The sequence below is a fragment of the Amblyraja radiata genome, chromosome 6 (genome assembly GCF_010909765.2).
Source record: "Amblyraja radiata isolate CabotCenter1 chromosome 6, sAmbRad1.1.pri, whole genome shotgun sequence".
Taxonomy (NCBI): domain Eukaryota; kingdom Metazoa; phylum Chordata; class Chondrichthyes; order Rajiformes; family Rajidae; genus Amblyraja; species Amblyraja radiata.
In genome coordinates this window covers 21,058,403-21,130,491 of record NC_045961.1, presented here as the reverse complement: position 1 = coordinate 21,130,491, position 72,089 = coordinate 21,058,403, and the positions used below count along the sequence as shown (strand labels likewise).

Sequence of the window (72,089 nt, the reverse complement as noted above, 5' to 3'; positions counted from 1 at the left end):
AATCCATTCAGTCCATAATATCCATACTAGCCCTCTGGAAACAAGTCCTTTCATCCCACAACACCCATACTAGCGATCCAGATATCCATGCAAGGATAGACTTTCCTCCTTCATTGCTGATCTGTAAAAAAAGATGAAAATGTCTCAAATAGATTCTCCACCCTCTCCCCCTTCTCTCTCACCTGTTTTCGGCAGAATTTCTGGCAGTTTCTGAGCTGCCAGCCTACCAGGCCTGAGTGACTGAGCTGCCAGGCCTTACTGACAGCTTCAAGCCAAAGATTCCATTCGGCTCACAATATCCATACTAGCCCTCTGGAAACCAGTCCCTTCGGCCCACAACACCCATGCTAGCACTCCAGAAGCCCCCCCTCCCCACTGGCCTGCAATATTGGAATTGGTGGAGAGGTGGAATATTGCGTTGAGGGACCAGCCCTCCCATGAGAAGGTAGTCTAGTAAGACATTAATGTCATGAAGACATGTCATTGTACGCACTCTCAGGTGGATGTAGTGGGCATGAATCCAGTGAAGAAAGGGCAAGAGAACTTTTTATTGTGAACTAGCCAATATTTTATCCCTCAAACCACTACCAATAAAATTGTTTAACTGGTAATTATCTTGTTGTTTGTCGAAGTGTGCTGCATATAAATTGTCTGCTATGCATTCCAATGCTGCAATAAAACAGTAACTACACTTCAAAAAGTGATTCATTGGGTGGAAAAAAATATCCTGAGGCCTTCTAGGGATATGCAAATTATTTCTTTTGTTGAAAATAAATGTTACCGTTGCTTTAAAACAGATGCAATAAAAGGCCTGTCAGCATTTGCCTGTCAACATTTAACATGTGAAAGTAGTGTTTAACTTTTCCATAGTTGCCAGTGTTGATTTTGACTCCCCTGCGACTCCCAGTAAAATGCATTGGTCAGCAACCTGTCCCAGGAACCAAAAGGCTGCCCTGAAGCTGCAATAAAATCTTTCTGGTGGGAAGCAAGGTATCAAGTTCAAGTTCAAGTCACGTTTATTGTCACATGCACCAATTGGTACAGTGAGATTTGCATCACCATGCAGCCATACGAATAAAAAGAACACAATACACGATAGAATTTAACATGAACATCCCCACACAACGGAATCAATGTTTCCCACTGTGAGGGAAGGCAATAAAGTTCAGTAGTCTTCCTCTTTGTTCACCCGTGGTCGGGGCCTTGAAGTCCTCCGCAGTCGGACCCGATGTTCAGGCCCTCTCGCCGGGATGATCGGAGCTCCGGCGTCGGAACGGAAGAGCACTCTCAGCGGCTTGGAGTTACCGAATTGACCGCTTCCTACCGGAGACCATGGCTCCTGAGTCCACATGCCAAGCTGGGCGGAGATTCAACACTGGTGACCCCCCGACAAGGAGTCCCAGACCTCTGCAATGTTAAAGTCAGTGCCGCCCATGGCGAGAAGCTCCGCAAACCACAGCTCCACGGTGTTAAAGTCAGCAGGTCCAACACTCCGGAGCTTCAACACAGGCGATCCCCGGCAAGGCATCGTCCTGCTCCATGATGGAATTCAGTGCTGCGCCACCGCTGAAGCTCTGGTAGGAAAGGCCACGCCAATCCAGTTGGTAGGCCTTGAAGGGGGGGAACAGCTTCAGAATGAGATTACTAGCCTTTCCATTAGTATCACTTTAAGCGACTCGGAGAAAAGACGCATCTCCGTCCAGGTAAGTGTTTGGGAAATGATTTCCACCTAATCCACCCTATCCCCCCCCCCCCCCCCCCCCCCCCACATAAAAAAGACTAAGAAACCTTTAAAACATACTTTTTAACATACTAAATATAACAAAAAAGGGTGAAAGGATGAACAGCTGCTGGGGAGGCTGCCACACTCGATGGCGCCACTCGATGGCGCCACTTACACAAACAGGCATTTCGCTGAACACCTCCACTCAGTCCGCTTAAACCTGCCTGATCTCCCGGTTGCTAGACACTTTAACCCCCCCTCCCATTCTCACATTGACCTTTCTGTCCTGGGCCTCCTCCATTGTCAGAGTGAGGCCCAGCGCAAATTCGAGGAACAGCACCTCATATTTCGCTTGGGTAGCTTAGTGGTATGAACATTGACTTCTCTAAAATCAAGTAACCCTTGGGGTGGAAGATTGCAACCATCACGTGGTCCGCCCTGTTTCGACGAGTGCAATCAACCCGGTGTGCACAAATAAATAAGTTCAAATAGAACAAGTTGTCCTACAACTTTAGGCTGTGCACGCAAGCAGAGGAAGTACACCCTTACTTTCCCTCTCTCTCTCCATCCCTCCCCCTTCACAGCTCTCCGACCAGTCTGACTGTCTCCAAGTACATTCCATCTCTGTTGGCTTTGTTGTTGCCTTCTCCCAGCTAACAATGATCGATTCCACATGTTCATTGATCTCCATTCCCTTTGTCCTGTTTTCACACCTTACACTTCTTTATCTATGTATCTCCCTCTCCCCTGACTGTTAGTCTGAAGAAGAGCCTTGACCCAAAATGTCACCCATTCCTTTTCACCAGAGATGCTGCCTGTCCTGCTTAGTTAAGCCTCTGTCCCACTTGGGCGACATCCACCACGAGTTCTGGGAAGCTAACCACGAAATCATAGGAGGTCTTCATCACTCTCCTTCATGGTCGAGAGTGGTCTCCGCGTAGTCGAGGCTTCAGCTAGATCGCGGCGTATTTTTCAAGATGTTAAAAATTGACCGCGACTAAAAATAGGTCGCCGTGGGAAAAATCAATACTTTTTAGTCGTAGGTCTAGTCGAAGGCGGTCATAGTAGGTCGTGATGCTAGTCGTAGGTAGGCGAAGGTGGTCGAAGGAAGTCGAAGGTAATAGCTCCGTGGTGAAAAAAATGTCAGTAGAAAAAAAAGGTAATTTAAACAGAAGCACGTGATCTCTGTCACTCCAAGGCATGTTCATTCGTAGCTGGAGAGTTTTTTGGAGAGGAAACTTGTGTTTTAGAGATGGCACCATAAAGGCAGCAGCTCAGGGGGAGGTCAGAACCCTCAAAAAAACCTGCCTTGCAGGTGTTGCCCACCCAGGAGGAGGAGTGGCAGGAGGTGATGCCACAGGAGGTGATAGTGCAGGAGGAGTTAGCCCTGCATGAGAGATCCCTGGAGGAGGAGACCTGGGGTGGTAGTATATGTCCCCACCACCACCCCATCCTTCACTGCCTCATTTGAGGGCAGCAAAGCAGCCCTTTCTCCTGTGTCTGACACAGCATCAGAGGCAGATGCCCCATTGGTGGTGAGGGAGGGCAGGAGGAAGGTTATGCCCTACACCTTCACCAGGCAGCAGGAGGGGGACCTTGAGGAATGGTTCCAGCAGAATGCCATCCTGTACGATAAGGAAAATGAGGGGTACAGGGACGGGGACAAGAATGGCATGCTTGCCATCCACTGCCCCACATGTGCTTAAAGTTTCATCTTTTGTCAAAGCCCAGTGCCACTCTCTTCCAGTCATCTGGTTTACTGGGACAGTCCATCACATCATCTCCATTCACCCATTGAGACCTCATCTTGTGCTTCCTCTTCACCCTTGCTCTTCCCCTTCTGCCTTTCTTAAAAGATTGCTGGAGCAAAAGGGCTACTACAAACAGCAGTAGTTGTATATTTACTAACATCCTCCAAACTAGTGCCTTGCATGGTTCAGAATGATTTAAAGAAAAACCTGGGAGGCATTTTTTTGTGAGAAAAAAATGCAGACATGACATCATTTTATCAGGTGATCATTTGAGCTGTAGACACTTGTCACTGGTCGTTGTTGGTTTTCGGTGTGGTCCTCTGAGGTCGAAAGGGGTCGTGCTCATTCACGGACCAATTTGCCAGAGACCATCCTCGAGTAAAACGTACATGGTCAAAGCCAGTCTTCAACATAGTCGAAGGAGGTCTTCTTCATTGTCGAGGGAGGTTTTCAACATAGTTGTAGGAGGCCGTACACAGAGTCGAGGAAGGTTGTAGGAGGTCGTAGGTCACCGCGACCTTGATTTCTTTATTTTAGTCGCTTAAGGTCACCAGAACTCGCGGTGGAGGTCTCCCAAGTGGGACAAGCCCTTAACTGCATGTCTGTCTGTCAGGCATTTTATACACGATTCAAGTATCTGTCAGACTGAAGTAGACACCAGTAAGTAAGCTGTGAGGTGAAGCCATATATTCTGGAAATATTGATGCTATTTTTTATTATCTTTATGAATAACAAATGAGCAGTGCAACCTAGAATGACAGATAACCCATTCATGTAAATTCAAACTAGTTTTCCACTTCAATAGAGGCCCAGAAGCAGTTAAGCACTTTGCTCATTTGTGAAAGATGCTTTCAAAACGACCCACGCATATGAGTGATACTCATGGAAAATCTACTAATCTCATTCTGAAGCTATTGCTCCCTGATTAATAGAAAAACATATGAACTTTGGAAATAGGAGTAGGTGTAGGCCATTTGGGTCTTGGACACTGTTCTGCCATTAATCACAATAATTTTTGATCTTCCTTCTAAATGCAATGTTCCTGCTCTATCCACACATCCATGTTAGAGGCAATCAAAATCAAAGGTAAATAATAGAAATGTATTTTAAATAATGTCAAATTCTTTATGACATCCATTAACAATGTTGTCCTGTGTGGGCAAGTTAACCATTTGATTGTACCATCAGGGAACTTCTCTCAGTAAACATGAACAGAATGGGCATTGCATAGTTAAAAGTATGTCCGTATACAAATGATGCACAGGTCTGAGTGCGTCGGTAGGATTTGTGTGCTCGCGGTAACTTTGGAATGTTTTAAACACACGAGCCGCAGCCGAGTGCGTTTTAGACCATTCCAAAATTACCACCGAAGCACGAAATAAACCTGTGCATTGTCTGTTTTATAGAATGAGAGAAAAAAGTAAAATAAAAATAAAAATTTGCTATTTTCCAAATCATGCATCCGGTAATTACCAGACACATGATGGCCAGTAAAAATAATGACATGGTACAGCAGCGGCTTTTAGCTAATCAGATTGCAGAGATGCTTAGGACCCATTCTATAATAATAATTAATAAGATGAGAATGCACAAAATCACTTTATTTCCAACAAACGCAAATGTGGCACTCTTCTTAGTTCAACTTTATTTTAGCATACCTACATATTGTTTTTCTTGCAAGAAAACAGTGGCGCAGCAGTAGAGTTGCTGCCTTACGGCACCAGAAACCCGGGTTCGATCCTGTTGTCTGTATGGAGTTTGTACGTTCTCCCCTTGACCTGCGTGAGTTTTTTCCGGGAGCTCCGATTTCCTCTCACCATCCAAAGACGTATAGGTTTTTAGGCAATTTACCATGGTAAAATTGTAAATTGTCCCTAGTGTGTGTAGGGTAGTGTAAATGTGCATGGATCGCTGGTTGGTGCACACTCAGTGGGCCGAAGGGCCTGTTTCCGCGCTGTGTCTCTAAAATTAAAAACTAAAACTACAGGAATTGTAGCACGTGGTGGCATTAAATCTATTAAATCTTTTCCCCTTCACCTTAAACCAAAGTCCTCTGGTCCTCGATTCACCTACTCTGGGCAAGAGGCTCTGGCAATCTACCCAATTTATTCCTCTCATGATTTCATACACCTCTATAAGATCACCCTTCAACCTCCTATGATCCAAGGAATAGATCACAGCCTATTCAACCTCTCTCTATAGCTCAGACCCTCTAGTCCTGGCAACATCCTCGTAAATTCTATCCTCTATTCTCATAATGTATGATTCTGTGAATAAGGATATATTAGTGCATATGATTCCATAAATAAGAAATGTCAGGATGGCACAACAACATTAGCACATTAATTTAGTACATTAAAAAAGACATCCTATTTCTGAAACATGATCCGGCCTATAATTAATTTGACTGCGGAACACCAATTTTTTTTTTTTTTAATATATTTTTTTATTAAAGGTAATCAATTACAATGCTTCAAACAACTTTATATCAAATTAATTCAATTTGCATTAAGTAAAACACTAGTAATACTTATCTACTGTTTTTTTAGAAATAATGATAGAGAAAGAATAGAGAAAGAATAAATCATTAAGAGAGTGATTAAATAATAATTTGATTATATATAAGAAAGAAAAGAGAAACGAAAAAAAAAAAAAAAAAAAAAAAAAAAAAAAAAAAAAAAAAACATTTTTAGTAACCACAATATGTATTATTAATAACACTACTACAAGTGATAGTATCAATAAAGACATATATGTAATTCCAATATAAAAATGAATTATTCTCACCAAATCCCGCAGGGTGCACGTCGAGCTGTGTTGCCAAGAACAGCTACTTCTCTAAATACTGTATATATGGAGACCATATCTGTTCAAAAGAATTATACTTGTCCAATAGGACAAATCTAATTCTTTCCAGACCAATTTTAATTGTGTGCGATTTTAAATGCTTGTCTCACCGAGTCTGCAAGACAAAAAAATGGCCCCATTTTGAAATTCCATGGAGTGAATGCTACATCCAGAAACCCTACTCCAGACTCAACCACTAAATGTGAAAGTAATTCCACAACCTCAGAACTTACTATTTGAAGATTGGTGTCCTGAAATAGGAGGAACACTTCAACCAGTGGCTGGCTGCAAGCTATTGTTTCAGTAAAGTTCTCACAATACAAGGTGATGTTAACCACCAGGTCTGGTGAACATTTCAATCCAACATGTTCAAGAAGGAACTGCAGATGCTGGAAAATCGAAGGTAGACAAAAGTGCTGGAGAAACTCAGCGGGTGTGGCAGCATCTATGGAGCGAAGGAAATAGGCAACGTTTCGAAACCAGTCTGAAGAAGGGTTTTGGCCTATTTCAATCCAACACATGTAGGAAGTGACTGGTCAAAATTCAGCAGTTGCCAACATTAAGCAAATGCCAGAACCAGGATTCCAGGAGAATCAAACAGTACAGAAGGAAGAATAACCTCCAAACCTTTCCTATAAAGTCTGAAATAACAATCTGACCCTGGAATAACAAAGAATGTAGAAACATATCATACAGCGTGGAAACAGACCCTTCAGCCCAACTTGCCCACACTGACCAATGTGTCCCATCTACACTCATCCCACCTGCCCATGTTTGGCCCATATCCCTCTAAATCTGTCCTATCCATGTACCTGTCTAATTGCTTCTTAAACGTTGGGAAAGTCCCTACCTCCTCCAGCAGCTTGTTCCATACTCCCACCATCCTTTGTGTGAAAAATGTTACCGCTCAGATACCTATTAAATCTTTCCCCCTTCACTTTAAACCTATGTCCTCTGGTTCTCGATTCCCCAAATCTGGGAAAGTGACTCTGTGTGTCCATACGATATATTCCTCTCATGATCTTATACACCTCTATAAGACCACACCTCATCCTCCTAAATTCCAGGGAATAGAGTCCCGGCCTGATCAACCTCTCCCTACAGCTCAGACCCTCAAGTCCTCGCAAGATCCTTGTAAATCACTTCACCCTTACCAACTTAACATCTTTCCCAAAACATGGTGCCCAGAACTGAACCTCCCTATCTATCTGTGATGCAACCTTCAATGAACTATGTACAGTATCTGCACTGCTAGATCTGTCTGCTCTACAACACTTTCTAGAGCCCTACCATTCACTGTGCAGATCCTGCCCATGTTACACTATCCAAAATGAACTCCTCACATTTCTCTGCATTAAATTATTTGTGTTATATTTAATATCAACTATTCCACTGCCCACCTGGCCAATCAATCAAGATCCTAATGCAATTTTGGACAACCATCTTCAATACCAACCACTGTTGAATCATCAGCAAACTTGTAAATCTTGCTAATCCAAAACATTGATATAGATGACAAACAGTAATGGGCCCAGCTCCGAACCATGAGGCACACCACTAATCACAGGCCTCCAGTCTGACAAGAAACCTTCCGCCATCACCCGCTGCTTCCTTCCATTAAGTCAATTTTCTATCCATTCAGCTATCTCTACTTGGATCCCATGCGATCTAACCTTACAGAACAGCCGCCAGGCTCTTTGGAGCATTCTATCAAGGTACGGTTAGCACGACAAGTACATCAGAATACTAAGGCTTCTACATGATGGCATGTTGGTCACAGTGCTCAGCAACTGCGGCTCTGTGTCCGAGCCCTTCACTTTGGAAACGGGGGGTCAAACAGGGATGCATCATCGCACCCACCCTGTTTGTCATTTTCATTGCTGCCATATTTCACCTCATCGGTGAAGAGCTGCCACAGGGGATCCCAATTCTCTACAGAACCGACGGTAGGCTCTTCAACCTTAATCGGTTCAACCATAATAGGTTGAAGGCCAAGTGCAAAGTCAGTAACACTGCCATCATGGAGCTTCAGCACGTGGATGACTGCACCATTCCAACACACTCTGCTGAAGACCTCCAGGGCATCCTGAATGCCTTTGCCAAGGCATACAGAGCCAGGAGCCTAGCCTTAAACATCAAGAAGACCCAGGTCCTACATCAACCTCCACTCAACTAGCTGTCTACCCCGTGTGCGGACGTGGCGTCGAAGGACAAGAAGCTGAAGCAAAGAAGTGGAAGCCAAATAATCGAATGGAAACTAAGCCGAAACACCAACTAACCGAGAGGTTGAGATGCCTAAATGCAAACTAACCGACAGGGCGGGACGCCCAAAAGCCAACTAACCGAAAGGCTGCGTCGCCTCCAAGCCGAACTAACCGAATGGCGCTCAACCGAAAAGTCAAATAACTGACATGACGTCGCTGGGAGGGGGGGGGGGGGGACTTGTCCGCGATCGGTCCAGACCCCCGCGTCCATCTGACCACACTTATACAGAGCGGCTATGGAAGTTGAGAAAACTGGCACTGACAGTGGTCCATGTGAAAGGACAGCACCTACCAACAATGAAGGCACTATGAAACCAGCTGCCGCAAGCCCTTCCCACAGGACAGGGTTTTAACTCGGCATTTAAAATCAATAAAAAGTTTCATTGATTTAAAAACAAAAATGTTACACGTATAAATAGTTCTTACATTCAGGAACCTGCTTAATTAAGTGGTGGGATTATTTCCCTGTCCTAAGTATGCCTTCGCTTTAGCCTGTGATCATATCCATTCCATCCGTCCCTCGCAAATTAAAGACGCATGTAAAGCCGTGTCTCATGTCTCTTCCATGCGCGCAATAAATGAAGCCGATGAAATGAGACAATTGTCACACCAAAGATAGGCACAATGTGACTCAGTGGGACAGGCAGCATCTCTGGAGAGAAGGAATGGGTGGCGTTTTGGGTCGAGACCCTTCAGACTCAGTCTTCAGGTCTGAAGAATGGTCTCGACCCGAAACGTCACCCATTCCTTTTCTCCAGAGATGCTGCCTGTTCCGCTGAGTTACTCCAGCATCTTGTGTCCATCTACGGTTAAAGCAGTTTACAGATTATCTGGTGTTTTGTGCATGGGAGCTTGTGTGCGTTACGCAGGCAACCAGACGGTTGTCAAGGGGGGGAGGAGTGGGAGGAGATAAGATTGTTTGTTGTCATGCACGCTTGTCATCGGCCCGCCAGGGAATTTGTGTGTCCCCCATGTTGTAAAAGCGATTTACTATGGCTGCCAATGCCCCGAGCCATCTGTCCCCGCGGCCGGGGTGGGGGTGAATCACCCGGTGTGGGTGTCAGGGGGTAAATCACCCCGTGTGTGGGTCCGGGTCCGATGGTCGGGTGGGGTATCACCCTGGTGTGGGGGTTGGGGTCCGATGGCGGTGCATTGCGGTCAGTGACTCTGAGAGGGATTAGCCTGTCCCACACCTCTGCTCCACCCGGTGCTGCCAACACAACCCATCACAGTGCGGCCGCACGGGGAGACGAGGCGGAGGGCGGCCGTGGGAGAGTGGGGGCTGTCCCGAGGGATGCGCTCCTTTGGCCGCTCACAACTTGGTGCTCGGGTTCAGATTGCCCAGTCACCTATGGCTTGTGTGGGAAAATGGACCAAACCCTCCCGTCTCCATCGGTCAGTGAGGTGACGGACGCGGGGGTCTGGACCAATCACTGACAAGTCCCACCCCCCCCCCGGCGATGTCATGCCCGTTATTTGACTTTTCGGTTGAGCACCATTCAGTTAGTTGGGCTTGTAGGCGACACAGCCTTTCGGTTAGTTGGCGTTTTGGAAGAGCGGCCATTCGATGAGTTTGCTTTTAGGCGACGCAGCCTTACGGTTAGTTTGCATTTAGGCGACGCAGCCTTACGGTTAGTTTGCATTTAGGCTCCGCAACCTTTTGGTTATTTGGCGTTTCGGCTTTGTTTCTGTTCGGTTATTTGGCTTCCACTTCTTTGCTTCGGCTTCTCGTCCTTCGACGCCACGTCCGGGTACCGTCTACACGGCCCACTATAAAAGTGGACGACAACACTCTTGAAAACATTGACCACTTCCCCTCCCTTGGCAGCATTCTTTCCTAAAAAGCTGACATTGACTCAGAGGTCAACCATCGCCTGAGTTGTGCCAGCAGAGCCTACGCCAGACTCAGGAAAAGAGTCTTTAAAGACCGAGGCCTAAAGGCTCAAACAAAACTGCTGGTCTACAGAGCCATTGTCCTCCCCACCATGTTGTATGGAGCCGAATCATGGACCACCTACAGCAGATACCTGAGAGCCCTGGAACAATACCATCAAAGATCCTTACGAAAGATTCTGAGGATCAGCTGGGAGGACAAACGCACCAACATCAGCGTTTTGGAGGATGCCAATATGACCAGCATCACCAACACAATAATTCAGCACCAACTTCGATGGACTGGCCATGTCATCCGCATGTCCAACACACATCTCCCTAAACAGATCCTGTACTCTCAATTGAAGGAAGGTTGGCAAGCCCCGGTGGGCCAAAGAAACGCTTCAAGGACAACTTCAAGAACAGTCTGAAGAAATTCCACATCACATCGAGCAACTGGGAGCACATTGGAGGAAATCCATGCAGGAAGGAGCTGCATGTCATGAAACGGAGCTACGCCGTGCCGCAAAGCCAAAGTGACAGCACCGTAAGGAGAGAGAGAAGGGGGCCCGACAACTACCAACCACCGCCAGTCTCCACTGCCCACATTGCACCATGGTGTGTGGATCGCGGATCGGCCTCTACAGACATCTGCAGACCCACAAGTAGCGACCCTATGGAGAGGAGAGGACAGTCATACTCGTTTCGAGTGACCACCGATGATGACAAGGTGGAACCTTGTGGAATGTTTTGCTGAAATCCTTTCATACAACATTCACAGCTCTGCCCTCATTAACCTTTTTGGTCACATCTTCAAAAGACTCAGATTTGTGAGGCACGTCCTCCCATGTACAAAACTATGCTGACTATCCTTGATCAGCCCTTGTCCATCTAAATGTACTGTCTGTATAGCCTATCCCTTAGAATACTCAGAATATCCCTCTGACTACAGATGTTAGGTTCATTGGCCTATAGTTCCCATCCCTTTCCCTGCAGCCCTCCTTGATTAGAGGCACAACATTTGCCACCCTCCAGCTTTCTGGCACCTCGTCTGTATTTAATGAGGGGTCAAGAAAGAGTCAAGGGTGTTTAATTGTCATATATACTGGTAAAATGTTGACTTGTTGCAGCTTTACAGGCCCAGTAATGCAATAACACAAGAAATAAATGTAGAAGAATCAATAACACAATAAATTAATAATCAGTAATACTAGGTAATTATATGCTGCAATAGTACTACAAACGTCTGCAGTGCAGCCAAAATCAAAGTACCTAGTTGCTGAGGTAATGCTTAGAGCTGTGCACTGTTTAAAGGCCTGATGCTTGATAAGAAGAAACATTCTTTAGACTTTATACTTTCGAGAGCCAGGTGTGGAAACTGGCCCTTCGGCCCACGGAGTCCGCTCCGACCAGCAGTCACCCTGTACACTAGCACGATCCTACACACTAGCGACTATTTACAAGTTACAGAAGCCAATTAACCTACAATCCTGTACGTCTTTGGAGTGTGGTAGGAAACCGGAGCACCCGGAGAAAACCCATGCTGGTCATAGGGTGAACGTACAAACTCCGTAAAGACAGCACCTGTAGTTAGGATCAAACCTGCTTCTCTGGCGCTGGAAGGCAGCTACTCTACCGCAGCATCACTACGCCACCGTGAATCCGGACGTCATGGTTTTCAGGCTCCTGTATCTTCTTCCCGATGGTAGTAGTGAGATGAGAGGGCCAGGACAGTGGGGCTCTTTGATGATATTAGCTGCTTCTTTGAGCCCACGTCTCCTGTAGATCCTTTCGATGGTATGGAGGTCAATACCTGTCAGTGCCGTCGACCAGGCCATGTCTCCCATTCTCTGCATCCTCTTTCGTTCCTGGATGTATCCCAGATTTGCATCTAACGTCACCCAGACGTGATCCACATTCTGGAGCTTTAAAATTAGACTCTATCACCTCAGGCGACTGTCTGGCTGCCTTCTAAAGACTAAAGTCTGTGGCGGATTGATAGGTGAGCCATCTGATCTATTTTAAATGCATACCTGCTTTTCACTCAGAGAATATGTTGGATTCAAATCAAATGTTTTAATTATTTTTGAAGTCACCAGTAATTATTTCCTTATTCTAATCTCACTAGCCATAGGGTAATAAATCTGTCTGTAATATAAGCAAAAAAATGAAAACTCCAAAGATCTACAAGAAATCTTCTTCTTCTTCTTCTTCTTCTTCTTGCGTATGGCGTGCACAGCCTAAAGTTGTCGGACAACTTGGTCTATTTGATTGTGCACGCCAGGTTGATTGCATTCGTCGAAACAGGGTGGACCACGTGTAGGTTGCAATCTCCCACCCCCAAGAAATCAAAGTGCTGGAAATACTCAACAAATCAGGCAGCATCTGAGTAAAGAGAAAAACAGTATTGGTCTCAGATGAAAGATCTTGATGCAAGATTATTGACTAAAACAATGTTGATTGAAGCCTTATCTACCCTCTAGCTCCAGGCACAGCACTGAAAGACTGCTTTCGCAGGATTATTGTGACAAGCTAGTCAGCCTAAAACCTGCGGTGGGTTAATTATTGCAAATTAATTTCTAAATCGCAGCATAAATCATAATTTAGGAAGACAAGATTAATCAAGGAGAGTCAGTGCAGACTTGTTAAAGGTGGATCATGTCTGAATAACTTGATTGAATTTATTGAAGAGGCAACAAAGAGGGTCATTGAGAGTAATGAGTTCTGTAGTCCACATGGGGGTTACAAAGAATCAAGCTCCAATTTTGATGCATTCTAGGAATTCCAGCAACAAGATTATTGCTGACCTGGAGGCCTGTTTGATAGCAGGGCAGGGTGACATTAGTCATTAGAGAGGGTTCAATTGGTAGGAAGGAACTGCAAATGCTGGTTTAAACCAAAGATAGACACTAAGAGCTGCAGTAACTCAGCAGGACAGGCAGTATTTCTGGAGAGAAGGAATGGGTGACATTTCGGGTCGAAAACCTTCTTCAGACTGAAAGCCATGGGAAAGGGAAACGAGAGATATAGACAATGATGTAGATGAAAGATAAGCAAAAGAGGAATGATGATAAAGGAAACAGACCGTTCTTTGCCGTTTGTTTTGTGAAAGCAAGAAGCTGGTTTGACTTGGGTGGGGGGAGGGATGGAGAGATAGGGAATGCCGGGGTTATTTGAAGTTAAATAAATCAATATTCATGCCACTGGGCTGTAAGCTGCCCAAGCGAAATATGAGTTGCTCTTCCTCCAATATGCATTGGGCCTCACTCTGACAATGGAGGAGACCTATTGGTGATGGGTTACACAGGTCAGGCACCAGTCAAGAGGGCAAAGAGTAATGGAAGAGATTGGGAGGATCCAAAGCAGAAACAGGGAAATATTTATCTCAAAGAAATCTACTTTTTCTGGGTTCCTTAAATTGATTTAAGACCTGGCCAGGAGCACTCTCCAGGCTTTTATTCACTCGAGATGGATAACCAAATTCTTCAACTCCTTCAGGATCCTGGAATGTGTTCCATCAAACCAGGGTTTCTTTTTAGCCTGCCTTCCAAAGCATATTCCGTTCATTAATTCCCATCGCCTTAGCTGCTTCTAGGAGGTCCTTGCCAACATTAGAAATGCAGCTGGGTTCCTGAAGTTCCGGAGGGGGGCTATGTATTTACTCCTATGACAAGTGGTGTACGAATGTAAACGTTGTCGAGAGACATTGTTCACCAGACATGGAGTTTATTACATTGAAATGTCGACCCTTCTACCTGCCGCGGGAGTTCACAGCTGTTGTTATTCTGGCTGTTTATATTCCACCAAGTGCCAACATCAAGCTAGCACTGAACACCCTGCTAGCATTAATCAACAAATTACAGAATGCGCATCCTGATGGGATTTTCATCGTGGCTGGAGATTTCAATCAGGCTAATCTAAAAACTGTCCTCCCTAAATTCCACCAGCATGTCACGTGTCCGACGAGAGGTCAAAATACACTGGATCACGTGTACAGCAACATTAGGGATGGATACAAAGCCTCCTCTCTCCCTCACCTCGGCCAGTCTGACCACCTATCACTCTTTCTCACCCCGGCATACAGACCTCTCATTATGAGAACCAAGCCCAGTGTGAGAAACATAAAGACTTGGCCCGAGGGCGCTGCCGCCCAACTTCAGGACTGTTTTGAGCGCACCGAGTGGGACTTGTTTGCAAACCAGGACATACATGAATATACATCCACAGTCATGTTCTATATACAGAACTGTATTGACAACGTCACTGTCAACAGGGAGGTCAGGTGCTACCCAAACAATAAACCATGGATGACCAGGGATGTCAGGAACCTGCTGAGAGAACGGAACTCAGCCTTTAGATCTGGCAGTGATGAATTGTACAGCACTGCCAGATCTAAACTAAAGAGAGCCATTAAGGAGGCAAAGACAGCCTATGGAAGAAGGATAGAGGGGTATTTCAACGAGAGGGACCCTCGGCGTGTCTGGCAGGGCATTCAGCAACTCACGAACTATAAGGGCAAGGGGGGGCCGATCATCTGCAGCAGTAACAACTCGCTAGCTGAGGAGTTCAACCATTTTTTCGCCCGGTTTGAGCTGAATGAGGCGGAGCCTGCGCCTGCAGCCGCACCCAGCACTGACAACCCGCCACTCGCTGTGAGTACGGAGGACGTCAGAGGAGCACTCCGCAGGGTCAACCCCAGGAAGGCTGCTGGACCAGATGGCATCCCAGGGAGAGTATTGCGGGACTGTGCAGACCAGTTAGCGGAGGTTTTTAGCAAAATCTTTAACCTCTCTCTGTTAACGTGCACTGTCCCTAAATGCTTTAAGACTGCTACCATCGTGCCTGTACCTAAAACAACATTCATTAAGAGCTTGAATGACTATAGACCTGTTGCTCTCACTTCGACCGTGATGAAATGTTTTGAACGGCTGGTCCTGGCCCACATTAAGTCCTCACTCCCACCCACCCTGGATCAGCATCAATTTGCGTATAGAGCAAATAGATCAACGGAAGATGCCATCAACACAGCTCTACATTCTGCACTGACACATCTGGAGCGTCCTGGCTCATATGTGAGGATGTTATTTGTAGATTTTAGTTCTGCATTTAATACGATCATCCCCAGCAGAATGGTGGACAAACTGTCTGATCTGGGTATTAATGCAATAACATGCGGTTGGATTAGGGACTTTCTAACAGATCGCCCACAGACTGTCAGGATGGGGTCCAGTTACTCCCCGGTCCTGACGCTCAGCACAGGAGCGCCACAAGGTTGTGTGCTGAGTCCCATTTTGTACACAATATACACTTATGATTGTATACCAACACACAGTACAAATAGGATCATTAAGTTTGCGGACGACACGACTGTGGTGGGACTGATAGGCAACAACGACGCGTCTGCCTACAGGGATGAAGTCCAAAAACTGACTGTCTGGTGTACCAAAAACAACCTGGTACTCAATCCATCGAAGACGAAAGAGCTGGTCGTTGACTTCAGGAGGAAGAGGAGAGAGGAACCTGCTCCTTTATACATCAAAGGAGACATGGTGGAGAGAGTCACTGGCTTTAAGTTCCTGGGAATAAACATCTCCCAGGACCTTAAATGGCAAATGAACACCGTCACTCTCGTGAAGAAGTCACATCAGCGGCTGTATTTCCTGAGGTCTCTGCGGAGAGCAAACGTCTCACAGCCACTGCTGTTGTCCTTCTACCGATGCGCCGTGGAGAGTATCCTCTCCTATGGAATCCTGGTGTGGTTTGCTAGCTGTACTGTGGCTGAGAGGAGGGCGTTGCAGGGAATTATAAAAACTGCGCAGAACATTACAAATGCCCAACTGCCCTCCTTGGATGACATATATAGGGCCCGATGCTTGCGCCGGGCCACAAATATCAAGCAGGACACATCCCACCCTGCCAACCACCTTTTTACTCTGCTACCCTCTGGGAGGCGATTCAGGACTCTGAAGGCTCGCACCGGTAGACTAAAGAAGAGTTTCTACCCATGTGCGATAAAAGAGCTAAATTCCAACAGAGAATGCTGGGGAAGCAAAATGTAATTCTAAGAAATGCCGCCAAATTCTTTTAAATTCTTTTAAATTCTTTTAAAACACCTATTTATTTTTACTAATAAGTGTACATATGTGTCAATGGTTGTCGTGTTTGTATTGTTTTTAACCGGAGGAGATGTAATGGAATTTCGTTGCACAGTATTGTGCAATGACAATAAACGTCATTCATTCAAGTTGACTTGAGACCTGCTCAGGAAAGCACCCTTTAATTATTTTTTCATTAGTTTGGTTTAAAGATACAGCACAGAAACAAGCCCTTTGGCCGACCAGCAATGCCCGCACACTAGCACTATCCTACGGACACTAGGGACAATTTACAATATGATCAAGCCAATTAGCCTACAAACCCATACGTCTTTGGAGTGTGGAAGGAAACCGGAGCTCCCGGAGAAAACCCACGCAGGTCATGGGGAGAACAGACAAACTCCATACAAACAGCACCTGTAGCCAGGATCGAACCCGGGTCTCTGGTGCTGTAAGGCAGCAACTCTACCGCTGCGCCACCATGCCACCTTATTTTGATGCTGACTTGAAATGTATTGTAAAACACTGCCACCACATGAATAGTCTGCAGGTGACACGTGTGCTTACAACTTACTGAAGTGACAATGTGCATGTTTTTGGTTTCGAGACATTATCGCTTTAGACACATAGCCAACACAGAACATCCCACCAAGTGCACAACCTTTAATTTTATTTAATCATCCATGGAAATGGGAAAATATAGAAAACATAGACAATAGATACCGGAGAAGGCCATTCGGCCCTTCCAGCCAATACCGCCATTAAATATGATCATGGCTGAACATCCCAACTCAGTACCCCGTTCCTGCTTTCTCCGCATATCCCTTAATTCCGTTAGCCCAAAGAGCTACTGTAAATCTACAGTAACTCTCTCTAACAAACAAAATGCAAGCACTACACAATTGAGTTTCTGCACACTTGAAGTTAAAGGAATGATTCTATTACTATTTTATGTGTTGCCCACTCTCCACATTTCTAGCCATTCTGCATGGTCAACTTGTTTTCTCAACTTCTTCAGGATCCTGGTATGCGTTCCGCCAACCCATAGATTTCTCTTTTGCCTGCATTCCCAAGCATGCTCTGTTAATTCCTTGGCTACTTCTACGGGCTCCTAACCAACATTAGAACTGCAGTCTCCTCTCACTGAAGTATATATTTTCTTTAATCAACACTAGAACTACCAGAGGCAGTGGAATTGTTGACGTTGAATCTGTCAACCAAATGTATGCACAGAATGCTGAAACGGTGATTAAATATAGTCAGAGAATCGGTCAATGTCTCCATGCTTCATTGGATGGAGACAAACCAGAGAGGATTGACTGCAACAGTATCACTTCTGAATGAGCACACAGAAGTGACGACTGTCAGAACAGATCATTACAATGCTGGACCTCGATGAAGCCAATTCATCAAGGCACACATCTACTGTACACTATGGCTTGAATTCTGAGCTGTAATTGTGTGCTGTGATAGTACTACTTAATTAATAGAATGAGACTAAGGGCAAGAACTAATTGTTACAGTTGACATCAGATCAACAGTTAACATGCGTGCATAAAATATCTTATTTGACTGATTTAGTGAAGGTCTTACACAGACGTAACTTCTACTGATAATTTGTTTGTAATTAACTATAAATGATACATGCTTTTAAACTGTACTCTTCATATTAAAATGTTCCAGACTTAGATTGGTATTACAAATCATTCTCAACAGTTTTTACAAAGAACTTGATATACTTGGAATTTTTTTTAAATCAGTGATACCAAAATCACCTCAGATGCAAGTCTAGAACCTCCCAGTGTTAATATTTATTTATCTCTCTCTCTCACTCCCTCCCTTTCTTTCTGTATCTATATTACTAATAGTCAAACCTTGACAACTTCCTGTTTTCCTGTTTCATGATTTTAGAAAAAACGCTGCCACTTACGGCTGTGATTTTGGCCATCTTACTCAGAGTCCACCTCCACTGCGCAGGACAAGAGGATTTTTCCCATCGATGAAAAATAAAAGAGTTATTAATGTTTAAAACATGTTGACATTCTCTCTGCTGCCCCTGCTGGTGGAAGGGGGCGGGACTATAAAATGCGGCAGTGTTGTGCCTCACTCAGTCTCTGCAAGATGGAGGAAGCGAGAGTCACATCTCTCTGAGCTGTGAATAACACTGAACACATGTCTACTCAACTGTGAATGCCGTTAATGTGGTTTGAAAATGAAAATGTGGTTGCTTTGAATGTTACACTCCAAATGGTTGTTGGTGGTGGTTGCTTTGAAATGCTGCACTGCAAATGGTTGTTGGTGGAAACTTGACAACTTCCTGGTTGCACTGTATATTGATTTTAGATAAAACGCTACCACTTACGGCTGTGATTTTTGGCCATCTTACTCAGTCCCCCTCCGCTCATCAGGTGCAGAGGATTTTTCCCATCAATGAAAAATAAAAGTATTATTAGTGTTTAAAAAAATGTTGAGAATCTCTCTCCTGTCAATCATGCCATGAAGGCCACGCCCGTCTGGTGGGAGGGATTATAAAACCCGGAAGTGTGGGTGTGGCTCAGTCTCTGCAAGATGGGGGAGGGAGAGGCCACATCTCTGTCTGAGCTGTGACTCAACTGAACACACTGAATGTCTACTGAACTGTGAGTGTGGTGTTTGTGGTGTTTTGTGTGGTTTTATGGTGGTTTCACCCTGCTTTAAATGGTATTAAACTGCATTTGAATGTGGTGGCCTTGCACCCTGCATGAAATGGTATTAAACTGCATTTGAATGTGGTGGCCTTGCACCGTGCATGAAATGGTATGAAACTGCACTTGAATGCGGTGGCCTTGCACCCTGCTTGAAGTGGTAGGAAACGGCACTTGAATTTGGTTTCCTTGCACCCTGCTTGAAGTGGTAGGAAACTGCACCTGAATTTGGTGGCATTGCACCCTGCTTGCAGTGGTATGAAACTCCATTTGAATTTGGCGGCCTTGCACCCTGCTTGAAATGGTAGGAAACTAATTTGAATTTGGTGGCCGTGCACCCTGCTTGGAATGGAATTTCAAGGAATAGCCATGAGGCAACTGCCAGCCCACCAGCCGTGAGTGAGCTGCCAGCACATCAGGCTTAATGATTGAGCTGTCACCCCAAGAATCCATTTGGCCCACAATGTCCATACTAGCCCTCTGGAACAATCCCTTCAGCCCACAATACTCATACTAGTGTTCCAGAAAGTCCCCACCCCCCCACTGGCCACCAATATTGGAATTGGTGGAGAGGTGGAATTTTGCGTGGGGGGACCAGCCCTCCCTTGTGAACATGGGACCCAACGGGTCCCACTTAGTCTAGTATATATTATATACTTTTATTTCCCTCACAAACAAATTATCAAACTTGCATTTCTGTCGTTTGCAAATGTTGCAGTAAACACTCGTTATAACAGACCATGGAAAAGGAATGTGTGCCCTTTATTGCCTATTGTATACTATAACCGGGTAAGGTATTATCATTATAAGTGGTAGAAACAAACAACTGCATTTGCTGGTTGATGCTAAAAAGGACACACTGAAGTAACTCAACAGGTGTGGCAGCATCTCTGGAGAACATGGATGTGACATTTCGGGTCGAGACTCTTCTTCAGACTCTTGGTCCGGAACTGGGCTTGGAATCCAGGTGACGGCCGTGGCCTGATGAAGCAATGATTGACGGAGGAAGTGCAGGTCGACGGTAACGGCGTGGGTTGGGATCGGCCGAGGAAGCTGCGTGGGCAGGCGGTGGCAGCAGAAGGTCCGGGCTGGAAGCAGCGTGAGCCGGAGATAACATGGGGTCAGCCGGGGCTGAGAACGGCAGAGCTGGCGACAGTGCGGGCGGCCGGCGCTGGGAGCAGCAAGGCAGGTGGTGCAGGGGCTCCGAGCGGCTGGGAAGATGGTGTGAGCAGGGGACAGTGCGGGTGGCTGGCACTGCGAGCAGTAGGAGAGATGGTGTGATACCACAGGCAGCCGGCGCTGCGAGACCGAGTAGTCGGGCTGGTGTAACCAGCGGCAGGGGAAGCAGCGTGAGTCCCGGGATCAGCGCCGGTGGCCAGCACTGCAAGCGGCAAGGGAGGCAACAGGAGCAGGGGGAGGCTTGGGCAGCCGTCGGTAGGTCCGTCCGCTATGACCAAAATCCATTATAAAGAGGACCGTCAAAACACATGGTTTACTGAATTTAAAAACCACTGCCTCTTGATAATCTTGCCTCTGCTTAAGGTTGAGATTTAAAACCTTCAACAGACTACTCCTTTCAACTTGAGCAGAAATTCAATCGTGCCTATTTATCTCCCTTTAACTTTAATCCTAAAACCTTGGCATCTCTTATTTCTCATGAAGGGAGGAACTGTGGATGCTGGTTTAAACCGAAGTTAGACACACAAAGCTGGAGTAACTCAGTGGGCCAGACAGCATCTCTGGAGAAAAGTAATAGGTGACGTTTCGGGTCGAGACCCTTCTTCAGACTGAGGGGGAAGGGAAACGAGAGAAATGGACAGTGATGTAGAGAGATATAGAACAAAATAATAAAATATATGCAAAAAGAGTAACGATGATAAAGGAAAGCCATTGTTAGCTGTGGCCTAGATGACAACGAGTACCGACAATAAGATTCAACAAGACGATTTTGAAGCTGGCACGACATGAGTGGGGGAGGGATGGAGAGAGAGAGGGGATGCAAGGGTTACTTGCTAGAGAAATCAATATTCATCAATATTTCTCTTAGTCTTCCTTAATCAATTTTTCCAAACTCATCTTGTACTTTTAGCTGTACCTCTTTGGGGTGGGAGATTGCAACCTTCACGTGGTCCGAAGGTACACAAAATTGCTGGGGAAACTCAGCGGGTGCAGCAGCATCTATGGAGCGAAGGAAATAGGCGACGTTTCGGGCCGAAACCCTTCCTCAGACTTCACGTGGTCCGCCCTGTTTTGACGAATGCAATCAACCCGGCGTGCACAATCAAATAAGATCAAATAGAACAAGTTGTCCTACAACTTTAGGCTGTGCACTCCATACGCAAGGAGAAGAAGAAGCTGTACCTCTGTTCATTTGGCCTTTTCATAACTAAATTCATCAACACCTAACTTTACTTCTTAATTCATCATGCCATCCAACCAGGGAGATGGTTCCATCTCCTCAGCCACCCCCTTATTTTCATGTAAAATTTCCATCATTGTCCCCATTTTCAATTATTCGGTCCTTGCTGCCTCCTCCATCCCTTGTATTTTTTTTTCTTCAAAGACTTTGAATATGTTGTTACCTTTACAAGCATATTCCTATGTTGAATTTCACTGGGCTTCGTCTACAACGTGTAATCTATAATTTTGTGATAGTGAACATAGTGCATCATAGTACATTTGTGTCCTTTCAACCTCTGCAGTTTCTAACATGGCCAACCATAGCATCCTTATCCACCAGCACACCATTCCCCAGCCCGATGAGCTTGTTCTGCATTTGAATCAATCCAATTACAGCATTTCAAATGAGGGTCTGTTCCCTTGCTGCAATACAATGAGCATCAGAGCACCTCAAGCATCCATTATTGGCTCTTATCCTCTCTTTATCCACATTTTCTCATTCGGTAACACCGTCACAATGCTGAGGACAATCATCTGGATATCTTCTGTGAATCTCTTTCCCCTTCTATGCTCTCTCTGTTTGTTCAACATCCTGTCTTGGATGAATTTGAGTCTGAAGAAGGGACTCAACCGAAAACATCACCCATTCCTTCTCTCCAGAGATGCTGCCTGTCCCGCTGAGTTGCTCCAGCTTTTTGTGTCTATCTTCTGGCTTGGATGAACTTGAGGCTCAATTTTGGGAAGAACAAAATCATTCCATGCATCCGGACTGTAATTCTGTAAAATCATCAGCAGACATTGTCATAAATTAAACAAATTTAAGGCAATTGAGGCTCATTCAAACAGAGCTGAGTGTAAATAATGGCTAAATAAACTGTCATAGAATGTATATGGCCACTGATGTTTAAGGGCAGATTGTAAAGGACTCTAGGTACTTGGAGATATTAAATGATAGCTTTGCATTGCACTTCACTTCTGAAGACGATTTAAATATTATTTTACATCTAATGTTAAAATAGATAAACATATTGTTTCAGTTAGAACTAAGTACATGTAAAAGGATATGGAAACTGGTCAGAATAATACTTTACCTTAACAGTTGCATTTAACTTATGTAGATCCCAATGTCCTGGGGACATTGCAACTGTGATCATTCCCTAATACGGAGCAGTCAATGAGCTAATCTCTTTGTCAGTAAATTATCTCTCCCTTTATTCCCTGCACTTCCATATGTCTATCTGTGTAATCATCCAAGGTACCTTCATCTATCTTCTTTGTTACCTCCTCAAAAAACTCAATCAAGGTAGTGAGGCCTACTGCATACAAAGCCACGCTGGCTTTTCCTAATTCGCCCATTCTCTTCCAAATGGTAGTAAATCCTATCTTGGGGAATTCTCTCCAATAGTTCCCCTACCATTGACATGAGGCTCAATGGCCTATAGCTCCCTGGATTCTCTCTGCTTTCTTTCTGAAACAAAGGAAGAAGATTGGCCACTTTCCAGTCCACCGGGAGCTCACCTGTGGATAGAGAAGAAACAAAGGTCTTCGTCAAGGCACCTGCAATCTTCTCTCTTGCCCCCCTCAATAACCTAGGATAGATCCTATCAGGCCGTGGGGACTTATCCACCTTAATATATTCAAGAGAGTGTTATATATAGCTCTTAGGGCTAACAGAACCATGCGATATGGGGAGAAAGCAGGAAAGGGGTACTGATTTTGGATGATCAGCCATGATCATATTGAATGGCAGTGCTGGCTCAAAGGGCCGAATGGCCTACTCCTGCACCTATTTTCTATGTTTTTAATGTTCTTCAAGAGATTCAGCACCATCTTCTTCTCGATCTCAAGCTGCCGTAGCAGATTTGTATTTTCCACACTGATCTTGCTGTCCTCCAAGTCCTTCTCCTTGGTGAATACGAATGCAATGAACTCATTTAGTCCTTCACCTACATCCTTTGAGTAGCCATACCTTCTCCCTGGCCACCCTCTTATTTTTAACATATGTTTAAAAATCCTTGGGATTTTCCTTAATCTGACTCATCAATGACATTTCATGGCCTCCTTTGGTCCTTCTAATTGCCCTCTTTCCTACTTGCTTTATATTCTTCATAAGCCTCATCTGATGCCACCTTCTTAAACCTGACACATGCTTCCTTTTTTTCTTCCTGACCAGGTTTACAACCTCCTTGGTTATCCACGGTTCCTTCACCTTGTCATCCTTATCCCTCCTTAATGGACCACGTTAGAAACATAGAAATTAGGTGCAGGAGTAGGCCATTCGGCCCTTCGAGCCTGCACCGCCATTCAATATGATCATGGCTGATCATCCAACTCAGTATCCCGTACCTGCCTTCTCTCCATACACTCTGATCCCCTTAGCCACAAGGGCCACATCTAACTCCCTCTTAAATATAGCCAATGAACTGGCCTCAACTACCCTTTGTGGTAGAGAGTTCCAGAGATTCACCACTCTCTGTGTGAAAAAAGTTTTTCTCATCTCGGTTTTAAAGGATTTCCCCCTTAACCTTAAGCTGTGACCCCTTGTCCTGGACTTCCCCAACATCGGGAACAATCTTCCTGCATCTAGCCTGTCCAGCCCCTTAAGAATTTTGTAAGTTTCTATAAGATCCCCTCTCAATCTCCTAAATTCTAGAGAGTATAAACCAAGTCTATCCAGTCTTTCTTCATAAGACAGTCCTGACATCCCAGGAATCAGTCTGGTGAACCTTCTCTGCACTCCCTCTATGGCAATAATGTCCTTCCTCAGATTTGGAGACCAAAACTGTACGCAATACTCCAGGTGTGGTCTCACCAAGACCCTGTACAACTGCAGTAGAACCTCCCTGCTCCTATACTCAAATCCTTTTGCTATGAAAGCTAACATACCATTCGCTTTCTTCACTGCCTGCTGCACCTGCATGCCTACTTTCAATGACTGGTGTACCATGACACCCAGGTCTCGCTGCATCTCCCCTTTTCCTAGTCGGCCACCATTTAGACAATAGGCTGCTTTCCTGTTTTTGCCACCAAAATGGATAACCTCACATTTATCCACATTATACTGCATCTGCCAAACATTTGCCCACTCACCCAGCCTATCCAAGTCACCTTGCAGTCTCCTAGCATCCTCCTCACAGCCAACACTGCCCCCCAGCTTAGTGTCATCCGCAAACTTGGAGATATTGCCTTCAATTCCCTCATCCAGATCATTAATATATATTGTAAATAGCTGGGGTCCCAGCACTGAGCCTTGCGGTACCCCACTAGCCACTGCCTGCCATTGTGAAAAGGACCCGTTTACTCCTACTCTTTGCTTCCTGTTTGCCAGCCAGTTCTCTATCCACATCAATACTGAACCCCCAATGCCGTGTGCTTTAAGTTTGTATACTAATCTCTTATGTGGGACCTTGTCGAAAGCCTTCTGAAAGTCCAGATACACCACATCCACTGGTTCTCCCCTATCCACGCTACTAGTTACATCCTCGAAAAATTCTATAAGATTCGTCAGACATGATTTACCTTTTGTAAATCCATGCTGACTTTGTCCAATGATTTCACCACTTTCCAAATGTGCTGCTATCCCATCTTTAATAACTGACTCTAGCAGTTTCCCCACTACCGATGTTAGACTAACTGGTCTGTAATTCCCCCTTTTCTCTCTCCCTCCCTTCTTAAAAAGTGGGGTTACGTTTGCTACCCGCCAATCCTCAGGAACTACTCCAGAATCTAAAGAGTTTTGAAAGATTATTACTAATGCATCCACTATTTCTGGAGCTACTTCCTTAAGTACTCTGGGATGCAGCCTATCTGGCCCTGGGGATTTATCGGCCTTTAATCCATTCAATTTACCCAACACCACTTCCCGGCTAACCTGGATTTCACTCAATTCCTCCAACTCCTTTGACCCGTGGTCCCCTGCTATTTCCGGCAGATTATTTATGTCTTCCTTAGTGAAGACGAAACCAAAGTAGTTATTCAATTGGTCCGCCATATCCCTGTTCCCCATGATCAACTCACCTGTTTCTGACTGCAAGGGACCTACATTTGTTTTAACTAATCTCTTTCTTTTCACATATCTATAAAAACTTGTGCAGTCAGTTTTTATGTTCCCTGCCAGTTTTCTTTCATAATCTATTTTTCCTTTCCTAATTAAGCCCTTTGTCCTCTTCTGCTGGTCTCTGAATTTCTCCCAGTCCTCCGGTATGCTGCTTTTTCTGGCTAATTTGTACGCATCATCCTTCGTTGTTGTTTCTGCACTATGATCGTATGGCCTTAAAATTACTCCCAAATGTCATCTGTGAGACAAGATGATGCCCTGAAATATTTCACACTAAACACTGTTGCAAGAACACACAACTATTGGCCACATAATACAATTCTTAAATTGTCATCAAATAATATTGCAAATGCCTTACATACTGTCCTTGACTTCCCTTGTCAGCCACGGTGATCTCTTACTCCTCTTAGAATCTTTCTTCCTCTTTTGAATGAACTGATCCTGCACCTTCTGAATTATTCCCAGAAATACCTTTCATTGTTGTTCCACTGTCATCCCTGCTTAGGTCTCATTCCAGTCAACTTTAGCCAGCTCCTCCCTCATGCCGCCATAGTCCCCTTTGCTCAACTGTAATACTGACACTTCCGATTTTCCCTTCTCCCTCTCAAATTATTGTGCCATTATTGTTTCTGCCTCCATTACCACCCCTGGCAGCACATTCCAGATACCTACCATTCTCTGTGTAAAAAAAAACAACCCAAATATTTCCTTTGAACTTTGCCCCTCATCTTAACGCTGTATCCTTTAGTCTTTGTTACAGCCTGGACTTTGCCCTGGACTCAAGGAAACTTCAGGCCAACAAAATTATCTATTCACGTCCAGATGATATGAGTGTAGACTTGGGAGGACTGTGGGCTGTGATCCTATGTGAAGGAAATGAACCAGGTAGACCTAGCCCATTTAAAAGGGACGTTAACACAATTGCAAACCACTGTCCAGCCTCTTGTCCCCGTGCTCTGCCCTGCTCAATATCACATGTTGACCAGCATAGCTTTGTTGCATATCATAAACACTCATGCCCATTTTTAGGGAGTAAGGAAACTCAAACTACCAATCTATTCCAGCCTATTGTAAACAAAGAGTTTGGTACTTCCTGGTAAGGAAAATAAATGTTCCATGCAATTTTGAAGTTATTATAAGAAATTGAATTGGTGTAATATGTGGACTGGAGAACTCATTTTTCCAGATAGTTAAGTTGACTGTCATAGATGGTGATGCTTTGAATTATTGCTGCAGCGTGTATAGACTATTACAAGGTAAGTATGATTGACAACAAAATATTCTTTCACAGAGCAATAGAACAATCATACATTCCATTCAGAATTGATGGTTACTAAGTGTTCACTGGGCAACGTGCTCATAAGAAATAACAGAGGGAGATGCACTCTGCTAAAAAGTGATGTTTGAAAAATGTGTCCTTTATTTATTGCTTGCATTTAAATATAACTCGGCTGGTTATATACAGTATGAATTAACCAATTATATAAATCTTATATTTACAATCTGAGATTTCAAAAAGAATAAATACATTTTGCATTGAAGGATGATGAGATGTCTCTGTAAGGACACTAGAGCTCCATTGTAAATGTTGCATTTACTCTCTATTACTTGTTATCACTTGCAGCTTGCAGAATTTATTCTAGAAACCAATTAATTGGTGCAATACTGAAGCTTTAAGCGGCTGTCCCACTGCGGCCACCTAATTGGCGAATTTAGAAGAGTTTGCCCTCGACTCATACTCGCAGCATAGTCGACACGAGGTCCTAGGAGGTCTTTGTTATGCCCCTGTCCCACTTAGGAAACATGAACTGAAACTCTGGAGACTTTGCGCCCCACCCAAGGTTCCCGTGCGGTTCCTGGAGGTTGCAGGTAGTGGAAGCAGGTAGGGAGACTGACAAAAACCTCCGGGAACCTCCGGGAACCGCACGGAAACCTTGGGTGGGGCGCAAAGTCTCCAGAGGTTTCCGTTCAGGGTTCCTAAGTGGGACAGGGGCATAACTCTCCTTCGAAGGTAGTCAAAGGTAGACGTAGATAGTCTTCAACATAGTCGAAGGGAGGTCGAAGGAGATCGAAGGAAGTCGTCTTCACTCTCCACTCTTCGGTGTCCAATCTTCCCGAAGCTAGTCGAAGCTAGTCTTCAACGAGGTCGAAGGAGGTCTTCCACATAGTTGAAGGAGGTCTTCAACATGACACTTTTTCAAACTCTCCTAAACTCTTCTAAACTCGCCAATTAGATCGCCACAGTGGGACAGCCCCTTTAGATAAAATTGGTTCCAACTGGTAAGTCTAATATGTCTCACATTTCTTTGTTGAATAGGGCTATTGTGAATGAAGAGGATGATGAAATCTGGGATGAAAAAAACTGTTTATCTGTAATGAATACTTCACTGACTCTCTAAAACTCTAAAAATAGTTTATCTAATTAATGAATCTAATTGACAAGCTAAAAGGAAACTGCTTCATGTTTGTTAATGTCTTGTTGTGGCTGTTACTGAATGCCTTGTGCATCAACCTACTGTTGAGGAATTTAAATTTAGTTAATTACATATACTTGAAATGCAACCTACTATCAGTGAAGGTTATAGGTAACAGATTGTCATGAAACAAATTGGTTCCCTGGCATTGCTCGATAGAGCAGTTCTGGTCCAGCCTATCTGAGCGCAATCTTACAGTGCAGTGGTTATTGTCTCAACCCCAATAAATGGCCTAACAAGCCTCAAAAGGGAACATCAAGTCTAAAACCAGATGTACTGGTATTGAAGGTATACACAAAATGCTGGAGTAATTCAACGGGTGAGGCAGCATCTCTGGAGAGAAGGAATTGGCGACGTTTCGGGTCGAGACCCTTTTTGATGTCGGGGAAGGGGTGGGATAAAGAAAGAATGGAAGCGGAGACAGTGAGACTAGTAGGAGAACTGGAAAGGGGAGGAGATGGAGAGAAAGCAAGGGCTATCTGAAGTTAGAGAAGTCAATGTTCATACTGCTGGGGTGTAAACTAACCAAATGAAATATGAGGTGCTGCTCCTCCAATTTGTGCTGGGCCTCACTCTGACAATGGAGGAGGCCCAGGACAGAAAGGTCAGATTGAGAACGAGAGGGGGAGTTGAAGTGCAGGGCCACCGGGAGATCAGTTTGGTTAAGATGGACTGGGCGGAGGTGTTCAACAAAACGATCATCAATCCTGCGCTTGTTCTCGCCGAGCATTGGAATGTGGCCTGACAAAGGCACTTAGTATAATTGACTCTGCAAAGACCTTTTCAATAACATCTGAACACTTGGGTCAATATTGAGAGCTATCACACAGAATAATCAGGTAAAATCTTTCAACCACTCTTTCAGCAACAGTCATATCTTGAAAGCAGAATCCTAGGCTCTTCCAGTGCTATCTTAGTACTGGATACGCTGAAAGAACAAACCCACCAGAATGGGAAGTGTAATGTAGGGAATGGCCCAGGGAGTCTACCACACTGATTTCACATTATATGGTCGTGTGATAGGAGCAGAATTAGGCCATTATTAGGCCAATTATACCTACTCCGCCATTCAGTCATGGCTGATCTACCTCTTCCCCCCCCCCCCAACCCCATTCTCCAGCCTTCTCCCCATAACCACTGACACCCATACTAATCAAGAATCTATCTTTCTCTGCCTTTAAAATATCAGTTGACTTGGCCTCCACAGCCTTCTGTGGCAAAGAATTCCACAGATTCACCACCCTCTGACTAAAGAAATTCCTCTTCATCTGCTTCCAAATTCTGAGGCTATGACCTCTATCATATGAGGTTATCATGTGAAATTCAGGGAGAAGAAACCTCCTGCTCTCCTTTTCTTGGGTGTTCAGTCAAATTCAACACTTAGCAAAAAGAACAAGGTCACAGATATATTCTGGATGAGAGACCCCAATGACCTTCAGCAAGAGTGATTCAATATTATCATTGTTGACTGAGCTAACTAAATCCTGAAGAACATTGTTGCCGGAATAGGTTTAACATAATGTCAGCCTTAGGTCTCACCAATTGCTTCTCAGTTGCCTGACACATTTGCTTCTGTAAATGACAGTGTTCATAGATGTCACCACCATATAAGCCTTGTAGAACTGGAGCCAGCTTTTCACTGCGGGAACCCTCCATTATGTTATGTGGGTCTCCTATCATGTTAAGTAGGGAAGATCGGGCAACTCAAAACGTGGCTTCCATATTTCCGTGCAGCTTGGAAGTTGGCCAATTTAACCCATCAAATCTTTGTGGGCACACGGAGCAATTCCATTCTCCGCTAATTTTCTCAGTAACCTCTTCTCCTCGCGTTCCAATCTATTCTGCTAAAATCTACCACTCATCTTCACAAGGGGCAGTTTACTTTGGTCTGCTAGCCTATCAACCCATATATCCTTGGCATATTGGGGGAAAAACACAGCTCCCAAGGAAAATGTGCAAACTCCATTCAGACAGCACCACAAGATAGGATTAAGCCTGAGTAGCTGTGGCTATTAATAAACATTGTAACATTATGGTCCAGGGACTAAATGTGTTGGAAAGAACAGCAGATGCTGGTTTAAAGACACAAAATGCTGAAGTAACAACAGGACAGGCAGCATCTCTGGAGAGAAGGAATGGGTTGACATACCTTGAGGAGATTTTCACAGTGGAGCGGACAAAATGTGTAGGAAAGAACTGCAGATGCTAATTTAAAGACACAAAATGCTGAAGTATGTAGGAAAGAACTGCAGATGTATGATGCAGATGCAGACCCATTCCTTCTCTCCAGAGATGCTGCCTGTCCCTCTGAGTTACTCCAGCATTTTGTGTCTTTAAACCAGCATCTGCAGTTCTTTCCTACACATTTTGACTGCTCCGCTGCGAAATCTTCTCAAGGTATGTCAACCCATTCCTTCCTTCTCTCCAGAGATGCTGCCTGTCCCGCTGAGTTACTCCAGCATTTTTTGTCTACCTTTGATCTAGGGACTAACATTGGTTCAAAAAGGAATGCACTATAACATTATGAGACGAGAACCAGCTTTATTTAAAAATGAAATATTAGCTTGGAGAAATTGCAATATGGAACATTGTGACTGCTGCACAGCAAAGGTGACAGGCTAAGCACAAGCAATGTCACAATATATGGATCAAGCCAAAACCCTACAGTCCTGCAACACCCAGTCATGAATGGTGAGAGATAATTCAATACATATCAAGAGGAGTCTCCAAATTATTCCATCCTCAGCCAAGCAATGTTCAACAAGCACAACCAAAAGGCAAGACTGAAGAACATGCAGCTCTCTTTGGCCAGAAGAACGTCCTTCTGACATTCCCTAAAGAACATAAGAAACCGAAGCAAGAGTTGGCCATTCTACTCCTCCATTCAGTAAGCTCAGGATGCTGAGCCATTCCTGGGATTTCCCTCTACTGTTGATTTCTTGATGTTTAAATATCTAATAGTCCCCGACTGAAATGCATTCAATGCTGCTGGCCCTTCAGTTGTCTTGGGCAGAACATTTACAACCATTTGAGATAAGGAACTCGACCTTATCACCAGTTTAAACAGGGGGACCATTATCTGAAACAATGCTTGCTTATTCTAAGGTAAACCCAAAATGCTGGAGTAACTCAGCGGGTGAGGCAGCATCTATGGAGAAAAGGAAGTTCTAGATACTCGCACCAAGATAATATCCACTTTGCCTTGACAATCCCCCAGAATATTGTACGGTGTAAGAAGATCAGTGTTCTATACATCCATAAATATGAGCCCAATTTGCTCAGCTATTCTTCAGACAACAACAGTCTTCAAACAGATACATTGATAGGAAAGGTTTAGAGGCATCTGGTCCAAACATGAGCAATTTGGACTAGCTTAGATGGGGCATCACGGTTGGAATGGAAGGGTTGGGCCGAAGGGCCGGCTTCTGTGTCACACGACTCAATGACCCTATAACATCTTCTGCCCAGGAATCAACCAAATGAATCTTCTCTGCAATCACGTACAGATAGTTCTGCTATAACACGTGTCTCCATATCACAAATTAGATATAATGCAAGTGATGAATTAGGGAACACTGATTGTATTATGTGGGCCAAATGGATATCACAGGATTTTGATTGGGAACTAGCGAACCACTCAGCAGTTAATTTGGAAATTGTGAAGCAGAAAAAAAAGGCAGAAAAAAATAACTGTCTTGCATTTAAAAAGTATAGGGGAAAGAAAACCCAACAGCATTGTCTCTTCCAAACACAGCTGTTACTTTAACTGCGGGTGGCCATTGACAGACCTGTCAATAGAAGTAATCACTCTAATTAATATGTGTACAGTCATAGTTTATTAAACAATATAATGTGCAACTTTAGTATTTTTAACTTGCAGTATAGGGTGGCATGGTGGCATAGTGGTAGAGTTTGTAATATACTCAATTTTCACAACACAGGGCTTCGTAAGTGCAATTATCGCATAGAAGTGAAGGTAGGTTAAGTGGTTTGCTGTGATGATGGAAGACCACTAGTGGAACTATCTACCTATCCTTCCTTAAATATGTTCATCAAAACTGTAGACAGTACTAACATGGTGTTCAAAGCGAATTGTATGATAATTATAGGGCACCATCAAGTTTATTACCAAGCTATCTAATATAAAATCATGAGAGGAATAGATCGGATTGCCCAGAGTAGGTGAATTGAGGTCTAGACTCTAGAGGACATAGGTTTAAGGTGAAGGGGAAAAAGATTTATGCATCTGTGAGGTAACATTTTCACACAAAGGGTGGTGGGTGTATGGGACAAACTGCCAGAGGAGGTAGTTGAGGAAACAGTGTGGAAGCAGGTCCTTCGGCCCAACTTGCCCACAGTGGACAACATGTCCCAGCTCCACTAGTCCCACCTGCCCCGCGCTTGGTCCATATCCATTAAAACCTGTCCAATCCATGTACCTGTCTAACTGTTTCTTAAATGTTGGGATAGTCCCTGCCTCTACTACCTCCTCTGGCAGCTTGTTCCATACATCCACCACCTTTTGTGTGAAAAGATTATCCCTCAGATTCCTATTAAATCTTTTCCCCTTTGCCTTAAACCTACGTCCTCTGGTCCTCGATTCACCTACTCTGGGCATGAGACTGTATCTACCCAATCTATTCCTCTCATGATTTTATACACCATGAGAATCATCTAATGATGATTTGTTTTACATTATTTGTTAGTTTACTCTTGTAATATCTTTAGTTGTCACTAGCTGGTTTCCACGCACATTCCATTCTTCTGAACTACCATTATTCATTACAACATTGTCAGCCTTTCTTCTCAATTTTGTATCATCTTAAACTTCCTTAGATTACCATAGTTAGTGCATCCTTCTCATGGAGCTTTGCTTTCTCACAAGAACACACCTCTGTGGAGATTTAGTAAACAAAGCCCTAAATGTCTGCCACGGCTGATCCACCATCTTACTCTTTAATCTATCTTCCCAGTCAACTCTAACTCTATCCCCGCCCCATTGTAATTGTCTTATTTAATTTTAGGACACAATTTCAGACCTGACTTTCTCACCCTCGGACTTAATTTGAAAGTATACAATCCTATCATCACACATCGCTGGGAGATCCTTTACGGTGAAATTATAATGAATTCTGTATCAATGCACAATAACAGATCTAAAATAGCCTTAAGAGCCTGTCCCACTTACGCGACCTTTACAGGCGACTGCCGGCACCCGTGATCAGGCTGTATGGTCGTGAAAGGTCTCCTATGTTCATGAGAGGTCACGCGTGACATGTCACCAGGGGTCGCCTGTATAGTCGTGAGACGTCTCCGATGGTCGTGAGAGGTCTCCAAAGAGTCGTAGCATCTTTCTGGTCGCCGCTGAATTTTCAACATGTGGAAAATTTTGGCGACCTATCACGGGTGCCCGCAGTCGCCTGTAAAGGTCGCGAAAGTGGGACAGGCCTTGAGTCCCAATTAATCTTACAATCCACTGCTCTAAGAAAGCAATCCTCTATGTAATCTACAAAGGCTATCCTAACCAATTTGACTTGTTCAAAGTATTCAATGATTAAAATCTGCCCTGATTGTTGCAGTACCTTTTACACAAGCCCATTATTCCATTATCGATACTCTGTCCCACAGCAGAACTGTTTTTCGGAACCTTTATTCCACTCCAAACGATTATTTCTCACCACAACTATGTTTATCTTCACACAGACTTATGTCTACACCTGGAGGTCATGTGGCAATATCATTCCTCATCAGCATCCTTTATTAGCACAGTAAACCATCTCTTCCTGTCTGTGTAAGAATGTCACCCATTACTTCAATTCAGAGATGCTGCCTGTCGGGCTGAGTTACTCCAGAATTTTGTGTCTATCCTCTTCCTTTCTGCCTATTTACCACAAGTGAATATTAAATTCCCAGTCTTGGTCGTCATTTGATAAAGAAGGGTTGGGAATTGTTGTTGGAACAGCCTGACAGGCAACTGCTGTGTATTTTATAGATGGTACACACTGCAGCCATTGCCTTGTCAGTGGTGGAGGGAATGATAGAGTGCCAGTTAAGTGAGCTGTTTTATCTCGGGTGGTGTTAAACTTTGTGTGTTTTGCTGAAACTGCACTCATCTAGGCCAGTGGAGAGTATTTCATCAGACTGCACATTTATGTTTGGAGATGATGGAGGGGGGTTTGGATGTTAAAGAGTGAGTTGCTCACCTCTATTTAGTTTAGTTTAGTTTAGTTTAGAGATACAGTGCGGAAATAGGCCATTCAGTCCACCGAGTCCATGCCGACCAGCGATCTCCGCAGACTAACACTATGCGGCACACACTAGGGACAATTTACAATTCTACCAAGCCAATTAGCCTATAAACCTGTACATTTTTGGAGTGTGGGAGGAAACCGGAGCTCCTGGAGAAAACCCAAGCAGGTCACGGGAAGAAAGTACACATTCCTTACAGACAGCAGCCATAGTCAAGGATCAAACACGGGCCCCTGGTCCTGTAAGACAGCAACTCTGCTGCTGCGTCACCATGCCACCCATGTTCTGCTCTTTGCTATTAGTTTTAGTATTGCCTGCTATTAGTTAAGTTTCGGAAATTGGTGAACGCTGGAGGCCTCTCTGATTCATGGGTGCATAGCAATGATTGCAGGCAATGATTGTCAAGTCAAGTCAAGTCACATTTATTTATATAGCACATTTAAAAAACAACTCTTGTTGGCCAATGTGCTTTACATTTGTTATAAGAATAGCACAACAAAACAGACTACATACATATATACATGTAGCCCTCACTCAGGACGTCAGGAAAGGCTTGGGAGTATAGATAAGTCTTTAGACTTGACTTAAAAGAGTCGATGGAGGGGGCAGTTCTGATGGGAAGGGGGATGCTGTTCCACAGTCTAGGAGCTGCAACCGCAAAGGCGCGGTCGCCCCTGAGCTTATGCCTAGACCGTGGGATATTCAGCAACCTCAAGTCGGCCGATCTGAGGGGCCTGGAGGTGGAATGGTGGGTGAGAAGACTTTTTATGTAGGTGGGGGCAAGCCCATTGAGGGCTTTGTAGACATGGAGGAGTATTTTGAAGTTTATACGGAACCACACAGGGAGCCAGTGGAGAGAGGCCAGGATCGGGGTGATGTGGTCCCTTTTTCGGGTGCCCGTCAGGAGTCTCGCTGCGGCGTTTTGGGCCAGTTGCAGGCGGGACGGAAGATTGGCTGATGCCAATGTAAAGGGAGTTGCAGTAATCTAGGCGGGAGGAGATGAATGTGTGGATGATCTTTTCCAGGTCATCAAAATGGAGGAATTGTTTTATTTTAGCTATCATCCGAAGCTGAAAGAAGCTAGCTTTTACCACGGCATTGATTTGTTTGTCAAATGTCGGTGTAGAATTGGTATTTACTTAGAATTGGTATTTACTTGAATTGTTATTGCTGCATGTTCACTGTTGGGCTGAGTTTACTGGCCCTGCTAACCCTCACCCTTGTCTATTTGCTCACCAAAGCCAGCACTCAAAGTACTGTGCATTCTGATTACCATGTCCAAACCACATAAAAGCCTAGATCACAGAGTCAAATCTCAGCCTATTCAGTTCACTCCACAACATATCATAAATGGTTAACTGGATTGAATATTGCTATTACAAAGGAACCAAACAAGATTTACTCACATATTTTGCTTTAGTTTGATATCTTTTGAAACATTCCTAAGTATATTTACATACATTAACATTTTTTAAATCGCTAATATACATTGTTATATTGTGCGTCATTGATGGGACATTGCAGTATTGTATACAGTTCTGGTCCCCTAGCTAAAGAAGGATGTCATTAAGGATGAAAGGCCGCAAATAAGATTTGTGAAGATGATAGCAGGAATGGAGGGCTTGAGTTAAAAGGAGAGGCTAGATAGGCTGGGACTTATTTCTCTGGAGTATATGAGGTTGAGAGATGACTTTATAGAGACATATAAAACCATGAAAGGTGTAGAGCAGGTGGGTGACCACAGTCGCTTTCCAATGGATAGGGAAGTCTAAAATTAGAGGGCACAGATTTAATGTGAGGTGGGAATGCTTTAAAAAGGACCTGAGGTGTAACATTTTCACACAGAGGCTGGTGGGTATATTGAATGAGTAACCAGAAGGAAACTGGAGGGACATGTACAATAACTATGCTTAAAGGACATTTGGACAGGTACATAGACAGAAAAGGTCTAGAGGGATATGCACTAAGTACTGGCAAATGAGGCTACGAGACATGAGCAAATGAGGCTACCTCAGATAGACATCTTAGTCAACATGAGAAAGTTGGGCTGAAGGCAGAGATAGATAGATTTGTACGCTCGTCAAGGGTTATGGGGAGAAGGCAAGAGAATGGGGTTAGGAGGAAGAGATAGATCAGCCATGATTGAATGGTAAAGTAGAAGATGGGCCAAATGGCCTAATTCTGCTCCTATCACTTATGACGTGACCAGTTGCCATGCAATACACCTCTATGACTATTGGGTTGGGGTGGAAGATTGCAACCTTCACGTGGAGATGATGGAGGGGGGTCTAATGCGACTAATGCAATCAACCCGGCGTGCACAATTAAATAAGATCAAATAGAACATGTTGTCCTACAACTTTAGGCTGTGCACGCCATACGCAAGAAGAAGATAAAGACTATTGGGGTTTTTTTTAATTATTGACTACCTTTGTTAAATTTCTCTGACTTTTAGATGTACTTCTGTAATATTAAATTTGTCTAAGAAATCATGGATGTCAAAGGCGTTTCAAGGGTTTCAAGGGTGGGACTTCTACACTGTTTTGATCGAAATGCTCAACCGACCAAAATAAAATTCAGCCCAGGTTAGTGCAATTGTCAAGGATTAGATGGTATGTTGGTTCAACACAATGCCATTTAATGCATTGAGGTAATGTAGAGAAAAGAGGAAAATATGTATAAATGTGAGGACAAAGATTATTCGTGTGGCTGTGGTTAATTTGGAAGGGTGTGGTGCACTGATAGATGTAGCTACAGAATAAAATGTAATCTTTTCTCTAAATATTATATGCATATAGCATATAAAGTGTTTACTTAAGCAATTGTAACTGCAATTTAAATGCACTTTTTGTCCAAATTGGTCAATCTCTTTGAACAGTGACCAAATGAGTTTGAAATAACACTTCACTAAACTTACCTGTTCAATTCCTGTCTGTATGCATTTCCTGCCTCGGGCTTCGGTGCGGTTTAATTTTTCTTCGCTCTTCCTAACTTGTCACTTTAATAAATTCTGCTCTTAGGTTTTACATTGAGCACTGCATTTTTTCCCCATTTAAATTGTTAGCGAGTATACCAATCTCTGGTGGATCCAAGCACCCGGCTTAATCTGTTTTGTATGTGAGAGGTTCCTGCAGCATCCTGGTATAGCGATATCTTAACATTTATATGGTTATCTGAAAATCAATTTTCTTTCATCTTCTGTAATATTGGATTTCATCCTTTTATGTTCCAAATGTTAGTTAATTTAAATGCATGACAAAATATTTGTATTAGATATAGCCGTTTCTTTCATGTATATTTGCTTCACATTCAGTATTTCTAATTTCATCTTATTTCCATACCCTTTATTCTCTTGAGTTTCTGCATAATCTTCTAATTTGCTCTGCATGCTAAAATTAGAGCTATTTGTTACCATGTCACATGTGGCTTAATTGCAGATGTAATTTACATGCATGCTATTAGTGCCTGCAGGTTGCATATTTTATCCAATCTCTACCCATTTACTTTCACATGGTGTTTAGTTGTATCTAAGAAGGTCAGTTTCGGGAGGTGTGCTGCCTTCACCGAGGAAGATCGAAATCTGAGGCAAGCTGCACTGTTTATTGTTATTATGTGGTGCATAACCAAACATGTACAACCTCAAATCTGCTTCAAATCCATCCACGGCTCATTCTTCCCCTAACTGAAATCTTATCTAACACAATAGCTCTCTGAGATTCTCGTGCTCTCCCAGTTTTAGTCTTGTGTGCGTCTCTCACCATGTTCACCTTTTATTGCCTGCCATGTCTTCAGCTAACTAAGCCCTTGGCTCCCTTATACGTCCTTGCATCTTCATTTCTATCTACTCCTTTAAGACAGACATAAAACCTGCAATTTTGTCCGAACATTTAAATGTATTTATTATGTATGGCTGATCATGTTTCTGCGAAGTACCTTCAGATATTTCACCATGATACAAGCTTCACACAAATGGAAGCCGCAGCTGTAGTTGTGCAGGTTTTACCTTGGATAGAAATCCACGTCCCATGGCAACAAGTGCTTGCGTGCATAATGCCTCCTTTTGACAGCTTGTGACAATTTATATGTAGAATCGCTACCTAGAATGGCAGCATTCACTCACATGAGAGATGTTGGTCATGCTTTAAATGCCACATTTATCCATGTCTATTTATATTCCTATCTACATTTTTCAGCTTTTTTTCTGTCCCTTTCAATTTCTATTTCATGCTTTTCCACTCCTGTCACCTTCAACCATGTTATCAAAGCGGACTGCAGCTGTATGTTCTTAATGCAACTTTGCCCTCTGTCAAACCATCTATTCCTCGCCTGCTTTACATTGGAATGATTACCATAACCTATTCTCCTTTCAAATTTCTGATGTAAATTGCTTTAAACATACTTTCCAAGGTATTTATTTCTCTCTGTAGTTTAGAATGTTTATCCAAGAAAGTTTTGTCAAATGTTTCATTTGAACTCTGTGCATTTATCTTAAAATTGTGAAGTAACATTTGTTGATGGATAGATTTAACATAATATTTTGCGTTATCTCAGTTAAGCATTTCCTTCATTTTTAAATTATTATGAGTTTGAAATTTCCAATGGTCTTGCCTGCCTTAAGTCCATAATTTTCTTCAAATCTATAATCCTCTGAAGAACTTGCACCACTCTAAGTTTGCATCTTCTTTATACTAGAATTTACAGCAAATGCTCAAACTATGGATGAAATGCCTTCCACAGAATTCCAAACCACTTCCAGTGAGCAGCACGGTCGTGCAGCGGTAAAGTTGCTGTCTTATAGCGCCAGAGACCCAGGTTCGATCCTGACTACGAGTGCTGTTTGTAGCAAGTTTGTACGCTTTCCACGTGACCTGCATGGGATTTTCCCCGAGATCTCCGGTTTCCTCCCACACTCCAAAGACGTACAGGTTTGTAGGTCAATTGGCTTGGTAAAATTGTAAATTGTCCCTAGTGTGTGTACGATAGTGTTAATGTGCTGGGATTGCTGGTCAGCGTCGATTCAGTGGACTAAAGGGCCTTTTTCCATGCTGTATCTATAAACTAAACTACATTAAACTAAACTCAATCTTTCTGCATAGAGTCGTAGAGAGATACAGTGTGGAAACAGGCCCTTCAGCCCAACTTTCCCACACCGGCCAACAATGTCCCAGCTACACGAGTCCCACCTGCCTGCGCTTGGTCCATATCCCTCCAAACCTGTCCTATCCATGTACCTGTCTAACTGTTTCTTAAATGATGGGATAGTCCCAGCCTCAACTACCTCCTCTGGCAGCTTGTTTCATACACCCACCACCCTTTGTGTGAAAAAGTTACCCCACGGATTCCTATTAAATCTTTTCCTATTCACCTATGTCCTCTGGTCCTCGATTCCCCTACTCTGGGCAAGAGACTCTGTGTGATCTACCCGATCTATTCCTCTCATGAACTTGTATACCTCTGTAAGGGAACATCTTTATTACGGAGACCATTTACGACAGTAGTTTAAGGAAAAAAAGCCTTCCACAAAATTTTCAAGGGCAATTATGGACGGGTAATAATTGCTGGCCTTTGCATTGTCCTCTTTATCACATGAATAAATTAAAGAGTGAGGTGATGTTTTACGTCTATTGAATGGGTCTAAATAAAATTGTCGTTCAGTAGCTGAAGGACAAACAGATTGGCTGAGAATTAACATATCCATAAGAAGCATGAACAGTATGATGTTGTAGTTTATGGCAAAGTTATGATTTCAGAATGTATAACATGGATAGTTTAGAAAACTATAACCGACAAGTTTGCATGGTCTTCCTCTGACTGTGGGCTTCCTCCAAGTGCTCTGGTTTCCTCCTACATTCCAAAGACATAGTCATCTCATCAATGGGATGATGTAGATTAGGCCCAAATACGTCAATTGCTGCAAGAGCCTTGGAGTATTTTGCCATTTTTAGAAGTGTTTTAGCACCAACATCATAACGTTACTGGAACAAATACATGCCTCGGTGGAGCACTATGGAATTGTGCTTTCCCTCTCCTCAGCGGAGAGGCCAGTGCAGAGCGAGTGGTCGAGTCGAGGTGATCAGGTCGGAGCCCTGACGTCGGGTCAGGTCGAAGGCGAGGTCAGGTGGGAGCCTTGAGGTCGGGTTGGTCCGAGGATGAGGTTGGGTCGAAGATGAAGATGGGCCGAGGTCAGAGTCTCGGGGTCCGGCTGAGGTGGACGGGCCACATCGTCGAGGACAAAGGGGGACCCAGTCTGGGGGGGGGGAGAGACGAAGAAGAGGTGAATACTTTTTGTAACTTTGTCGTCGCCTTTATGGCAACTCTTTTGTGTACTTTGAATGCAAAAACAAGGGATTTAACTGCACCCATCTAGGTACAAGTGTCAATAAAGTATCATCATCATGATTAGCATGGATGCATTGGATTGAAAGGTTCAGTTCTGTGTTACGTGGTTCTATATGAGGGGAATGAGGATGAGAAGAGTTTTGCTGATCAAACTCATGTTAATGATGAGAATTGTGTTTGAGTCAGGAGTGGAATGAATTGAGGAGGAAGAACAAGATGAAGTGATGGGAATGTCGGCTGCATTGGGGTGAATATAAGCTCCATGCTCACCTTCCTAATTTATTAAGCGAGGTTCTGAATTCATGGTATCTTGGTTTTCCTCCTAACTCCAGATGCTTGCCTGCACTTCCAGCTCCAATCAAGCCTTCCCATTTGGCTAAAACTACCCGCGTCCTACTGTGGAGGAAGGAACTGCAGATGCTAGTTTACACCAAAGATAGATACAAAATGCTGGAGTAACTCAGCGGGTCAGGCAGCATCTCTGGAGAAATGGAATAGGTGACATTTCGGGTTGAGACCCTTCTTCTCCTACTGCCTACTGGTGTCAATAGCATCTCCACTTTCACCATGAAACCCTTGGCTAATCTTTCCACTTCTCAGTTTTAAGTTCAATATCCTGCTTCTCCTTTATCAATTCAATGACTATCCTCCTAAATTTCTCTGCTGAAAATGGACCAGACATAATCGAAAAGAAGGTGCATTATGTAGACCTGTCATCTTTCCACTTGCACTTATTGGAGAAGCAGTGCTCCAATAGCAGAACCTTCTGATCCTTTTAAGGTAGAAGCCCTACCATGCAGAGAGACAAGTGCAACATGCGTGTAGGAATATTGTCACCTCCAAATTCCCTTCCAAATCTTGCATCATCCTGAACAAGACATAACTCACCGTTCATTCATTATTTTTGGGACAAAGACCCAATTTTCTGGGAAGTGATATCCAAACCCTAAACGTCAAGGCCTTGTGCAGTGCATAGCCCAGTGCCATTCAATGCCATTTCAGGATGGGCCACAACTAGCCACAGGGTGACCACGGTGGCGCAGCGGCAGAGTTGCTGCCTTACAGCACTTGCAGCGCCGGAGACCTGGTTCGATCCTACTGTGGGTGCTGTCTGTACGGATTTTGTACGTTCTCCCCGTGACCGTGTGGGTTTTCTCCGAAATCGGTTTCCTCCCACACTCCAAAGACGTACAGGTATGTATTGGCTTGGTGAATGTGTAAAATTGTCCTTAGTGTGTGTAGAATAGTGTTAATGAGCGGGGATCGCTGGTCAGTGCAGACTCGGTGGGCCAAAGGGAATTGTTTCCATGCTGTATCTTTAAACTAAATTAAACTATAATATTCTGCAGTCCTTGACACCTGCTGCATGGGAGGGGAGCAATTGTATCTCTAAACCTAAAACTAGCCTCACTCCAGGATCGCTGAGAAAAGAACTTCTCCTTCTGAAACTCTATGCCTACATGCATACAATTGTCAAAATTATACAGGAGTTTGACCACTTCAAAAAACTTTTTTTTAATTGAAACTTGTTTTAATTGTTTAAGCTTTTCATGCTATTTTTAAAAGAGAACTGAAGAAATCAGAAGTATTTTAATTCCCTGGTGTTTAACCATTTCCCTTGAACTGTATAAGAGTCAAGAGAGTTTAATTGACATGTGTAGCTGCAATGAAACAACAAAATTCTTACTTGCTGCAGCTTTACAGGCCCATTATCAGCAAATCACACAAATAAAAATATAATTCTCAATAATACAATAAATTAATAGTCAATAATACCAGGTAACCAGACCACAGTAGAGCAAAATCAAAGACTGAGGTGCAACCAAAATCGAAGTCCATAGTAGATCATAGTTGCTGAGGTAGTTGGTCGTGTTGTGTAGTGTTCAAGAGCCTAATGATTGCTGCGAAGAAGCTGTTGATGAGCCTGGAGGTCCCAGTTTTCAGGCTCCTGTACCTTCTTCCCAATGGTAGTAGTGACATGAAAGCCAGGGCAGTGTGCATCTTTGATGATATTAGCTGCTGCCTGCAGATTGTTTCGACAGTGCGGAGGTTAGTACATGTGATGGACCAGACAGTGTCTACCATTTTCTGCAGCCTCCTTTGTTTCTGGGCATTTGAGTTACCAAACCAGGCCATGATACGACCAGTGTGCTCTCTACCACACACCAGTATATCTTCAATAAGAGTGTTCAGTGACATTCCAAATCTACTCTCTCTTTGAAGGAGATGGAGGTATTCAAGAGTGTTTTTTGTGATTGCATCAATGTGTTGGGCTCAGGACAGATCTTCTTTTAAATTGTAGCCCATGGATTCTGTGGTGTATTTGATGTATAGAGTGTTTAACAGGTTAGAAGCTTCTGCATGTTATATTCAGTGCAGAGATTTTCTGGCAAAACTGCTGGGACATAGTAGCGCTCTGCTACTGGATTCCATGTGGAGGACCACCGAGTGATTTTTGGAATTACCAGTGATTCAGCACATTCAGAACTTCACATGAGAGTGTGGCGTGGTGGTGCAGCGGTAGAGCTGCTGCCTTACAGCACCAGAGACCCGGGTTTGATCCTGACTACCGATGCTTGTCTGTACGGAGTTTGTACGTTCTTCCCATGACCTGTGTAGGTTTTCTCCGGGAGTTCCAGTTTCCTCCCACACTCCAAATACATACAGGTTTGTAGGTTAATTGGCTTGGCATAATTGTAAATCGTCACTAGTCTATGTAGGATAGTGCTAGTGTGGGATCGCTGGTTGGCGCACACCCAGTGGGCTGAAGGGAATCGTTTCCGTGCTGAATCTTTAAACTAAACTATAAAATTTTGCAGTCCCTGACACTTGCTGCAGGGAGGGGAGTAATTATAGCAACTTGGCACAACATTTCTGATATCTTCCAGCAATTTGCAGACGAATAGCCCCAATAAAACCCAACATCCCCCCCTCCCATGTCAAGGTGTTGCACATTCCCCCTACCACCACACAATCCCTATTTTGTTTTTGTTCCATTTTCTCATTGAAATTAGGTCAGAATTAAATGTCATAACTATTCTTGCCTGACTGCCATATTCTCCATTGGATTAAAGAGATGGGTTACAACTACTTTGAAAAAAATCAAATCCCAAACGCACGCATAGATTTAAAGAAGTTGAAGAATAAGGCTTCTTAGATTTTGAAATGCAAAACAAGAGATGAATTCAGAAAAATATCAATTCAATTTAATGTTCATTTATACAATTAAATAAGAACATTGAAGCAACATTCACCCAGTCTAAATAAAATACATTACATTGAGATGTCTATTATGTGATTATAAATCATTAGACAGGTTACAAGATGAAAGATTACAGTGTACATCCCTTTAGATCAGAGATATACACCGTGGTTGGGAACCTTTACTTCATACCTGAAGAGTTTGTATTTATCAACAGAATCTAAATTTGACAGCTCCTGGAGGATGATAATCAAACAACCTTTGCAAAAACTTATTTGTAACAGCATATAGGCCTCACCACACACCTGCCAGGATAGAGAAGACAGCATATTTTGCGTGGGCAGCTTACAGCCCAGTGGTATGAACATTGATTTGTCTAACATCAAGTAATCCCGGCATTCCATCTCTCTCTATCCCTCCCCCACCGAAGTCACACCAGCTTCTCGTTTTCACCCAACAAACAGCTAACAATGGCCTGTTTCCTTTAATATCGTTTCTTTTTTGCATATCTTTCATTCACTGTTCTTTATCTCTCTATATCTGGGGCCTCCAAACTTTTCAGCATGAGGGCCACATTATATATTTGGCACATTTTTTGCGGGCCGTACACACACACACTCACCCACACACACTCACCCACACACACTCACCCCCACACACACACTCACACACACTCACACACACCCACTCACACACACCCACTCACACACACCCACTTACACACACCCACTCACACACCCACTCACACACCCACTCACACACCCACTCACACACCCACTCACACACCCACTCACACACCCACTCACACACCCACTCACACACCCACTCACACACCCACTCACACTCACACTCACACACACACACACACACACTCACACTCACACACTCACTCACACACACACACACATCCAGAGATGCCACTTTTCATTTCACTGCACATCTCGTATGTGTATGTGACGAATAAACTTGACTTGACTTGACACACACTCTCACACTCACACTCACTCTCACTCTACATCATCATCAATATCTCTTGTTTCCCTTATCCCTAACCAGCCTGAAAAAGGGACTTGACCCGAAACATCACCCATTCCTTCTCTCCAGAGATGCTGCCTGTCCAGTTGAGTTACTCCAGTTTTTTGTGTCTATCTCGGTTTAAGCCAGCATCTGCAGTTCCTTCCTACACAGCATACCATTGCTTGGTTAAAAATTGCTTTTTCAGATTTCTGGTCAGATTTCTGGTTATGCAGAGAAGCATTTGCAAATGTGTCTGTGTAATGAGTTACTTTCACATCGTCTTTGATGCTTAAAGAAAAGGATACTGAAAACTGACCAATAAACTCAATACCTTTATGCAACTATATTTTTCTGCTGTTTTAGTTGATGCCCACTTATAAGCTGTACTTCTCTTCAGTGGCCTGTTATTTTTAACTTTCCATATATATTTCTTTTTTGTGCTTTCTTCTTTATTCCTACACTTATTTTTTTCCACTTCTCAATCATCGATATAACAGCTACCTTCACATCTTCCATTCGCTCAATTCCAAATTTCATATGCATTGGAATTGCAGAATTGATTTCCTAAATGTAGAATCAGAAATAAGGATTTTAAAGTGCAATGCATTCAGATTCAGATATCTGATAATATTGCAAAGTGAAAATACTTTTCGGAAAAGTAATCCCCATACACCTTTGTAATGATGCTGTTTCTTCTGGCTGAGCACATCAAACAGGGTCTGGCAATGCTTTAGTGTGGAGTGTACCCTAGAATTCAAAAATAGCTATGAGTTTATTTTCTCCACCATCAACCTCCTTATAATCTTTCCTGCAATCTTCACTCTTAGTTTTCCTTTCAAGCCCCATCCTTAAGGGCCTGTCCCACGAGCATGCGACTCCATGCGGCAAGCGCGACCTAACCAGAAGCGGGGGCCGCGCGGAGGTCGAGTGAATGACATGAAGTTCGAGCTAAGTCCACGGGAAGTTAGCGCGTGATGTACGGCGTCGAGGCGGCTGCGGGCCGGCAGGCCGTGCCGCATGGAATTTTTGAACACGGTTAGTTTTTTGGAGCCCCGCGCCATGTCGGGACCAGCTCTGCACAACTCCATACGGCTCCGGCGATCGAAGTGGGACCTGCCCCGCGAGGCCGTACAGCTCAAGCGACCACGTTAGGTCGCGCTTGCCCCATGGAGTCGCTTAGGTCGTGCTTGCCACATGGAGTCGCATGCTCGTGGGACAGGCCCTTAAGAAATGTAAAATCATTCTCTTTAGGTACTGTACTCCTATTTCCAATTTGCTAATTGGAGATTAATTCTCCCCTCCCTTTCTAAAACCTTCACCACTATGCTGCCAAATTGCCTTCTTATATTCAAATTACTGTGCTTTGGGCAGCACAGAAGTAGAGTTGCTTCCTTGTAGTGCCAGAGACCCAGGTGCTGTCTGTATACATTCTCCCTGTGGCCGTGTGGGTTTTCCCTGGGTGCTCCGGTTTCCACACGCCAAAGCCGTACATGTTTGTAGGTTATTTGGCTTCAGTAAAATTGTAAATTGTCTCTAGTGTGCCGGACAGTGCTAGTGTACAGGGCGATCATCTATTACTGTGGACTCGGTGGGCTGAAGGCCTATTTCTGCACTGTATCTCTAAAGTCAAGTACTAAAGTTATCACTTCTAAATCTGTGCCTTCCTATCCTGCAACACCATTTATGAAACTTTCCAATCATATTCCCTAATATGAATGTTTAAATTCTTAATGCTGATTGTAAAGACCATCAGGGGGCGCCACATGATGGCAGCCTCGCCAACAGTCTTGTCTGTCTTTTCGCCTTTTTTTGTTATTTTATTGTGTTTTTAAAGTTTTTGTTAATGTTCTCTGGTTTGTTTTTATGTGGGGGGTGGGGGAAACTTTTTTTCAATCTCATACCTTGCTGGAGATGCGATTGTTTTCAGGATCGTATCTCCGGTCGCTCTGTGGCCTAACATCATGGAGCTGGAGGCCTTACTCGGACTGACTTTGAGCCCCACTGCCGGGACGTGGGCTTACCATCGGAGTCGATCCCTTGCCTGGGATCGACGCTCCAACCACGGCCTGCGGAATTCACCATTGAGGTGCTTACAGTCTCAGGTAGAGACCGATGTCGGGAAACTCCAAACGACACAGAAGATTCGACTAGCCCCGACCCGGGGTCCGATCGCCCGGCGTAGGGAGCTGACATCCCCCCGATGCAGGAGTTTGATCGCTCCGACGTGGAGGGCCCGACCGCCGGCTACAGGAGCCAAGATCATCCCGTTAACGGAAGGCTCAAGGTCCCGGCCGCAGGAGAACAAAGAAGGGAAGAGATTGAACTTTTTTTTTCACCTTCCATCACAGTGAGGAATGTGGAGGAGTCACTGTGGTGGATGTTCATGGTAAAATGTATTTTGTGTGTTTTGTTGCTTTTTTAATGGCAAATCAAATTCCTCGTATGTTGCAAAATATACTTGGCCAATGAAGTAAAATTATGATTATGAATAGGATTATGATTAAATAAACGAATGCACTTTCTGGTAACTCATGGTTATTTGTTATAGGTGAAATGTATTAATATTGTCTAAGGATAATACTTTTACTGAAGAAAGTCACTAAGCTAAAATGTTAATTTTTCTCTTTCTAATAATGCTGCTTAACTTGCTGAGCAATTAAATAATTTTGATATTTATTTCAATTTCCAGGTTCCACAGTATTTTGCTTTTAACTAGCACTATCACTGGCTCGATGCAGAAATTTAATTGAAATCTAAAAATTCAATCAAGTAATAAAGTTAGTGCTCGGACTGCCAAACAAGTTCTTATTTTTCATCAACTGATCATATTTTCATATTAATTACTATGGTGCTGATACATTAATGAGTCAATTGCAACCAGAAATAAAATACAGCCAGGATTTACAGTGCATTGCTTTACATCCATGTGCCAATTTATATAGTTTCAGTACAAAAAATATGGATGGTTTTAAACTAGAGCTTGATCTTCTGTCCAGACCGACCACATGGTGCCAAATAGGATCTGATTATTCTAAATCCATTCCTGTTAAATACATCCAGTTAATTGCATCCCACAGGACCAGAGAATAGCCAATGTTGTTCTTTTGTTTAAGAATGGAAAAGAGATAATCCAGGTAATTATAGTTTGGTGAGCCTCACAGTTGTTGGGGAGATATTGGAGAGGATTCACAGAGATGGGATTTATCCGTATTTGAAGTGAATCGACTAATTAGGAACAGTCAGCATGGCTTTGTTCATGGCAGGAGATGTCATAAACCAGTTTTTTGGAGGAGGTGATGAAGATGATTAATGAGGAGAGGGCAAAGGATGTTGTCACAGTGGCGCAGCAGTAGAATTGCTGCCTTACAACGTTTACAGCGCCGGAGTCCCAGGTTCGATCCCGACTTCGGGTGCTGTCTGTACGGAGTTTGTGCGGTCTCACCGTGATCATGTGGGTTTTCCCCGAGATCTTGGGCTTCCTCCCACACTCCAAAGATATACAGGCATGTAGGTTAATTGGCTTGGTATAAGTGTAAATTGTCCCTAGTGTGTGTAGGATAGTGTTAACGTTTGAGGATCGCTGGTCGGTGCAGACTCGGTGGGCCGAAGGGCCTGTTTCCGTGCTGTATCTTTAAATTAAACTAAACAAAAAAAATCTCCAGTTGCTGACACTTACTGGATTTTATTGAGGCATTTGATAACTTCCCTCTTGATAGGCAGAGCATAATATCCCAGTCATGTATTCCTAACCATGCCCTGAGTACACCTATCTTACCTGTTGGACCACTTACATTGAAATTAATGCATTTTAAACCATAAGACTTTCCTCACACTCTGCTATGCTCCAGCCTGCCTGTCTTCTAAGCTTTGCTCTATTTAACTTCTGTACTTGCCTGAATCTTCTCATCATACCTTACTGCCGCAATGGGTCCCACCCCCTGCCAAATTAGTTTCAATCCTCCCAAGTAGCTCTGGCAAATCTCCCAGCCAAGATATTAGTCCACACCTTGTTCAGGTGCAACCCGTCCCTCTTGTACCGGTCACTTCTCCCCTAAAGAGATCCAAATGAACCAAAATATCCTTGCAAAGTGCATGGGATCCACTGGGATTTGGTAGCTAGGATTCAGAACTAGTTTAGCAGTATAAGGCAGAGAATAATGGCGAAGGGTGTTATACTGGCTGGAGGTCTGTGACCAGTGGCGTTCTGTAGGAATGTATCAATGATTTGAATAAGAGTGTACAAGGTATCTATCTATATTACTAAGAGTCTGATCTTGACTACTTCCTGTTGTTCTGTATATTGATTTTAGAAAAAACGCTGCCATTTACGGCTGTGATTTTTGGCCATCTTACTCCGAGTCCCCCTCCGCTGCGCAGGACAAGAGGACTTTTCCCATCGATGAAAAATAAGAGTTATTAGTGTTTAAAAAATGTTGAGATTCTCTCTCCTGAAGGCCACGCCCTTTCCGGAGGGACTATAAAACCCGGAAGTGTTGAGTGCCTCAGTCAGTCTCTGGAAAATGGGGGAGCGAGAGGGTCACGTCTCTCAGTCTGAGCTGTGAATAACACTAAACACATGCCTACTAAACTGAGTGGTTTTACTGACCTGTCAGTGCCCTTAATGTGGTTTGAAAATATAGTTTGTAAATGCCAAAGCTGTGTTGCGTTTGGTTTGTAAATCCTAAAGCTGTGTTGCCTTGGTTTGGAAATGCTAAAGCTGTGTTGCCTTTGGTTTGCAAATGCTAAAGCTGCGTTGCCTTTGGTTTGGAAATGCTAAAGTTGTGTTGCCTTTGGTTTGGAAATGCTAAAACTGTGTTGCCTTTGGTTTGGAAATGCTAGAGCTGTGTTGCCTTGCCTAATTAAAGTTGCCTTGCCTTCTATATAATTAAAAGTCTAATCTTGACCACTTCCTGTTTGCGCTTTATATTGATTTTAGAAAAAACGCTACCACATACGGCTGTGATTTTTGGCCATCTTACTCAGATTCCCCCGCTGCTTTTTTCCCATCAATGAAAAATAAAAGAGTTATTTGTGTTTAAAAAATGTTGAGATTCTCTCTCCTGTCAATCATGCCATGAAGGCCACGCCCCTTCTGGTGGGAGGGGGAGGGACTATAAAACCCAGAAGTGTGGGCGTGGCTCAGTCTCTGCAAGATGGAGGTGGGAGGAGGTCATGACTAGCTGTCTTTCGTGGCCTTGCACCCTGCTTGAAATTGTATGAAACTGCACTTGAATTTGGTGGCCTTGCACCCTGCTTGAAATGGAATTTCAAGGCATAGCCGTGTCAACTGCCAGCCCATCAGCCGTGAGTGAGTGAGCAGCCAGCACAACAGGCTTGAGTGACTGAGCCGCCAGCCCAAGAATCGATTCGGCCCACAATGCCAATATTAGCCCTCTGGAAACCAGTCCCTTCAGCCCTCAACACCCATACGAGCGCTCCAGAAAGCCTTTCCCCCCCCCCCCCCCCCCCCCCCCCCCCCCCCCCCCCACCTCCCATGTGATGCTGGGACCCAACGGGTCCCACTTAGTCTAGTAATTAATAAATTTGCAGATGACACTGAAATTGGTGATATCATAGACAGTGAAGATAGATATCAAAAATTGCAGTGGGATCTCAATCAGCTAGGCAAGTGGGCCGAGGAACAACTGATGGAGTTTAATTCAGGCAAGTGTGTAGTGTTTCATTTTGGGAAGTCTAAACCAGGGTAGAGCCCTCACAGTGAACAGTAGTGCCATGGAGAATGTTGTAGAGCAGAGAGATCTCAGAGTACAAGCACATAATTCTCCAAAAATGATGTCACAGGTAGATAGGGTGGTGAAGGTGACCTTTGACACATTGGCCTTCAGTCAGGGAATTGAGCATCGATTTTGGGATGTTATGTTACATTTATATAAGACATTGGTGAGGCTGCATTTGGAGTATTATGTTCAGTTTTGGTCACCCTGCTACATTAATGCCATTAAGCTGTAAAGGGTGAAGAGAAGATTTATGATGGTGTTACCAGGACTCGAGGGCATGATGTAAAAGACGAGGTGGGGCAGGCTAGGTCTATTCTTTGGCATGCAGGAGGTTGAAGGGTGAACTTGTAGATGTGTATACATTTTTTAGGGGAATGTATAGAGTGAATGCAGAGTCTTTTTTACAGGGTAGTGGAATCAAGAATAGAGGGCATAGATTTAAGGAGAGAGAGAACCTGAGGAGCAACCTTTTCCACACAAAGGGTGCTGAATATATGGAACAAACTGCAGAGAAAGTAGTTAAGTCAGGTGCAATAACAAAATTCAAAATACATTTGGCCAGCCACAGGGATGGGGAAGCTTTAGAGGGATATGGGCCAAATATAAGGGACTAGCTTAGATGGAGCATCTTGGTCAGCACGGATGAGTTGATCCTAAAGGCCTGTTAACGTGGTCTACGACTTTAAAGTACAATATATGAAATATTGTCCTTGACTGCCTCAATTTCTTCCTGTTACAATTCAGTCTCAATCATTACAATTTTATTTGATAATACTCAGAAGGACACTGGGACATGTTACCAAAACAAAGATACTATATAATGATATAGTAGAAGATAACAGCATACCTGTGCCCCATCATGACTTTGCAGTAATCCCAAACAGGAAAATCAACATCTAATGTCATCACAATTCTCGCTGGACATCCAATAGCCTTCCAGTCAATAAAGCAATGACAAACTAGATAAAGAACATTACAACTACATTCATTTATCTTTGGTTACCAACTCAGCCAGACTCAGACATCTTTGTTAAAATCACCTCTCAACCTTTTCTGCTGTATGGTCTATCTCATCCTCAACAGTCTACTAAAGATACTAAAGTATCTAACCCCTATTTTGTTCTGGCAAGTTTCCTGAAAATGCTGAAGTGTGATGATCAGAATTGAAAGAAATTTGAAAGAAATGTTTCAAGCAAAAAGCATCACCGAAACATAATTGCGTTTCCATCGTGTTCTGCGGCTCTATTTAAAATGATAATTATCCGCTTAAAAAAATAGCTCAATTTGTCCTGACCCCTTCAAAAGATATGCGTATATTAATTCTCCATTTCTCTCCTGTTCATGTATCCTCTTCACAATTGTACCATTCAGGTCAAATTACTTTCTCAGGTTCACTCAGAAAATGCACAGGTTCACACGTTTCTGCATCAAATGACATCTTTCAGTTTCTTTCATCAACTGGTTTTGCTGGATTTCACTAATTTCAAAATATAGTGTCACTTATAAACTCCAATCTAATGTTACTATTCCAAAGTCTGTTATTTATGCCAGAGTAGCGTTTCTAATATGAACCCATGAGAGCACCACTGTGTATGTGCCTCACAATTCTGCTGTCTCTTTATGAATTCCATTTCCACGTTCTAAATGCTCCTTTAATATCGAGGGATTATCTTTTTATTCATTAAATGTGATTTGCAAGTCCATAGGACTCATTGTTGTGCATTTACCTTCATCAACTGTCTCAGTGATCTCATCAAGCAACTTAATTTGCCTTTAATGAATATGTAGTGTAATTTATCCTTCTTTGGGGGAAGAGGAAAAACCTTGTGAAATATGCATTTAGAGGACTCGGTCCCAGAGCAAAACCTTGGCCAAGAACAGCACATGGAAAAGGGAGGGAATTATTTTGCTGTTACAAGAAACATTGCTACTGTAGAATTCACCTCTGCACAATAAGTGTGGAAGTCATACAATGTGCGGCTGATGTACACACATGAAATCACTGTCAGTAAATGGACACATTTGCACTGAAAAATGCTCCCTCTGTACACTTACATGGACAAAGCATGGATTATTTTTTGAATTAAATTATGATGAATTTTGCAGTAATATATCCTAACAGGTTGCACAATGGTGAAGCTGGTTGAACCGTTGTCTCACAACACATTTTGCACATTCTCCTTGTGACCTCTTGGGTTTCCTTCGGTGCACCAGGTTCCTCCCACATCCCAAAGACATGCAGGTTTGTAGTAAGTTAATTGACCTTGGTGATATTGCCTCTTATATATAGGCAGTGTATGAGAAAATGGGATAACATAGAATTAGGGCGAATGGGTGATCGAAGTTCAGCATGGACACGGTGCTCGAAGGACCTATTGCCACGCTGCATCTCCAAAACAAAAATAAACTAAATGCACTCACTCATTGACTGTAAAGCAGTATATTGAGATGTTAATTCACATGTGTAGTCAAATTAGGGACATGAACACATCCAAGTTTACAGTAATGAGTTATTATTGCAAAGATTGACCCTTCCCACAGAAATCAACTTGATCAGTGCTAGCATGTGTAGCAATGTGAGTGATCATAGGTTCAAGATCGAATCCATAAGCAGGCCACAGAATCCTGAATGACAATTTATATTGCAATTCCTTAGAGCGCACTGCAACAGATACCAAATATTCTGGAGGCGCTAATATTTTCTCAAATTAATTAATAATAAATGAATTGTCAGCATGGAGTTTCATTATGTACTTAACAATACAGCAGAAAAAACATTTTTAAACCATTTTTTTAAAACCATTTGCAGTTGTACAAAGCCCTAGTGAGACCATACCTGGAATATTGTGTGCAGTTTTGGTCCCCTAATTTGAGGAAGGACATTCTTGCTATTGACGGAATGCAGCGTAGGTTTACACGGTTAACTCCCGGGATGGCGGGACTGTCATATGCTGAGAGAATGGAGTGGCTGGGCTTGTACACTCTGGAGTTTAGAAGGATGAGAGGGGATCTTATTGAAACATATAAGATTGTTAAGGGTTTGGACACGCTAGAGGCAGGAAACATGTTCCTGGTGTTGGGGGAGTCCAGAACCAGGGGCCACAGTTTAAGAATAAGGGGTAAGCCATTTGGAACGGAGACGAGGAAACACTTTTTCTCACAGAGAGTTGTGAGTCTGGAGAATTCTCTGCCACAGAGTGCAGTGGAGGCAGGTTCTCTGGATGCTTTCAAGAGAGAGCTAGATAGGGCTCTTAAAGATAGCGGAGTCAGGGGATATGGGGAGAAGGCAGGAACAGGGTACTGATTGGGGATGATCAGCCATGATCACATTGAATGGCGGTGCTGGCTCGAAGGGCCGAATGCCCTACTCCTGTACCTATTGTCTATTCAGTTACAACTCCATATTTTGATAATCCTCAGGATTGGAGTAATGAAAATTTCAGATTTGAGGTCACTTGGAAATCTAAAAATTCACTAATGTGCAGCTGGGTTTCAAGTTACATTCTTTGAACAGTTAACCTAATTTTGCTTCGCATCTAGCCCTTATTTTCTGTGACATAAGAATGCTCATTATATAGAAGGCCATTCAATTTTTAGCACTGGATACAGTACCTTCATGACCAAACCCAGTGAAATGTTTACTAAAATGTGTTAGAAGTGGCTACCAACTTCTGGGAAATACAAGATACTGTCTCAGTTAAGTACAGCATGGCATATTATCAAAAGGAAAATCTGTATGCAGAATGCTCCAGCAAATACATTTGTTTTCTTTCCAGAATTGTAGACTCGTTACATCTTCCTTATAAACAATTGCTCATTAAATTTTGTAGACTTTTAAAATTAAACACCTTTCCACACAAGAATTTAATTGATTTCCAATACCAAGGGAAGAGTTTTAGTTGAATTGGTCATTAAAGTATATTCACGTGCTCCTGGCACTCTGATGAACCCCTCAACCAATGTTTTGCCTGTACCCTAATTTGCGCTTGTTCAATTCATCCATGACCCAAGTAACATTGCACATATTGGCTTGCTGGTCTGGTATGCATCTCATTTTGAAATTCTCATTAATTGCACCCTCCCTGCACACACACCAAATTCCACCAAGTTCTAAGTTATTTAATCATTTTTGGAAACCCTTCAAGTATTCCGATTTCTCATACTGTTCATGTCATTTTTGTCCACCTTTGATGCCCGTGCTTTCTACTTCTTAACATGCAAATGATCTCATGCACAAATATCCCTCAAGTATAAGACCTCGTCCCAACACCACTTGCTCTTTTGCAAATTGCTGTGCAGAAATTGGCTGCCAGGGTTCCTTCATTAAACTGCAAACTTCACTTAAAAAAGACATGACTAAAGGCACATGGTATGTCCTTACCAAATATAAAATGCACATAAAAGCAAGCACGTCTACCTTCAAATCTAGTCTGTCCTACACACTCCATTTGATCATGCTTTTCAACATACATTTGAATATTTATATGAAATTTGAAACATAGTTAAGACTATCAAGCCCTTTGGTATATTTTATTTTTCAGAGGTGCAAGCAGTCGTAAACTGCATCCAGAAGGGATTTTTCTTTTAATTGGCTGCTCTTAGAATTACATCACTTTGTTGGAAGTGACAGAAAAAACGCATGGAATATGAACGATTGCAGGATTCTTCACTTCATCTTCGGACTGTTGCATGATCAATATTGGCACCAAATGGTATCGCAAATTAGGGTCAGAGTGGGGAGCGTGTCGTCATGTTAACCTCCCAGTGCAACAACAAATCAGACATAATTATGAAAAGAAAATGACTTTAATTGTACATTTATAAAAAGACACACACATTTCATGATATATATTAAAACAATTTATCAGAAAAGTTTGTCAAAAAGCAATTCATTACTTTCTCACAATAAAATTTCCAAAAAAAGAGATAATATTAAATAATGGCAATTATTTACAAACAAATATTGTTAATGGTCCATTTGATATTAATACATTTATTACTTACCCGATTTAATACTTTTCAAAACCGTTTGGATTCCTTTAATAAGTTCCAAATGGGAAAGTAAAACAAATGCCATTTCATTCTTCTAGCAATATCCTTTTGATAGCAAGTGAAATTGGTAATATTTTAATTTTACATTTGCTATTTTCATTGTGGGGGGTGGGGTGGGATAGGTGGGAGGTGAGGAGTGGGGGGGAAGCAGGGGGGGGGGAGATAGAGGGAGAGGAGGGGGGTATGGAGGGGAGAGGGAGGAGAAAATGGGGGAGGTGAGGAGGGAGAGTGGGGGAAGGATAGAGGGAGAGGAGGGGGGAGTGGGGGAGGTAGGGAGTGGAAGATAGAGGGAGAGGAGGGCAGTAGGGGAGGAGGAGAGGGGTAAGAAGAGGGAGGGAGTGCTGGGGGATGAGGGGGAATGGAGGATAGGGGTACTAAGAGGGATGGCGAGGCGCTGTTGGGGGAAGGTTGCCATGACTCGCGTCACAACGGGGATCTCTGGCGTCACACCGGGAACCTCTGCCGTCACAACGGGAACCCCTCAGCTGCGCCTGCGCAGTTGGAGGCTATGGGTCAGTGGTGGAATATTGTCTTGGGGCCCAACGGGTCCGCACTTGGTCTAGTTTCTACTATAAATGTTTAAAATATGTACAAAACTGTTTACAAATGAGCAGCAATTTGTAACTAAGCACAATATATGCATATCATGGATCAAGTTTTTCTATCATGTTATCCTGATTATTTTCTAAGATTGGCTATTACTTCCACTCATCATAAGCAGGTTGCAATTATCAGGTTTCAGTATGCCCTATTGTCTGTTCCTTCTATGTTGTAAAAACAGAACCAATACTGAGTACATTGCAAATTAATGACATCTGATTACAATAAAAGCAGAATATTTGGTTGAGCAATGGTAAGAACAATTAAAATGTTGTCAAGAGTTCAAAATGAAGTAGCCACTTCTGAAAGTTCTGTGTTAAGATAGCTTGTTTGGTATCTATGTCCAGAAGTCACTGATGCTGAGGAGTTTGATTTATTGTGTCTTTGCTCTGTTGGTTGGCAAAACAAGTGTACTGGCTTTCCAGAATCTCTGGAAAGAACCTTTTCAGAAGTCTGAGGTCCTGACTTTAATATGTGACCATGTTGGCGAATGCATTTCAAAGGATGATCTTGCAGAACTGAATTTGCTGTATTACTTGATGAATGGAAGAATGCAGTAGGTGTTGAAGAATATGCAACCATGTAGTCCTGGTTTAAATGAGGAGATAATTTGCCACACTCTGTCTGTTGAGAGGTCAAGTTGAAATGTGGCTCTGAAATGCAAGGACTTTGGTTTTCGTCAAGACAGGGCAATCCTAAAATGGAACAAATATAGAAATTATTCAAATATTGATTCTAAGAGTCAATTTATAAATGAAAATTGGAGATCAAAAACTGCAGATGCTTGAATCTTGAACACCAAGTGCTGGAATAATTCAGCAGGTTAGGCAGTATCTCTGGAGGACATGGATAGGTGATATTTCTGCTTTTGACTTCAGACAAACTCAAATTTAATTTGTTTGGCTAAATGCAACCTTGGGCTACTGTAAGAGTAGGTTGCATAAATAAGGCTAATTCCAGATGGATAACATTACAATTTCAAATTAAATGCAGTGTATTTACCATTTTGTCTTTGATCAATAACTGCATTTCCTTTTTTCATGGCATCTCCACTTATATCAGAAGCGCTGTCATTGAAGTCACTGTCACCTTTTCCACTGTCTTTCCCACTAAATATTTCTTGGGGCCTACACAGAAAGAAAAAAAACTTAAATATATTTATGTTTTAAAACACAGATTACTATTTTCTTTGACTGCACAAAATGATTTAAAATGCAAAAGCAGAAGCTCATCAGTTAGAATGCACTACTTACTTTCTGTGTTGCTGAATGGCAACTGTGGTGAAAGTGCCATGATCAAGATCAGACTCCGATATAAAGCTCTAAAAAACAAAAAGGACAAAGAAATAAAAAAATATTAATTACCAAATTATATTCCATGTAATTATATCAATTAGCTTGAGATTTCCTGTGAATATAAAAATTATATTACTAGTGCTGAAGAAAATGTGAAATGATTACTTCTAGTACATAACTGACAGCTTCACTGTTCCAAATATACACTCACGCTGTGCATGGGTCCATGAACATGCAATGGAAACTGCATGACTCCATCAGATTTTAATTTGTATGCTGTTGGAACCTATATTCAGTCCTTGCGACTGTTAATAATATGTACAAATCCCATTTTGATTCACTAAACCAGAATAAATAATATAGAAAATTAATAATTGCAAATAGTTGAATTCCATTAGACCCATTTCCTTGTTGATATAGCATTAATAATGTATTGACTGCACCAATTTCAGATTTAGGGGTAGTCCATTCAGGAACAAAATAAAATGAAGAAAAGAGAATCATAGTTGGCTAGAAATTCATCCCCATCTGCAAAGCTAAATAGTCGCACTTGAGCTTTGTGCTCAGACTCTACAATGCATTCTGTTGAAGTCAGTTAAATAGAATTCACTAAGATAACTGAATCAACAAATTTCATACAATTGATGAAAAAAAGAATTTCAGTAATGCTGTTGCTTGCCACGTTCCAAAGATCTCAGATTCACTTGGAGAATAAAGCAAGCAGGTTCCATTGCCAAACCAAAGAACATTAATGGACTGTCGAAAAGGTTTGGTTATGTTGTCAGCTTAGGGGTGTACAAGTCGAAAACAGTGGCCATAGATTGGGCCAGACCATAGTGCATATCAAAACAATACCTACTCTACCCAGAAAGTGTTTTGAACATTTAGGCTATAAACTGGCTGAACTGTTAAAGATGTTGAGTACTTAAAAAACCCCAAAAAAACAGGCATGGAAGCTTATAGCAACATGAGCTTCTTTTTTCTTTAGGCATTGACATCGGACGTCTCATTGCAACATTGATTTTATTGCTAGAGAAAAAAAAACCACTGTGCCAAAGTTGAAATAGAATTTCCATTCTAATTATACAATAGATAAGCAAACTGAAGATTATATTTATCTTTAAATTAACAGTCCTTCAGTTGTGAAAGCTGTTGTTGTGAAGAAGGGTTTTCAATTTGAAATGCTAATTCAGTTTGTTTTTCTACATTTGCTGCCTAAGATACTAAGTGCTTCCTGTATTAAATATATCCTGGACAGCATTGTAGAAATGGCAGTAAATAAACAACAGCAACGTTAATAGCTTGTCTGATATTTATTCAATGGAAAATAATTTCTTATGGGACCCAGAATTCAGACAGGTGATTTGCTATTATGTATTTTGCACTACTACCCATAAAAATATTATTATGAAGGGAACAACTGTTGATTTATTCAATTTTGTCTTGAACTCTCGTATTTTTTTCCTTCTGTTCTATCAATACTTGGCCTTTCAATAATATAATTTCCACTGAAATATCCCAGCTTAGATATCGTCCAAAGCACGCAGAGTTATCATTCTGTAAATGCAAATAGTTGCATTTAATTTATTTTTTGGTTTTTGAGCCCGGTGTACAATTTGTTTTGAATGGGCTTCTGGATTTTGCAACACAGCTAACATGATGCAGGATCTGAGAATATGCTCTCAGATCCTGCATCATGTTAGCTGTGTTGCAAAATCCAGAAGCCCATTCAAAACAAATTGTACACCGGGCTCAAAAACCAAAAAATAAATTAAATGCAACTATTTGCATTTACAGAATGATAACTCTGCGTGCTTAGATTTTATATTTAAAATATTATTTTAAATGTTACTGAACATCAGACACATTGAAAAAACATTGAGAGTTTTGAGGTATAAGCTGGGGGATGCAATTCCTTTTGTAGAAACAAGATTCGTAGGCAGTGCTTGTTTTGGCACACCCATATCCTCACTCAATGTTTTAAAGCATAAATGGCACATGGCCTTCACCACCAAGCTCCAAGATGATCTCACACAGAAAGATCTTCTGCGTGGATCCAATTTTGATAAGATTTGGGAACAGAAACTATGAGTATAGATATCAGATCTGAAGGGGAAAATCCAGGCCTATCTGTAAATGTCACTGTTATTTACAGCTTCATGATGCATCTTATCCCAAATCTCCAACCTATTTTATCAGATGTCTGGAAATACCTTATTCCTTGAACAATAACATTCAGATTGTTTGGTCATGATGCAGGCAAATGGGACGATCTCGGTCAGCATGGACAAGTTGGGCCGAAGGGCCTGTTTTTGTGCTGCCGGACACGATGACCTTTGTGCAGTTGGTAGGTAATAAGAACTGGGTACAAAATGACTTTCGCCATCAAAATACATTTACGATGTCGAAAATGAGAATCCCCAATGCCATGTGCAAACATTGCAAACAATTCCAGAAAGGAAACTGAGTGGAGATCTGGAGTATTGTGTACAGTTTTGGTCTTCTAATTTGAGGAAGGACATCCTTGTGATTGCAGCGTAGGTTCACAAGATTGATCCCTGGGATGGCGGGACTGTCATATGAGGAAAGATTGAAAACACTAGGCTTGTATTCACTGGAGTTCAGAAGGATGAGGGGGTTCTTATAGAAATATATAAAATTATAAAAGGACTGGACAAGCTAGATGCAGAAAAAATGTTCCCAATGTTGGGCGAGTCCAGAAGCAGGGGCCACAGTCTTAGAATAAAGGGGAGGCCATTTAAGACTGATGTGAGAAAACACTTTTTCACCCAGAGTTGTGAATTTGTGGAATTCCCTGCCGGAGGCCAGTGGAGGTCAAATCATTGGATGGATTTAAGAGAGAGTTAGATAGAGCTCTAGGGGCTAGTGGAATCAAGGGATATGGGGAGAAGGCAGGCACGGGTTATTGATTGGGGACGATCAGCCATGATCGCAATGAATGGCGGGGCTGGGTCGGAGGGCCGAATGGCCTCCTCCTGCACCTGTTTTCTATGTTTCTATGAATTCTAGAAAGTAAGGTGAATTGTTAGTGAAATATTTGCCTGGTATTACAAATTCAATGTGTGGGGAAAAACTGCAGATGCTGGTTTACACCGAAAATAGACAAAATGCTGAATTAACTCAGCGGGACAGGCAGCATCTCTGGAGAGATGAAATGGGTGGCGTTTCTGATCGAGACCCTTCTTCAGACTGAAGTCAAGGGCGAGGGAAACAGATAAGGAAGTGTAAGTTGTGAAGACGGGTCAAGGGGGTGACGACCAATAAAAATGTAGATCATTTTTAGCTGGGAGAAAGTAATTACAAAGTAAACAAAGATAAAATGTAGTCGGAGAACTGGGGTGGGGGACGGATGGAGAGAGAGGGAAAGTTCCTTCAAGTTAGAGAACTCAACAGTTAGAATTGTTCTGATGAAGGGTCTTGACCCGAAATGTCACCCATTCTTGCTCTCCAGAGATGCTGCCTGTCCGGCCGAGTTACTCCAGCATTTTGTGTCTATCAACATTCATACCACTGTCCGAGCGAAATGCAATGCTAATTACCTCTCCGCTGGTGCCAGTCTCTTTAGGGTCCGATGTGAGGCTGCTCAGATCTTCGGAATTTCCTCCCACTTCACTGTTGGTCGAGGGTGGAGACGAATTCAGCAACAAGTCGCCGACATCCAGCTCGCTATCGCTCGCCAACCGGCCGCCGGCCCGGCGCCCCGGGGATGTTGTCGCCTTCCCGCCGCTGCTGCAGGAGGCGGCCACGCCAACGATGGCCACGATGAGGGCGGCGCACCCGCCCGCCAGCACCACGATCACCACCAGCGACGTGTCCCATCCCCGCTGTCCCGGGAGGAGCCGCCGCCGCCGCCCGGGACCCGCCGCCTCCTCCTCGGCCTCCAGCACAAAGTGCAGCGTGGCGGTGGCGGACAGGGCGGGTTGTCCGTTGTCACTGACGGCCACGACGAGCCGCCAGGCCCCGTTGCCATCCCCGGGCTCGGGTGTGGGGGGTCGGCCGAGCCGTACGTCCCCGCTGCGGCGCTCGATGCTGAAGAGCCCGTACCCGGCCTGGGCGCCGCTCAGCAGCCGGTAGCTCAGCTCCGCGTTCACCCCCTGGTCGGCATCGCGGGCGCGCATGCGCGTGGCCAGGTGTCCGGCGCCGGCGTGGCGGGGCAGCGTGATGACGCAGGCGGAGGCGTTGCCGTTAACGTTGGCGTTGCCGGGCAGCGGGTGCGTGATGACGGGCGCGTTGTCGTTGCGGTCGGTGACGGTCAGGCGGACGGTGGCCGAGCTGCTGAGCGGCGGTGACCCGCCGTCGGTGACGCGCACCAGCAGCTCGGCCTCGGGCAGCGCCTCTCGGTCGAAGGAGCGCAGCGCGTAGATGGCGCCGGTGGCCGGGTGGATGGAGGCGAGCGCGGCGCCGGGCCCCAGCAGCCGGTAGGTGAGGCGGCCGTTGTGGGCCAGGTCGGGGTCGTGGGCCTGCACGGTGGTCATGTGGGCGCCGGGACGGTTGTTCTCCGCCAGCGACACATGGTAGAGGCGGCGCGAGAAGGCGGGCGCGTTGTCGTTCACGTCGGACACGCGCACGGTGAGCGCGCGCTGGGTGCGGCGCGGGGGCGCGCCCCCGTCCTCGGCCACGAGCGTCAGGTTGTAGTCGGCCACGCGCTCGCGGTCGAGCGGCGCCGCCGTCAACAGCAGGAGGCTGGAGCCGTGCGCGCGCCGCAGCTCGAAGTGACCGTTGGGCGGCGAGAGCGCGCAGTGAACGCGCCCGTTGGCGCCCGCGTCGCGGTCCGTGGCGGTGACGAGCGCCACCAGGCTGCCGGGCGCCGCCGCCTCACTGACAACCGCGGTCACGGGCACCGCCACCGGGTCGGGGACGAGCGGCGCCACCCCGATCTCGGGCGCGTTGTCGTTGACGTCGAGCACGCGCACGGTGACGCTGCAGACGGCGGCGGCGCTGGGCGGGTGCCCGCGGTCGCGCGCGCGCACCTCCAGCTCCAGGGCGGGCGCGCGCTCGCGGTCCAGGCGCGCGGCCAGGCTGAGGCGGCCGGAGCGCGCGTCCAGGTGGAAGAGGCGGCGGACGGCGGCGGGAAGCTGCGGGCTGAGGCTGTAGATGATCTCGCCGTTGGCGCCCAGGTCGGGGTCGGTCGCCCGCAGCTGCAGCAGCAACGAGCCGGGCGCCGCGTCTTCCCGCAGCTCCAGCACCACCGCGCTGCGCTCGAAGGCCGGGCTGTTGTCGTTGGAGTCGAGCACCTGCACCCGGAGCCGCACCGTGGCCGTCCTCCTCGCCGGGATACTGTTGCCGCCGTCCTCGGCCTCCAGCTGCAGCAGCAGCTCCGCCTGACTCTCACGGTCCAGCCGCTCCACCAGCACCAGCTCCGGGCAACGCAGCCCGTCGGCGCCGATCCGCTGCTCCAGCGCGAAGGGGCGGCTCGGCGACAGTCGGTACTTGAGCAGCGAGTTGGCGCCCAGGTCGGGGTCGAGCGCCGGCTCCAGCGGGACGCGGGTTCCCAGCACCGAGCTCTCGCTGATTTCCAGCAGCACCTCCGGTCGCCCGAAGTCGGGGGCGTGGTCGTTAATGTCCCGCACTCGCATCTCGACGCGGATCAGCACGAACTTGTCTCCGGACAGGTTCACCACGTCGAAGAGCAGCGAGCACGGCTCCAGTTGCGGCTGCGGCTCCGCATCGGGGTCGGATCCTGCTCTCGCTTGTTGGGGGCACAGTTGCTCCCGGTCGATGCGGCCCCCGACCCGCAGCTGCCCGTCCGTCTCGCCCACTTCCACCAGCGACCCGTTGAACTTTTGCATCAGTCGGAAGCTGCCCGCCGCTTCCAGCTGCAGATCTGCCGCCAAGTTTCCGATCACGGTGCCGGGCGGCTCCTCCTCGTAGACGGAGTAGTTGGCCGTTAAGCAGTCGGCTGTTGGAGCGGTTAAAAGTACAAGGAGGAGGTAGCGGAGGAGTCCGGGGATGGTGGCAGAAACTGGGGCAGCAAAGTGGTTTCTGTCTCTTCCGTCGGTCATCATGCACTCGCGGATCTCACTCGGAAAAAGTTCAAGCAATTTTTGGCAACGCCAAGAAGTAGGACTTCTGTCACGAATTAGTAGTGGGGGATGAACTTTCATTGAAGTACGCCACGGGGTGTGAGTGCAGTTCTGGGCCCTCGAGTTTTATTTATTAGTCATTGCATGCAAATAGGAAGGTCAGTGGCCAATCCAAATCCTCCAAAGTCGACCAAATGCTACTGCTGCTCGGAACATGTGTAGCTTCCACGGCCCAACAAACCTAGAACAAATGTGTATGTTTTAATAACATATCGCAAATGCTAGGAATTGGCGAGCTTTGCTCTGAAACCGAGGATTTAATTTACTTTTTGCAGCAATTTGAAACGAACAAATTGCAGCAGTTTGAAACAAACATTTCATTTTTGTAAAATTATAATTAAAAAAAAACATTAAAGCAACTATTTATATTTCAGTTTTCATGTTTGGTCTCTTCAGACACGATAACTGCGACAACTGTCAGGAATGCGTGACTGCAAGAATGTAATTGATATTTGCTGATGATCAGCGCTACTTTCAAATTTTGCATATCTGGGTGGTTTGTTATATTTTGCTGTAATGTTACCACGTCTCTGACAGATTTTAGCTATAACAAAGAACTTGTGGATTCACAAATTTTGCAGCAGTATTATGACATTTAAGTTTCAAAGCGTGAAATTATAAAATCACTTACAGTTAGAAAAATAAGTTTTCTAGAGCAATTTAACCGGGAATGGTTAGTTATATTCAGGGGACTGTATTAATTAGTATTAATCTAATAAAAAGTTTATGGTTTGCGACAAAATGGAACATGCAGCTAAAGAAGTTGAAGTTCAAATACTCAGCTGTAACTAAAGAGTGGCCTGCTTTTATAGAGTTCGCATTTAGTCGGAATGTTAAGAACATGTCTGGTTACTGATATGAACAAATGGAAGTAACTGAAGGCCTGGTTTTGGAGCACGGTTTCATATATCAGCCAACGAACGATTAGTGGACGTGTGAACGAAGTATTTTCTAACACCTTTCCCTGTTTTTTGGTAGGTATATCGAATGCAATATTAAATCCTTTACAATACCCACAGCCAGACCTGTTCTGTCAGCATGTAACCGTGGGACGTGGGTTGGAGGGGTGCGGTAGGGGCGTCAGATGTCCGTGGTTGTGTGAATCTATACTTTTAGCGAGAGAATGAGATTACAATTCAACAAATCGTTTATTGTTCGCCAATCCGTTTATGCTAACTGTTTATATAATTGGCCTTATAATAGATGCGTCCGGGTGTATGCTCGGTCGGGAATAGCTTTTCTTGAATAAGCCAAGTAGAACTTTAAACAAGATGTCTTCAACAGCAATTTAAAAAAAAAACAAACGCTTCCACATCCTCCCACTTGAGAGCCACAAGTGATAACGGACGGACACAAATTGTGCTTTACAACAATAAACATATGAAACTACATCTGAATATTGTTCTTGTGTTTTAAATACAATTCTTGAAGGACTATCATATATTTATGGATGGAAGTGATGCTGCGAATGCTACATTTATAAAGTTTGTAAACGTAATTTGCTGCGTTAGTTTCATGCCGAGAACTCGTTCAAGCTGTTAATTCGTTTTCCTTTCAATTTAGCGTTTGGTGACTTTGAGGCCATTTGTGACCAGCAGGGACATTTGGGGTTATAGTGGAAACCGTGGGCTCTCTGCCTTTAATGGGGATGACGAGTGAAGACACGCGAGCAAAACGAGAGCCGTTTGTTCGAGGTGATGACGCCTCGTCAAAGCGAGAGTGTCAGATGAAGCCTCTTCTATTTACTGAGACCCTGCCGAGAGTACTTTTGTCACTCAAATGTAAAACACGAACAAAAGGAGATAATCCCCTTGTTACAATTCCTAAGCATCGGAACGACCTCGAAGCGGTAGGGGGTTGGTGGCTTTATACGACTTCAAGAAAATACCAAGCTGGGAGCATTCCATGTTTTAATGGGATAAATGATCTGGAATGTTTCCCGGAAAGAACGGAATATTTACTTCGTGAGAATACTGCAATCTACAGGAGTCCTGGACTGCAAGCTCAGATCATGACAAATGTAAAAGTGGGGGCACACTTTGGATCGTTTAGTTTACGCGTTTAATCTATCCCGTCTGCGTTAGAATCCAACATATATGAATAGTGTTTTCAAAAGATATTCGCTCCTGCTACATTATAATCCCCTCAAGACACTAATTTTAACACAGCAATATCTTCAGATGTGTCTGACCATGGGTGGGCTCCTATGCCTGCACTTTACACACAGGTACCAGCTATCGCGGGACGCCATTCTTTACAGCAAATATTACATGCAATAAATCAAGTAGACATCCTCTTGAGTAACTAATCTTACCCGTATATTAATCCCTTACACAAACTTCAGAAAGTTCTAGTTCAAGTTTTAAATCCAAAGTCAAGACATAAAATACTTTCAATGAAAAAAATCCCAAATGCCACGTTAAACGTAGCCTCCGGGAAAGGTAAATTTGCTTGACGCCCGATAACCTATTCAAATGAGAGCAGCATGGTGTCAGCGCGCCCTTCACCTTAGATCGTTTATTGGGTTCAATAAAGGTTAATGGTTTTTGAGTGAAGTGGCAGTAACATTCTTAGGTATTCAATCGATCGCAAAGCTTTTGGTATGAAAGCTCGCACGATGAACACAAATGTGCAATCTCCGACCAGTGTTCCATAAAGGGAAAATGCAAAGCGAAGAATAAGGATATAAGCGTCAGTCCCGCTGAGTTACTCCAACAATGTGTGTCAATCTTCGGTGTGAACTAGCATCTGCAGTTTCCTCCTACACAATAAGGATATTAATATTTTCACTTAATTAATTTGCCTGGAATAGTCCTTGTTCTCGCTCGCAGCAAGTGTTGTAAAGGTTCTGGTGGGGGCAAAGATTGTGTGCATTTTTCCTACTTATCCAGACAATAAAGCTTTTTTTTTTAATTGAGAAACACCGTCCAATTGTATTTTGGTTAAGATAAAAACAATATCAAATCAAAAATATGGTTGGAAATCTCTCATATGTTTGTCTTTTTCTATTGAAAATAACGATAGACAATAAGAGAACATTTCTGGAGCTACCAGAAATTGCAGATGTTGGAATCTTGAGCAAAAAAAATAAACTGGAGGGAACCCACTGAGTCAGGCAGCTGGATTTGAAACCAGGTTTTAGACTATTTTGGGTAGAATTAGTTTGACCAGTCCCTCTACACCAAAAGAAAAAAAAGTTGAGTGATTGAAAATGAGGTGAGTTTTATCAAAAGTTCTGGCAGTCTAGAAGATTCGACTAACCAGTGCATTATCAAGTTCAAAACAGAAACGCTAATGTGATTAACTTTAAAAACAGGTTTCAATGCAGTCATCAACATTTATGAGAAATGTGATATAATGTTCCTTTGAAACATCTCCAATCAGATTTCCTTACACCCAAATGTGATATTGACTATATTTTACATTATTTGCTTTCCTGCTTTCTGCAGTAAAATATTTAGGCCATGTGATGGATATTGATTATTTCTCTAATTCATTAATCTGGCAGTTCCTACCAATGGCTCAGTGAATCATTCTCGCTTCTGAAACAAACGTTATAGATTAAAAATACACTCCAGAGACCTGGTCATGGATTAAAAGTCAAATATTACAGGTTTTAGAATTCTGAACGAACAATAATGAAAATACTCAACAGAAGGTCATTGATCTGAAATGTTGACGCAAACAAATCACCTGACACACACTGCACTGTCATTGCACAGACAAATTTCACATTAATGCAATATGGATACATTTTATTCACATTTCAAGGAGAATTAATACCTGAATGGTATACTTCTGGCCTAATGCTATTTCTTGTTGGCATCTAGGGTGCCTAAACAGTGCTGCAGTGCCCAAAATTTGTTTCCATCAGGATGTTCTACTATATTTATTTTAACAACATGGGTGCTGTTTACTCACGCGGAAATACAACTTTTAACAACACCAAAGGCTCTAAATGGACATTATTTAAAAGGCATGAATGACCCTTTCCTCCAGTAGGCATTTTTTAACATCAGTGCTGGAAAATGATAGAAGAAATCCTTCAAGAATAGAACTGGTCATCAGATTGGAAATGATTGCAAAAGAGGAGAAGCACCAAGATTTGCTTCCCTCATCTCCTCACAGCTCTAATGTCAGGTATAGTGGTTCTTAACAGGGCCGTACCACAATAAAACTGACTCCCAAGGAGTGTTGGCAGGGTATGCTCACGTGTTCCAGTGTTGTCACGTTTAACAATTTAATTTTAAGTCTTGCAAAATGGCAAATATAAAATTTGCTGATTGTTCCAGGCACATTGCTAGACTATTATTTCTCCCTACAGATGCTGCCTCACAATCTTGAGTACTTCTAACATTTTTTGTCTTTATATTTGAGCATAAGAAGTAGGCCAACAGTCAAATGACATAGTGAGGGAGCAATAAATATTAGTACCAACAACAAACTGCTGGAAGTACTCAGCTGGTCAGGCAGCATCTGTGAAGGCAAAGGGAACATTGCCGTTTCAGGTCAAGGACTGATAGAAGTGATTCATGGGTCCTGATGCAGGTCTTGATTCAAAATATTGACCATCCTTCTGCCTTCACAGATGCTGCCTGACCCCTGATTTCCTCCAGTTTGTTTTTATTTCAGATTACAGCATCTGCAATCCTTTGTGCGAGCAGAAGATACTCCTGCTTAAACTCCAATGTTGGCTTGTTCCTTTTAAGAAACATTTTTAAGAAATAGATGCAATCATAGAAAGAGTACACAATTTTGATGTGGATATATAGAATATATACAATTCAAAATGGTGTGCCGTTTCTATAAATAACACATTTATTTCTTGTAGCACCTAATCCATCACTCTTAATAGAAAACATTTGTATTGTTCAGAAACAACAAAACTTAATCTCACCCTAAGCAATTGCACAGTAATCTGGAGACACTTGGATATATTCTAGCTCTTGACTGAAATGTTAAACTGAACCAATGGAACGTGAAGATGAGCAGTAGTGTTCTTAAGGGTGTCATCGTCAATATTTATTCAACCATTACATCCACTCATTGCTGGTGCTCTTCAGGAATGTATGTTCAGTCCCCAGCTCTGCTTCCTGTACTCACATTATTGTCTGTCGAAATACCGCAACAACTCAATCTTCGTTCACTTATTATACGACCGTTGTCAGCTGGATCAGCAACAATGATGAGACGGACTACAGAAAAGAGATCCAAGAACCTTGTATAATGCCGTTATAACATGAAAGAAAATGCTATGGAAGTAGCAATAGGAAGATAGAACAGATGAACGGTGAAGAGTTGGTGCAGGGAAAAATGATTCAGATTTAATTGTCAATGGGAATTAAAACAAAAAGTATGCAGGCTGGTTGTAGACAGTTGCAAAAATCTTCAAGAGAGAGTTGATGAGCACCCATTCTGACTGCAGAGAAAGTTTTTTAATTCAGATGGAGAGATGAGAAAACTTTTTGCAATTCAAAGAAGGCTTGTTTAAAGTGAAAACGGGACATTTAAAAGACAAGCATTTAATTGGCGTAATGAGAGACCCAACGGCCAATAAAGAGGGAAGTTTTAGCAGAGCAGCTTATTGGAAACAACTGTGTTGAGGATAAGTGTATTACTGAGGCTTTGGGGAGAAGGCTAAGCAAAGGGTAAACGGCTGATTAAGGTACGGACTGTTTTTACATAGATACATTATCATAGACAATTGGTGCAGGAATAGGCCATTGGCCCTTCGAGCCAGCACTGACATTCAATGTGATCATGGCTGATTTTGTATACATTTGTTCCTTTACCTTGGTGCCGTAGAGATGGCTGGTGGAATAGTGGAATGCTCCTGCAGGAAGTTAGAAGTCAGAGGAATTCTAATGCCCCTGAAGAGTACACCAGCAATAAGTGTGTTGAGCTTCAGCTCCTTGCACACCCTGTTAAGGAACACAAGCTGCAGCTAGATGACTTCAGGATTATCCGAGTGGGGGAATATAGATATGAGTTACAATGAGGTGGTCATGCCGAAGGCATGGGCTAAAAATAGATAGGTGACCACCAGGAAAGGGTGTAGGCAGAAAGTGCAACAATCCCTGGGGCTGTTCCCCTGGACATTAGGAATGCTCATTTTGATACTGTTGGTGGGGGGAGGGGGGAAATGACCATTCAGGGACGGAGCAGCAGTGGTCCTGGTGTCGGGCCTGGCTTTAAGGCACAGCGGGGAAGGGAGAAGTCAGACAGAGCTATAGTAATAGAAGACGAGTTAGTTAAGGGGATAGACAGGAGATTCTGTGGCAGAAAATGAGACTCATGGAAAGTGCATTGCATCCCTGGTTCTAGGGTTCAGAATTTCTGAGCGGCTGCAAAACATTTTTGAGGCTGATGGCGAGCAGTCGGAAGTCATTGTGCACGTTGGCACAAATGACATAGATAGGAAAATAAATAATGTAATGTTGAGTGAATATAGGGAGTTAGGCAAAATAATAAAATGCAGGACCATAAGGAAGTAATCTTTGGTGCGAGTGAGGGTAGGAACTGGAAGATAATACATACGAATGCATGGCTCAGCAGTTAGTGCAGGGGACAGGGATTCAGGTTTTTTGTCCATTGGAATTTCTTCTGGGGCAGGGGTAACCTGTACAAGAAGGATGGGTTGCTTCTGAAGTGTAGGGGGAACAATATTCTAGCTGGGAAGTTTGCCATTGCTACTAATTGAGGTTTAAACTAGGGAGGCAAGTGGGTGGGAGCCAGAATAGTAGGTCAGAAATTGGAAGAGGTAATGGGAAGGTAGATGTTAGGACCAGTAAGTCTCAGAAGAAACAGCAGGCAGGGACAGATGAAGGAATATAGTGAAGCTCATGGGCTGAAGTGTATTTATTTCAATGCAGGGAGTAATATAGGGAAAGCAACTTAGAGCCTGGATCGGTGCTTGGGACTAATGTTCCAGAGTTTTAATGTTTAACATGTGATTGAAGGGGAAGGGAATGTGGTGAAGGAGTTGTACTACTCATCATGGAGACTGACATGGCAGCATTCAGTGAGGACATACAGAAGGTTTCATCCTCTAAAGCGATATGGGCAGGACAGAAAAATAGGAAAGGTACAAGCACTCAAATGGTATTGTACTATGGGCCCCCCAATAGCAAGAGGGAAATAGAGGAACAGATATGTAGACAGATTACTGAAAGACGCCAAAGCAATAGAGTTGGCTTAGTGGGTGACTTTAACTGCCACAATGTTGACTGGGACTTGTTCAGTGCCAAAGGCTTAGATGGGGCAGAATTTGTGCATTGTATCCAAGGGGGTTTCTTGAAACAGTATGTGGAATAGTCCAAACTTGGAAGTACAAAATAGATTAAGACAATTTATAATGTTATTAGACAGGTAGACAGGATCTCGGGTGGGTGGGTGGAATAGACTGAGAGCATTTGTTGTTGGAGACGACATGTGGGAGTCATTAAAAGGCCAGTTGATCAAAATTCAGAACTGATCTCCAAATACTGGGTCCTAGTACTAGGAATCAGCTTTCCCCTCTGCCACTGGATCCTCGACGCACAGACCTCAATCACCGAAGATAGGTGATAATGCCTCCTCAACAATAATTCTCCATACCTACCGATGCCCCACAAGGATGCGTTCTCAGATCCCTACTACATTCCATTTACACTCACGACTGTTTGGCTAAATTTGGCTCTGATTTAATCTATAAATTTGCAGACGACACCACTATGATGGGCCAAATCACGAACAATAATGAGATGGAGTACAGGAAGGAGATAGAGATCTTGGTGACATGGTGTCAGGACAATAACCTCTCCCTCAATGTCAGCAAGATGAAGGAGCTAGTTATTGACTTCAGGAAACATGGTGGAGTACATGCCCCAATCTGCATCAATGGTGCTGATGTGGAACTGGTTGAGAGCGTCAACATTTTGGCATTAATATTACCAATGATCTGTTGTGGACCAACCACATTGATGTGACATCAAAGAAGACACACCAACGTCTCGACTTCATGAGGAGATTGAGAACATCCAAAATGCTTCTAGTGACTCTTAAAAACATCTACAGATGCACCATAGAAAGCATACTGTCGGGTTGCATTACAGCTTGGTTTGGGAACAGTACCCAAGACCATAAGAAATTTCAGTGAATTGTAGATGTAGCCAGTCCATCACACAGAGCAGACCCATTGACAAAATCTACACTTCACACTGCCTCAGTAAAGTAGCCAACATAATCAAAGATAGACACAAAAAGCTGGAGTAACACTGGAGAAAAGGAATACGTAACATTTCTAGTTGAGATCCATCTTCAGACTGAGAGTCAGTGAAACAAGAGA

General features: G+C 43.6%; 1 protein-coding gene across 1 annotated transcript; it reads right to left on the bottom strand.

Annotated features, from left to right (window-relative positions):
- Positions 1-56,141: 56,141 nt before the first annotated feature.
- LOC116974140 (protocadherin-8-like) lies at positions 56,142-64,125 on the bottom strand. Its single transcript, XM_033022306.1, has 4 exons — positions 61,220-64,125; positions 57,618-57,685; positions 57,367-57,491; positions 56,142-57,059 (listed from the first exon to the last, which is right to left on the bottom strand). Exons 1-4 carry the CDS (start codon positions 63,782-63,784, stop codon positions 56,647-56,649), a joined length of 3,171 nt encoding a protein of 1,056 aa, XP_032878197.1. The 5' UTR covers positions 63,785-64,125; the 3' UTR covers positions 56,142-56,646.
- Positions 64,126-72,089: the final 7,964 nt, after the last annotated feature.

Coding starts and splice junctions, on each gene's coding strand:
- LOC116974140 (XM_033022306.1), bottom strand. CDS start 63,784: ATGAAAGTTCATCCCCCACTACTAATTCGTGACAGAAGTCCTACTTCT. Junction 57,686..61,219: donor AGACTGGCACCAGCGGAGAG/GTAATTAGCATT, acceptor TTTGTTTTTTAG/AGCTTTATATCGGAGTCTGA. Junction 57,060..57,366: donor TATTGATCAAAGACAAAATG/GTAAATACACTG, acceptor GTTCCATTTTAG/GATTGCCCTGTCTTGACGAA.